Genomic DNA, 72089 nt, shown 5'->3' with positions numbered 1-72089 from the left:
GCTACTATGGAAAACAATATGGTGTTACCTCAAAAAATTAAAAATTGTACTGCCATTTGACCCAGTGATCTCACGTCTAGGAATATACCCTAAGAAGTCTGAAACACCAAGCAGAAAGAATATATGTACCCCCATGTTTGTAGCAGCACTATTTACAATAGCTAACACCTGGAAACAGCTCAAATGTCCATCAGTAGATGAATGGATAAAAAAGCTGTGGTACATATACACAATGGAGTACTATGCATCTGTAAGGAAGAAAGATCTCTTATCCTTTGAGATGACATGAAGGGACCTGGAAAATGTCACCCTAAGCGAAACAAGCCAAACAGAGAAAGACAAGTATCATATGATTTCACTTATTTGTGGAATATAATGAGCATAACAGTCTGAGGAATGGGGTAGTCCCAGAGACGTGGAAGTGGGGTACAGACTGGCAACCCCCAGAAGCGAGGGTGGTGGGGGAGAGATAAACCACAGAACTTATATGCATGTATGCATGAACAATGGACATGGACAACAAAGCTCGGGACAGGGGAGGAGGGGATCAGTGGGGGGAAAAGGAGAAACATCTGTAACAAAAATAAATAATTTAAAAAAAGTTAATTAGATATTAAAATGGAGGTTTTGCTATAGACTGTGTGATGATAATTACACGAATGGGAGTTACCAAGCAGTAACATAGAAAAAAAAAAATTCTTTTTAAAGTTAAAGTAAAAACTGTTTAAATGACTAGTAACTTTCTCACTTAACTTCATTGTATGACAGGGTTAGGAAAATGTATAGATAGAATTTTTTTGAGAAAGCTATTTTCTTAACTATTCTTTTAGTTACTGATTATTGTTTAAAATGTAAAAATCAAACACTATTATAACCATCTGCACATCATTTTTGTTAAATAACTAAATGAATGCTTTTAAAGAGATGTGGTGTCCTAACAATATGTCAGTTTTAAAATGAAATAAAAGAGCCTATGTATTTCTTACTAATTTTTTCAAAAGTTACAATCAAATTAGGTCCAAAAAACTGAATAGTACTTCATGCTTTAGTTTTATATTCATGAAAGATGATGGAGAATAGAAGTATAAACATCCAGACTGAAATAACTATCACCCCATGGCCTTTATTCCAACTTGCCAGGTCTGAGGTGCTCAGCAGCGTAACGTGAATGGGCACAGACATTAGATTCGGGAAAGCAGGGAGAGGTGGGGGAGGGGAGGAGGGGGTCAATGGGGAAAAAATTGGACATCTGTAATAATTTCAACAATAAAAAAAGTTGTAAAAGAAAATGAGAGCAAAGATGAGAATGGGTAAATGTATATGACACTTTAGCCCGGCTGGTGTAGTTCAGTGGTTGAGTGTTGACCCACGCACCAAGAGGTCTCTGGTTCAATTCCCGGTCATGGCACATGCCCAGGTTGTGGACCTGATTTCCAGTGGGGGGCATGCAGGAGGCAGCCAATCAATGTCCTCTCTCATCAACGTGTCTATCTCTCTTTCTCTCTCCCTCTCGTTCTCTCTAACATCAATACAAAGAAAATAAGTTTAAATAAATGTATATGACAGTTCAGAATATAAAGTACTCCTCCATGTATTACCTTATATTGTTCACACAAGAACAGTGTGAGGAAAGTTTCATTCTTATTTTCATACAGATGAACAAATTGATATTAATAAGTTTGGAGAATTTTCTAAGGGCAAAATTTTAAAGTCATACTTTCAGATATCAGTTCAAGAGATGTTTTTATATATTCTGGGTGCTTTTATTTGTAAGTGAATTTTACTTTTGTATTTACTACATAGAAAATATTTGCTTTAAATTATTTCAAATGACATTCAAGTCAGCTTAACTTTAAAAAAAAAAATCAGTGTTTGACAATTAATAATTTCCAGATGCCATAATGAATACTTTCTAACTTCATTTCTCAACATTACGGAATGTAAAAAAGGAAAGGAAGCAAAGGAAAAAGAGACAAAGAACAGAAGAAAAAAAGGGACAGAAAGAAAATAGGAGAGAAAAACAATTTACAAAGAAGAAGGGAGGTAAGAAGAAAAAAATTATAAAAATTTTGGATATCAAGGAAACTTAATTAAAAATACTTTTCTATAAACAAAACAACATCATTACACCATCCTTCTCCCTCAAATAATTGCTTACTTTTTTAGTTCCACAAAAGGGTGTTCATTTATCCACATCCATTGCTTTCCTGGGGATAAAATGTATAGTCCAATCCAACTAGCACATCCAGGTTTTAAACTCTTCTGTATGAATTCCTGCAGAGGAAATAGTGTATTCATTCATTCATTTATTCAAAATCATGTCAACACCTTCTATAGAGTAAGGCACTGTGCCAGGCATTGAAGATGGTGTAAATAATCATTTCTTTCATAAATAATAGTGTTGTTGTTGTTTTTATCATAAACAATAGTAATTATATTAAGGCTAATGGATGTTCTAAACAATGACTATAAACCACCCACACTGTTTGGACTGCTCCTAGCAATTTTTCTTGGACACTTAGATTCCGTTTCTGTTTCCTCACCAGCTCTTTCAAATTGTGAATCACCGGCAGATGTGCCTGGAGCTTTGCACAATCACATTGACTGTCATTCCAAGTTTTAGAAGAAGTTGAAAATTTGTAACACTTCCCTTGGTTCAACAGCCAGTCATTTTGGCACATATAATTATTTCCTGAAAGAAAATGTAGAAAAAAGTTAATTAAACTCTATAGTCAATAGAGAAAGTGTGAATAGTATCAAATGTGATTGACCGGAAAATAGACCTTTACCAACTCACTTTTTGTGATTAAAAGGCAGGTCTATTAGAATACAAATGAGATTAATTCACTCATTTGTGTATTTCCAGAACTGTGGGTAGGGTTGTGGGTGATGAGTTGGAGTGAACAAAGCTTATGAATTCTGACCTCCATAGTTAGAAGAAACAAATGTAAAATATTTTGATTGTTTACTACTGAGTGAAAAAGCAAAAGCCTGTTGTTTAAGTCCCTTCACTATCTGATTCTAGTTCCTTTTTCTCAAGGTTGTTTTTACAACTGGCACTTCATTTCTCTGAAATTATTTACCACTACCATTACTTACTCCGTTGCATTGGATACGTTCATCCACCTGCATTTTTCCCTTACACTGTTCCCTTAACCTTGAATAGCCTTCCATTCCTTTTGCACCCTCTAAATTAAACTTATCTTTTAATGTTCAATCATATTTACATTTCAAAAACAAAGCATTCATATCTGGTATATATACACAACGGAATATTATGCAACAGTAAAAAAGAGTGAAATCTTGCCATTTGCAACAACATGAATGAATAGACAGGGTATAATGCTAAGTTAAATAAGTCAGGCAGAGAGAGAAAATATTGTGTAGTTTCACTTGTACATGGAATCTAAAAACAAAACAAAACAAACATAAAAAATAAAAACATACTCATAGTAACAGACCAAAAGGATGGTTACCAGAAGGTAGGGTAAGGGGATGGGTAAAAAGGGGAAAGGAATTTAATCAATAATATTGTGATAAGTTTGCAAGGTGACAGATGATTATTATAATTAGGAGGGTGATCTCATTGTTAGGTACAAAATTATCAAATCACTGTATGGTACACCTGAAACTAATATAACCAATATAAGATTGTATACCAGTTAAATTAAAAAATAAATTTTTAAAAAGTTTTTAACAAATCATAATTTCTGCCACCTCTAAGACTTATAACATTTGGGTGTCATTTAGAAAAGGAAGGATTGTCTATGGCCTAGTCAGTTGTGAATGCATCCATGTTTTTTACTTGACTGGATGGTTCTTGAGATGACTGCCTTATTCATCTTTTAATCTCTTATTATGTAGCACTTTTATTATAGTGTCCTAATTGTTGGTTATTGAATGATTGAAGTAAATGTCTATAATTTAGAACATATATTTTTCATTGCTAATATTTTCATCTGTAATCTTAGAGCCTAAAATTTTATAAAAATTTATTATAAGAAATTGAATACATATATCCGGCTAAGATGTGAAAAAAAGTATCATCAGCAGATATGACCTGAAGACGATCATAAACTAATGTTCAATACATTTATTACTTTATTAATATACTTTGCACCAGAGAAAGATTTGTCAATCATGAACAGTTATAATTTTGCAAAAAATATTTAAAAGACTAAGGATAATTAGATTCTAATTTTAGCTGTACAAGCACATAGTTGTGTGCTGAAAGGTATAAAATGACCTTAAATATAATCTCCCAATTTATAACTTGAGAGGAGCTATCTATTTACTATTATTAGTAAAAATTAGTCATTTGGACCAAGTGATTTCATTAGGTGGATACTGATAGATGGGTCAGTAAAATTCAGATTAAATCTGCAAAACACATTATGTTTGATGTTGAAACAGTAAAATACAATGGAAAATGTAAATACCAATTGTCCAAAGAGTTATTACACTTAACTCAGCTTCAAGTGTTTTCTTCTATAATAAAAAGGAATATGGGGTGATGAGAATGGAGACAAAACAAAATTCTTTAGCAATACTTTGGATGCAGAATAAAGGGCAAAAAAAAAAATAAATGATGTAAAGAGGATCTAAAGATTAATAGATTTAAGTGACATTGAGACATTTTAACCAAATGCAATTGTGGTCTTTCTTCTGATTCTGATTCTAATAAATCAAAGATAAGACATTTTAATGCAGACTAGATGATAGATAATATTAAGAAATTATTGCTAATTTTGTTAGGCATTGTGGTAAACAGAATTCTAAAATGGACTCCAAGATTCCTTCCCCATGATATACATGGCCTGTGTAATTCCCTCTCCATGAGTGTGCGTTGGACCTGTGAATATGAGAGGATATCACTTCCATGGTTAAGTTTTATTATATGGTACAATGAAAGAAGGGATTTTGAAGATGAAAGAAGAGTCCCCAGTGAGCTGATTTTGAGTTAATGAAAATAGAGGTGATCCTAGGAGGGCATGACTTAGTCAAGTACAGGACCTTAAAAGGGGATTGGGCCTTTCCTAAAGAGAGAGAGAGAATCCCAATTGACTTTGAAGAATTAAGCTTTCATGTTTTTTTAAATTTGTTTTTTGTTTCAATTTTAACTCAAGGATATGTTTTACTGATTGAGAGAGAGAGAGAGAGATCAATTGGCCACCTCTAATGCACACCCCCCCACACACTGGGAATTGATCCTACAACCTAGGTATGTGTCCTCATGAAGAATCAAATCAGCAACCTCTTGGTGCACCAGACAAGGCTCCAAGCAACTGAGCAACACTGGCCAGGGCTTCAATGTCTTTCTTGAGAGGCTGTATGAGAGTACAGATGGTAAGAAAATGAAGGTGCTTAGAACAGCCCTGGATGACAGCCAGCAAAGAAATGACCTCAGTCCTACTATCACAAGTAACTGAATTGTACCAACAACCACATACATTTGCAGGAGGAATCTCAGCTCCAGGAAGGTGTGTGGTCTGGCAAACATCTAAACTATATCCTGTGAGACCCTGAATAGAAGACTTTATTAAGCTGTACCCAGGCTCGCAACCCTTGGAGGTGGTGTATTTAAATAATTTTTACTGGTAAGTGTGTGATAATCTGTTATACATCAAGAGAAAACTAACACAGGAGTTATAATGATGTTGTGATTGTGTTAAGCAAAAGGAACCCTTAATTGTAAGAATCAATCATGTACTGAAATATTTAAATATTACATGGCATGATATCTGATATAATCTAGTTTGGGAAAATGTTAATGGAAAACATACAGATGAAATAATATTGATTATGTACTAACAATTTTTAATACTGTTGAAAGGTACTAGTTTTACTTCTAGTTTTTATAATAAAAATCTAAGAAAAAATAAAACCTTCTGAAGTATATGTTATTATCAACCCCAATTTACAGATGAGAGATTAAGTAACATATTGTATAATTTTCCTGAAGTCATACAACAGATAAATATCAGAAGTAAAATTATAACCCATTTGTTTGGCTTTACAGCCCATCTGGTCAACCACTGCATTGTAATGCCTCCATACTATATTAATTGGTGCATTACTCAGGGAAATAGAACTAACTGAGGGGCAGGGTAGATAGAGACTTATTTCAAGGAATTGGCTCTCACGAAGAGCAGGTTGGCAGGATGGAGACCCAGGGAAGAGTTGATATTGCAGGTGGAATCTGGAATCTGGAAGCTGAATTTCCTCTTCCTTTGGGGAAACTCAGTGTTTTTTTCTTTTAAGTTCCAACTAATTGGATGAGGCCCAGCCACATTACGGAAGATAATCTGCTTCATTCAAATCTACTGATTTAAATGCTAGTCTCATCTATATAGTACTTTTACAGGAACATCTAGACTAGTGTTTGACCAAAAACCTGGGTACCATGCATGACCAAGCCAAGTCGACATACAAAATTAACCATTGCAGTTGCTTTAAACTATACTAAATATTATATGATGTAGTTATTATATCCCCATTCAAAAATAAAAACAAAACCTTAATGTTTAATTTGCCTAAATTTATATGACCAATTGGTTGAAATTTTTGGATTCTAACATAGAGTATCACATTATGGGAAAACAAATAAACAAAAACATTACCTGCTAAACTGCTGATGTTTTCATTCTGTGAGAAATCCATTTTTTTATCTGTACTCAGTGCAAAGAAAAAATATAATGAGTAGCATTTAAAAATAAATAGCAGTTTAGATATATGAGAATAAAAATACTAGCACAAAATAAAGATACACAAATGAAAACTGAAAGTATTTCTCTTCTACTAGGCTTCTACTCCTCTCCTTCCTCAGAATTAGCCACTCTTTATCATATCTATTTTTTATTCCTTTGAGTGCTAATCACAATTATAAATATTGTATGCATTATTTATTTTATTTTTGACACTGTTACAGATGTACCCCATTGCCCCCCACCTTTGCCCATCTCCACCCAGCCCCAGCCTCATCTTCCTTTCTGGCCATCACTACACTTAACTGTATCCATGGGCTTTGCATATATGTACTTTGGCTAATCTCTTCACCTTCTTTCTTCCAGTCCCCCACCCCCATCCCCGGCCCCTCTCCCCTCTAACATTTGTTGGTCTGTTCCATGTATCCATGCTTCTGGTTCTGTTATATTTGTCAGTTTACTTTGTTCATTAGATTCCACATATAAGTGAGATTACATGGTATTTGTCTTTCTCTAACTGGTTTATTTTACTTAGCATAATAATCTCCAGGTTCATCCAAGCTGTCTCAAAAGGTAAGAGTTCCTTCTTTTTACAGCTGCATAGCATTCCATTGTGTAAATGTACCACATCTACTCATCTCATTTATCCACTTATCTACTGATGGGCACTTGGGCTGTTTCCAGATATTGGCTATTGTAAACAACGCTGCTATGAACAAAGAGGGACATATATTCTTTCTGATTGGTGTTTCAGGATTCTTAGATTATATTCCTAGAAGAGAGATTGCTGGGTCAAAAGGCAGTTCCATTTTTAATTTTTTGAGGAAACTCCATACTTTTTTCACACAGTGGATGCACTAGTCTGCATTCCCACCAATAGTGCACTAGAGTTCCTTTTTCTCCACATCCTCACCAGCACTTAACTGTTTGTTGACTTATTGATGGTGGCCATTCTGGCAGGTGTGAGGTCATATCTCACTGTGGTTTTAGTTTGCGTTTCTCTGATGATTAGTGATGTTGAGCATGTTTTCATATGTCTATTGGCCATCTGTATGTCCTCTTTGGAGAATTGTCTAATCAGGTCCTTTGCCCATTTTTAATTGGATTGTCTGTCTTCCTGGTGTTAGTTGTGTAAGTTCTTTATGTATTCTGGAAATTAACCTCTTATCAGATGTATCACTGGGAAATATGTTCTCCCATACAGTGGTTCCCTTTTCATTTTGTTGATGGTTTCTTTTGCTGTGCAGAAGCTTTTTAGTTTGATATAGTCCCATTTGTTAACTTTTTCTTTTGTTTCCCTTGCTCTAGCAGATATATTGGCAAAACATATTGCTATAAGAGATGTCTGAGCCCTGGCCGGTTTGGCTCAGTGGTTGGAGCATTGGCCTGCAGACCAGAGAGTCCCGGGTTCGGTTCCTGCTAGGGGCACATACCAAAAAAAAAAAAAAAAAAGAGAGAGAGAGAGAGAGATGTCTGAGATTTTATTGCTTATCTTTTATTCTAGGAAATTTATGGCTTTTCAATTTACATTTAAGTCTTTTATCCATTTTGAGCTTATCCATGTGTATGGTTTAAATTATTGGCCTAATTTTATTTTTACATGTACCTGTTCAATTTTCCCTACACAGTTTATTGAAGAGACTGTGTTTACTCCACTGTATGTCCTTGCCTGCTTTGTCAAGTATTAATTGACCATAAAGACTTGGGATGATTTCTGGGCTCTTGTTGTGTTCCATTGATCTATATGCCTGTTCTTATGCTAGTACCAGTTTGTTTTCATTACAGTGGCCTTGTAGTATAGTTTGCTTATCTTGTATTGTGATACCTCCAACTTTGTTCTTCTTTCTCAAGATTACTGAAGTTATGCTTAAACTTTATATCTATTACTTTTTTGTATATCATTTTTTACCTTATTTCTTCTTATTCCAGACACCCTCTCTATTTTATCATATCAAGTGTCTTCAGCTTCTTAGTTGCATTATTTATAGGTTGTTTTCATACAGACTGAATTAATTGTTTTCCAGGGACACAGAACAGCTGATAACTTGCAACGTGTTTTCATTACATTCTTGGGCTAGCTTCACTCTAATATTGTGCCCTTCCTCTTTTATTTGTTCCAAAAGAGTGTGTGGGAAAATTATATTGCTTGATTATTCTCATCTTAAACTTAAGTCAAGTTCAGAGCTTTGAAGACATTACTACAGTGGTATATATTTATATACATTTTAAAATCTAATGCCAATTTGTTTCTCTTTGCTTTGGGTAAGAAAACTAATTCTTTTGGGGAGATGGTTGATTTGTTAATTTTTAAATATTTTAAAAAGTTCAAATTGTTCACTCAGTACTTGTAGGAAGCCCCAGAATCACTCTTCCTCCTCCACCAGCATCCAGGAACTGAATCTTGTCTTCTGACAACACCAAGGAAATAGGTGGTGGCTATAGCAAAGAACCTGAGCTGGGCAATATGTCCCATAATAGTGTAGGAACTGGGCATTTCCCTGGGGTCTGTACGTGTGTGTGGGGGGGGGATAATTCTCTAAGCAACTTTTGGGACTGTATCTTTATCAAGTGTGTCCTAAAATATGATGAGGATTTATCTATTTCATCTATCCATTTATAATTTATTTATCTATATCTGTTTTTATATTCTATTCTGAATTTGGGGTTGTTATAAACTGAAAACTCCTGGTTTTTTGTTTTTGCTTCTAAAATTTATTTAATATTACTTTTTAATTATTTCCCAGATGCTTTCCCCCATATTCTCTTCTTCTGGGAATTTGTTAGAGATACTACTCTTCCTGGTAGGACAGTATTTTGTGTTTTTGTCTCAGATAATCTCAATTTATTTATATTTAGTAATTTTTTTCTGAGTTTTCTCAATATCTGAGTTACAATGACTTTTTAGATAGAAAGGGCACAAGAAATAGCCAAGCTATGCCATAAACTGATACATAATTCCTCTATCCCCTCCAAAACCAAAACATGGGGACATATACCCTATTGCATCGACCACAACTCTGTAAAAGAGTAGCCCTAGCTTGTTCTAGTTATATACCTCATTGTTTTAAAAGAATTTTGTTGTGCTTTTTTGTTTTATTTTGCCATGATATGATAGCAAATACCACCATGTGAGTGGAGTAAGGGGTTATCAAGAGAGCATTCTAAGAGCATTCTTTAGAAAGTTTTTCAGCTTGTTATTTTGCTTTAGACTTTTCTTTACACTCTACTCATCTCTGAAAACACTCCTGCTTAGATTTCCCCTTGAGGAATGTCCCCACTGTCACTCTGTGCTGTGCTTTCTTTGATCTGTGGTTCTCTCCATTGATTAATCCAATAGCATTATCCCATCTGCTTTCATTTTCTTTTTGTCCATCTTTGTGCTTTTAATTTATTTTGTTATCTTTTACTGTTCTAATATAGAACCTTGGGAGACAGCAGATGTGTAACTATTTGTGATCAGTGCTTTGTTTTAAACTGAAAACCATAAAATATTTTTAAACTAGTCAAATACAAGCACTAATTTAATAGAAATACAAATATTGAAATTGTATTGGAATAAAAAAATCACTACAAAAAAAATGTGGTCCTTACTAACATTTTTCATCACTGTCAAATATCACTGATTTCTTCTGAAAACCATCTTTCTCTAAAATAATGATTATTGCACCAATTATGTCATTTTACCATTTGTATTTTACAGAAGAGAAAACCAAGTCACAAGAGAGCAATGGTGTTCTGTAAATATCATACTTAGTGCCTAACAAGAAACCATTTACCCTTGAATTTTAGTTTTTTTTAAAAAACAGTTTTAATATTACAGTGTAGTCAACTTCTTAGAATTACTGGTTAAAGGATGCTCATTTAGATAAACTCATAAAAACTAACAGTCATCTAATATTTAATGTTAAAGAGGTGGAAATTTAATATTATCCGTAATTTAATTCAATATAAGGATTGAACATATGTGAGGGTTATGACTGGTTGACAGCTTTTCAGGCAAAATGCTGTTCAAAGTACAGTAGAATTACTTAAGGAGAATATTTATTTGGTCTTAGAAAAATCTGACATTTTCTACAGTTGTAATAGGAAAAACACAAAAAAAAATATTATTGCCCCCCAAAAATAGATCCTTCTTTGTCTCCCTTAGAGGAATGTCTTTAGGGCTCATCTATATTTAGATATCTCATTGCAAAGGCTCCAAAGTTTATGTTTCCATGTCAACATTATATATGACAGTACCCATTTTAGCCCGACATTTTCAGGAACCACCGTTTTAAGAGAAACACAAAAACTGCAGAACCCATGCATCCATGCATTGGACTGGTTAGTTTAAAAAGACTGAACACAGAATACACACATTAAATAGCACTTCAGGGGAAAAAAAGGTACAGAAGTCAACCTAAACTTGTTTTCAAACAGGTCCCCCCCTTTTTAACTAGCATATTCATACATTTATATTATTATTTTTCAAAGTAATACAAATGAGCACTTAATGGTCTGCAAAAATACATCATTTTTTTTTTTTTATAAAATAATGTCAACTTTTTACTGGAAGTTTTTCAAAAGGAATGATGCAGAATAAATGCTTATTTTATATTTGAGTGTTTTTTAATTTTTCTAAAATTTCAAACAATATTTTAGCATGACATATGGCTAGAAAGTTTAATTTACCAATTTTGCACCACAATGTGGAGCTGATCTTGATATTAAGAAGAATTAAAGATCAATTTATCTTCTGAAAGTGCAAATATTAATAAAATTTCATACTCACTCGAAAAGTTCAGGCCAATCACTGTCATCATGAAAATAAGGATCCCAGTGCATCCAAATACTAGCAAAATGCCATAATAATATGGACACAGGGCAAAATCTGAAATGTTGAGATGTTTTTTCATTAATTTTAGAACTCTTGTGATTATACACTTTAAAAACATGTTCTTGTCTTGCTTTGTTAATTATTTGGTGATGTTTTGATAACATTATTTATAAAATTATATAAATATATATATAATTTACATTGTATAGTTTTATATGTATTGCATGTAACTATATAAAGTTTATATTATATATATAACATAGAATAATATATAGTACTTTATAATATATAAATATATAATATCTATTCTATATATCACATATATTATAAATAGAAAAATAGAAATTATATATAGCATCTGATTACATACTGTATAATGCTATTATAAATGGAATTTTTTAAATTTCATGTTTGGATTGTTTAATGTCAAGTGTATATATGCAATGGCTCACTTTAAGAAATAAAAGAAGAAAAGGAACATTTATTGAAGTCCTGTTATGTACCAGTCATTGTCCTGAAAATATTCACATGTTATCTCACCTTTACATATGATATATTGTACATCTTTGGTTTTGACTTTTTGGACAGGAATCAGCGTCAGCCTAAGATAGATCCTGATTTAATGCTGCCCTTAAAGAACTTTTGCCACAGTGATCCTCTGGATTGGAGTTGACAGGAATAGTCTCTTCAAAGAGGAATAAATGGGGAACTTCCAGAGATATAGGAATATCATTTAATATAATCATAGAAATATTATTTCAATCTAGAAGCATTCTAGCCAATTTGCCTTGCTAGTGGCCAAAGAGAAGCCAAGTAACTTGATACTCAGATAATTATTCTCCAGTTTTTATTAGTTTATAAATAAACATGCACTTAATTCTATCACCATAGTTGTACATTTCAAAAATAGTTCCAAGTCAGTGATTTTCAACCAATGTGCTACAAGAATTTTTAAACCATGTAGTACCTGACTGTTTAGTCAGGGACACTGACCTCTTTTTCTTCAGATTGTCAAATAAAAAAATGACAACAGCCAACACAACAATAGCTGTCCAGTGTGAATCAATAAATATTATACCTATTTTATTTGTCAGATAAGCAAAAAATATATATTTTTGGTGTGCCACAGAATTTTAGTTGGTTTGTGTGTGCCATGAGATTTTAAAAAAAGGTTGAAAATTGGTGTTCTAAGTCATAATAAAAGAGTGCTCTTTCTCAAATCTGGTTGGTATCTGGATAATTTATTTCAATTGATTTTCATGGACTTAGTGCATCTCTTTATATCTATAATACATAGTTATAGCATGTGCTGTATGTTGTAAAACTTTTGAAACTTACTGCCCAGTTGTCTGTATTACGAAATAAATCTGAAGTAAGTTTCTAATTTTTTTATCTTGTCTGTGGGTATTTCTTCACTCAGACAAAAGTAGAAAGACCTCTACTAAGCTGAAAACCCTCAAAATTTATTTCTGCACACTATGCAGGAACACCTATACTATGCACATTTATCTGCAGTTAATTGGTTTCATACTTTCTAGGAAGGGAAATTTTAAACTCATTGCCAAATCATATTACAGCTATAAATTAAAAATTAATATTTTTTATCAAAGCTACAATGTACGAACTATATGAAACCAGGTGAACAGGGAGCCCAGAACTTTGAGGGCTTGCATTGGACCATTCCAGAATTGCTTGACTGGATGTGATTGGCATCTGTGGGGCAATATCCAATAATTGCTCTGGGAAACCTATCATTATCACTGCTGTAAGAGCACTCATGGTATTATAATATCTGCTTTGTGATGTGAAACTTTTCTTTCTGGATTTAGTAACAAGATAAATTATATCCACCTTTTTTCCATAATTATATTTTTATTATCTTGAGAAAATATATAATTGTGAGAAGTGCTAGTGAGGAACTAACAGGTACTATGAGAGTAGTAATCCCTACTTGCTCTGTGAATAATGCTCAAGTTGCTAATCTATTCTCATAGTTTTATGTGCTCTACACAGATCAAATCTCCAATAGCAGGCCTAAAAGCTCCCTTTTCAACTTCAGCCTTCCAAATTCCTATGAACATCTCCTTTTAGATGTACCATTAATACTAAAAGTTTTCTGTGAACCCTCCCACAAGCAAGCACTTATATCCATCCAGGAATTACCATATATTTGTTTGGGCTACTCAAGACTGTAGGTTTTTATCCCCTCTTTTCTCTATCCTCAGCTTTGACCTCAGACTTGCTAATTTTCTCTGACATTTTTCATGATCTAGACTTTGGTTTTTATTTAGTTCTTATGCTCTTCTAATCTTGCTTCACTTCCGATCTTGTTTGGTTAATACTCTTAGTCACCTCCCATGGTAGGTGTAATTATATTCATCTTAAGCAATAAGTGTAACTGTCTTACAATGTGTGTCAAATAACTGGTTGAACTACCTTTACTCATCAGTTACAAAGAAGCTTAGAAACATAATTTATGGCAGGCAAAAAGCATGTTTGTAGTAATGTAATCTTTGCTTAATTGCAGGCCTAATTTATGTTCTTAGCTTTATTATTCTTTCACTCATAATTTAAAGAAATGTTATCCTGTATTTTATACCCCTACCTTCAAATGTTATATATCTTTACTCACCTATCTGTTAAAATGTGGCTTATAAGTTAAAGAAAAAATACTTAATAATTTAGTTTCACCACTGCATCTATAGGGTTTGGAGTCCAATTCAGTCCATTTAACTCCAATGGTCTTAGTTTTTACTACATCGAAATAAGTTACTAGTGAAAAAGAAAGTGTTTGTCTCCAATATTGAAAAGACCTTGAGCCTTCAGATAATAAAGAGAAGTATCACATTTCTGAAAAAAGAAATTTGAACTTCCTAGATGAAAACTGAGATAGTACATGAAGATGTCCGACAAGAGTACATAGTGCAAAACTGTGGTTTTTCCCAGAAGTTAATTTCTGGCCCATGTCATCCAAGCTTCATTGCTATTTCAACAGGATTGTTTAAAAATTTTATTTTAGACCTAGTGAGTTTAGACATTGTATGTTGCATATTAAACTTGTCTATAAAACCTGCAATAGATCTGAAAACAAAACAAACATAATAACCTTGACCAGCTACAGCAGTCCTAAATAACAAACATTAATGTTTTATTTTACCCTCTCTCATTCCCAATGAACTTTTCTGCCAATCGCATGGCTCTTTTTAGAAGATTAATAAAATACAATATGTACATACAAAAATGCCTTTTTAAACTGTAAGACACTACGGCACCATGCCTGCTCCTTCCCTCGGCACTGGGTCCTTACCTCTGAGTGTAATCGGCATCTTCACACAGGGACCATACTCAAACAGCTGTTTTCAAGAATCTTATGTTTTGTAGGAGGAATAATTTTTGTAAAAATTTTAACTTTGACCTTTTACTTGAAAGTTACCATTGTCTTCTTATTATACCACATTGAAAAGATTATACATTATCCTATTAGCATTTCTTTGGCCTTACGGCTGCAAAAGTTGTATTTTTCTTGTTTGTTTATTTTTGTACTGTTGATGTTCACATTAGTCTAAATAACCTACTTTAGACAACTTATTATTTTTTTTAATCCCAGAATATATTTAATTTTAAACTGGAATCTGAGTGAGGAATAACAGCATTCTTACCTTTAGATCTCTGCCTGGATTTGAAACGATTCTTGCAATTCAGCATCATGTAGCCATCTTCAGTCTCCATGTCCTCCAAAGTACTCATGTGATATTACCCAGGGAATAGTCAAAGAAAATAGATAATAGTTTTAGCCTTGGAAATCCCTACTAGAACAATATATCAAAGACGAAAAGGAAGTCCAAAAATAGTCTAACCACACAGGATGTGTCAGTGAATTTTAATTTCTGGCTAAAATTCTGTATGCTGTGAGGTAAAAGTGGCTATTTTGCTTCATTCTTTTCAGTAAATATTTATTGAGCACATACTACGCACCAGTCACTTGTGCTTTAGGTACATAGAAGTGAAGACAAACATACTTTTTATATTCTAGTGAGAAAAAAAAACATGAAATACAAAAAAAAACAAATAAAAGTAGTGTCTGGCTAGATAATAGTGAAAAACTTAAAGGGTTCTATCTTTACCACACTTCAGTGTTGTACATGCATACGCACAGAGGAAAATATCACTTTGCAGTGGTGATTGGTTAGTCACAGGCCGGTAGTAAGAAGAACATAATGAGGACACGAGGAAAGGTACTATCAGGCTTGCATTCAATCAGTTGTCACAACAGTTAGTTTAAATAACTGTCCAAAATCCCTGAGAGAGGTATGGCTATGATGGTCTGAGGTGACTTTCAAGAAATGATCAGTGCGGAGACAATGGTAAATTAAATACAAGGGAGATGGTTCTAGCATACTATGAGTCTTTGTGTTTATGTATGATGGTGCTGCAGTAGATCAGTGGGCAGGAAGTCAAATTCATTACTGGAGTAAGAGTATACCTTACTGAAACCTAGTGTTGCCCTCTTCGATGTGATAGTGTCAATATAATCTGCCACCAAAGTAGCCTGCTGAGGTAGAATTAATATTTTATCTAGGACACAGATTTGACCATTGCCTTTGGCAGAATGGGCACTCATTAGTTGCAGGTAGTCCTTGGGTAGTAGAAGACAACTTTGTTGATCCCATGCATAGGATTCATTTCATTTGCATTGCCATTTTGTACTAGTCCATTGATCAAACATCAGAGTGTCTGGAGAAAAAGGCTTCCTACAGCTCACAGCACATATCATGTTGTCTACCTGATTATTGAAAGTCTCCTCCACAACTGTGGTTGTCAGTTATGGTTATTTACATGGGAGTTAACTTTGTAACAATCTTTCATTCTGAATTATCCCTATTCATACCTCTCCCCCAAATCTCTGTCACTAATTTTCTAATTTTGTTCTTTTTGCGTTCTTGACTAGCCACTGAACCCATAATCTCTGACTATGAGTCATTTTAGATTTATATTTCTGGGTACTCATCTTTCCTGCCAGAGGGACAGCCAGATTCATCACCCAAAATCTGTTTAATACAGATTTAACTCCATTTCTATCATTTATTTTTATTTTTGCAAAATAACTCAGGTCTTTAATATGCATTCTGTATTTCCAAAAAGAAAAAGAAAAGATAGGCTGTGCTCTCTACACATCTCTGACCATGAAATCCTTTGTTTCATTATTAATTTATTTTTGTTACAAACGTTTCTCCTTTTTCCCCATTGACCCCTCCTCCCGATCCCACCCCCACACCCGTCCCCAGCACTTGTCCCCAGCATTGTTGTCTATGTTTATGGTTATGCATACATGCATATAAGTTCTGTGGTTTATCTCTTCCTTCACCTCCCCCCAGACCCCCTTCTGAGGTTTGTCAGTCTATACTCTACTAGTATGTCTCTGAGTCTGTTCTGTTCATCAGTTTGTTTTGTTCATTATATACCACAAATAAGTGAGATCATGTGATATTTGTCTTTCTCTTATTGGCTTCTTTCACTTACGATAATAATCTCCAAGCCCCTCCATGTTGTCTCAAAGGATAAGAGATCTTTCTTTCTTACAGCTGCATAGTATTCTATTGTGTATATGTACCACCACTTTTTTATCCACTCATCTGTTGATGGACACTTAGGCTGTTTCCAGATGTTAGCGATTGTAAATAGTGCTGCCATGAACATAGGGCTACATATACTATTTCTGATTAGTGTTTCAGGCTTCTTAGGTAGATTCCTAGGCGTGGGATCACTGGGTTAAATGGCAGTTCAATTTTTAACTATTTGAGGTAACATCATATTGTTTTCCATAGTGGCTGTACCAGTCTGCATTCCCACTAGCAGTGTACTAGAGTCCCCTTTTCTCCACACCCTCGCCAGCACTTGTTGTTTGATGATTTGTTGATGGCAGCCATTCTGACAGGTGTAGGGTGATACCTCATTGTTGTTTTAATTTGCATCTCTCTGATGATTAGTGATACTGAGCATTTTTTCATATGTCTCTTGGCCTTTTGTTTTTTTTTTTGTTTTTTTGTTTTTTTTTTTTTTATCCTCACCCGAGGATATTTTTTCCATTTTTGGTACAGATAGAATGGGAGGGAGAGAGAGGAAGGGAGAGAGAGTGAGAAACATCGACGTGAAGGGACACATCGAGTGGCTGCCACCCGCACGACCAACCAGGGCCGGGGACAAACTGCAACCAAGGTACGTGCCCTTAGCGGGAACCGAACCCGGGTCTCTCCAGACCTCAGGCCAACGCTCTAACCGCTGAGCCAAACCGGCCAGGGCTCTCTTGGCCTTTTGTATTTCCTGTTTGGAGAGGTATCTCTTTAGGTACTCTGCCCATTTTTTAATTGGATTCTTTGTCTTCCTTTTGTTGAGTTGTATAAATACTCTATATATTTTGGAAATTAACCTCTTATCTGATGTATCATTGGCAATTATGTTCTCCCATATAGTGGGTTTCCTTTCTATTTTGAGGGTTGTTTCTTTTGCTGTGTAGAAGCTTTTTAGTTTGATGTAGTCCCATGTGTTCATTAGTTTTCTTTGATTGTCTTGTCTTGCACATTGTATCAGTGAAAATTCTGCTGGGTATGATGTCTGAAATTTTGTTGCCTACATTTTCTTCTAGAATTTTTATAAATCCATGAGTCACATTTAAGTCTTTTTTCCATTTTGAGTTTATTCTGATGTATGGTGTAAGTTGATGGTCTAGTTTCTTTCTTTTTTTTTTTTTTTGCATGTAGATGTCCAATTTTCCCAACACCATTTATTAAAATGGTTGTCTTTACTCCACTGTATGCTCTTGCCACCTTTGTCAAATATTAATTGAGCACATTGTCTTGGGTCCATTTCTGGGTTCTTTGTTGTGTTCCATTGATCTATATGCCAGTTCTTGTGCCAGTACCAGGCTGTTTCGATTACAGTGGCTTTGTAGTATAACCTGATAAGCGGTATTGTGATCCCTCCTACTTCGTTCTACTTTTTCAAGATTGCTGTGGCTGTTCAGGGTCTTTTTCGGTTCCATATGAACTTTTGAAGTATTTGTTCTAGTTCTGGGAAACATGTCATTGGAATTTTTATGGGGATTGCATTGAAACTATAGATTGCTTTGGGTAGTATGGACATTTTAATTATGTTAATTATTCCAATCCATGAACATGGTATAATGCTTCCACTTTTTAATATTTTCCTCAATTTCCATTTTCAATGACCTGTAGTTTTCTGTGAAGAGGCCCTTTACTTCTTTGGTTAAGTTTATTCCTAAGTATCTTATTTTTTTTGCTGCAATGGTAAATGGGATTGCTTTTTTTAGTTTTTCTTTCTGTGAGTTCATTGTTGTGTATAAGAATGCCATCAATTTCTTAACCTTAATTTTGTACCCTTCTACTTTGCCAAATTCATTTTTAAAATCTAGTACATTTTTTATGGAGTCCTTAGGGTTTTCTATGTACAATATCATGTCGTCTGCAAATAATGACAGTTTAATTTCCTTCTTTCCAATATAGATCCCTTTTATTTTTTCTTCATGTCTAATTGCTGTGACTAAGACTTCCAGTATGTTAAATAAGAGTGGCGAAAGTGAGCATCCCTGTCTTGTTCCTGATTTTAAGGGATAAGCTTTTAGTTTTTTCTCATTGAGTATGATGTTGGCTTTAGGTTTTTCATACATGGCCTATATTATGTCAAGATATGATCCCTCTATTCCCAGATTGTTGAGTGTTTTTATCAGAAATGGGTGCTGGATGTTGTTCAATGCTTTTTTAGCATCTATTAATACGATTCTGTGGTTTTTATCTTTCATTTTGTGTATGTGGTGTATCACATTTATTGATTTGTGAATATTGTACCATCCTTGCATCCCTGAGATGAATCCCACTTGGTCATGGTGATTAATTTTTTTGATGTATTGCTGGATCTGATTTTCTAACATTTTGTTAAGGATTTTGGCATCTGTGTTCATCAGAGATATTGGCTTGTAGTTTTCTTTCATTGTAGTGTCTTTATCCTGTTTTTGAATTAGGATTATGCTGGCTCATAAAATGATTTTGGAAGTCTTCTGTCATCTTGGATTTTTTGCAAGAGTTTGAGGAGAATAGGTGTTAGATCTTCTTTAAATGTTTGGTAAACTCCTTCATGAAGCTGTCTGGGCCTTGGCTTTTGTTTGCTGTGAGTTTCTTGATTACACCTTCAATTTCCTTAATTGTTATTGTTCTGTTCAAGTTTTCTATCTCTTCCTGGTTCAGTTTTGGGAGATTGTGTGTTTCTATAAATTTGTCCATTTCTCCTAAATTCTTCAACTTGTTGGTGTATAATTGTTCATAGTATGTTTTGATAATCCTTTGTATTTCTGTGGTGTCAGTTGTTACTTCTCCTCTTTCATTTTTTATTTTGTTTATTTGGGTCTTCTCTTTTTGTTTCTTGGTGAGTCTGGCTAAGGGCCCATCAATCTTGTTTATCTTTTCAAAATACCAGCTCTTTGTTTCATTGATCTTTTGAATTTTTTTTTTTTTTTTAGTTTCTATGTTATTTATTTCTGCTCTGACCTTTACAATTTTTTTCCTTCTACTTGCTTTGGGGTTTTTCTTTGTCTTTACTTTTTATTTTTTTAAGTAATAGAGTTAGAAAGTCAATTTGAAATTTTTCCTGTTTCTTGAGGTAGGCCTGTAGTGCTATGAACTTCCCTCTCAGGACTGCTTTCATAGAGTCTCATAGATTTTGTGTTGTGTGTTTGTTTTCATTGGTTTCCAGGAATTTTTAATTTCTTCCTCGATCGCCTTAATAACCCATTCATTGTTAAATAACATGCTATTTAGCCTCCAAGTATTTGAATGATTTTTGTTTGTTTTTGTTGTAACTGATTTCTAGTTTCATGCCATTGTGATCTGAGAAGATGCTTGATATGATTTCAATCTTTTTGAACTTGTAGAGACTTACTTTGTGTCCTAACATGTGGTCTATTTTTGGCAATGTCCCGTGTGCACTTGAGAAGAATGCATATTCTGCAGCTTTGGGGTGAAATGTTCTGTAAATATCTATTAAGTCCAAATGATCTAGTTCATCATTTAAGGACTCTGTGTCCTTGTTAATTTTTTGTCTAGAATATCTATCCAGGGGTGTCAGTGGCGAGTTAAAGTCACCCACTATGACTGTATTGCTATTGCTCTCTCCCTTGAAGTCCTTCAGAAGTTTTTAAATATATTTTGGTGTTCTTATATTTGGTGCATATATGTTTACCAGGGCTATATCCTCTTGTTGGATTGATCCTTTTAATATTATGTAGTGACCTTTTTTTTTTCCTTATTACGGCCCTCACTTTGAAATCTATCTTATCAGATATGAATATTGCTACACAGCTTTTTTTTTTTTCATTTCCATTTGCTTAGAAAATTTTTTTTTCAATTCTTTCACTTTCATCCTGTGTGAGTCTTTTGTTGTGAGGTGGGACTCTTGTAGACAGCATATATATGGATTGTGTATTCTTATCCAATCATCTACCCTATGTCTTTTGATTGGAGCATTTAAGCCATTTACATTTAAGCCTTAATGTAACCTCAACCTTCCTAATGCTGCAACTCTTTAATACAGTTCCTCATGTTGTGGTGACCCCCAATCATAAAATTATTTTCGCTGCTACTTCATAACTGTAATTTTGCTACTGTTATGAACGCTATCAGAAATATGTGTTTTCCGATGATCTTAGGGGACCTCTATGAAAAGGGTCCCACAGGATGAGAACCGTTCATTTAGGGTTATTATTGATAGATACTTATCAGTTGCCATTTTTATTTTATGCTTGTGTTTCTCTTTCTCTCTCTGTTTCTTCTTCTTACAACAGTCCCTTCCACATTTCTTGCAGTGCTGGTTTGGTGGTGGTAAATTCATTTAGCTTTTTTTGTTGTCTGTGAAGCTCTTTATTTCTCCTTCAATTCTGAATGATAGCCTTGCTGGATAGAGTACTCTTGGATTCAGACCCTTGTCTTTCATTACTTTGTATACTTCATGCAACTTTTTTCTGGCCTGCAGTGCTTCTATTGAGAAATCAACTGACAGTCTAATGGGAGCTTCCTTGTAGGTAACTTTCTGTCTCTCTCTTGCTTAAATTAAGATTCTTTATTTGTCTTTAATGTTGCCATTTTAATTATGATGTGTCTACCTGTGGGTGTTTTTGGGTTCACCTTGCTTGGGATTCTCTGTGTTTCCTGGAATTGTGTGACTTTTTTCTTCACCAGTTTAGGGAAGTTTTCTGTCATTATTTCTTCAAACAGGTTCTCTATTCCTTTCTCTGATTCTTTTCCTTCCAGTACCCCTGTGATGAGAATGTTGTTATGCTTTGTATTTTCCCAAAGCTCCCTTAAACTCTCCTTCTGTTTTTAATTTTTTCCCATTTGTTGCTCTATTTGAGTGGGGTTTTTTTCTACCTTGTCTTTTAACTTGCTGATTCAGTTTTCAGCTTCTTCTAATTTAATATTGAATTCTTCTGAGGTATTTTTCATATTAGCTGTGTCATTCTTTATTTCCTCTTGATTTGTATTCATAGTATCTATCTCTTTTTTTTTAAGCTAATGTAGTTCCCACTGAGCTCTTCATTATTCTTGTTAAGTTGCTTGTAGTTCTCACCAAATTGTTTGAGCACCCTTAAAATCATTGCTTTGAATTCTTTATCTGACAAATTGCTTTTTTCCATTTCATGTCGTTCTTTTTGTGGTAATTCCACCTTTTCTTTCATTTGGGTGTTGTTTCTTTGTCTCACCATTTGGGGAGTCTGGTAGATCTAGGTTCAGTGAGGGATGTTGGAATGTGTAGGCAGGTTGGTGTTTATCAAATAAGGCTGTTGTGCCTCCCAGACTGTTTTGGTGTATGGCGCCTTTTGCCTGCTATGGTTCTGGAGTATTGACAACTGATAGCTGGTATTAGTCTGTCGTGAAGGTCTTGGCTGCCTGAGACTTGCTGCCCCTGGGGTTGGGCCACCACTCCTGATCAGCCTCTGCTAATGCTACTGGGGATAGGTCTCCGCTGCCGATCTGTGCTGCGCTGCCTGGAGATGGATGTCCAATCCTGAGCCCCTGCTGCTGGGGGTGTGTCTCAGCTCCCAAGCCTCAGCTGCTGTTGGAGGTTGAGGTCCACTCCCACCCAGTCACTGCTGCTGTGGAGGAAGGTGCTGGGCTCCCAAGCTGGTGCTAGTGTTGGTGGGGGTTTATCTCAGCTCCCAAGCCTCCGCTACCATTGCGGGAGGGGCTTGGCTCCCGTCCAGTCACTGTTGCTGTGGGGGATGGTGCACAGTTCCGATCAGGCTTCTGCTGTGGGGAATGATGCTCAGCTTCCTGCTGGTTGTGGCTACTGCAGCAGGCACCTCAATAGCATTGCTACTGTGTGCCTGTCCGCGTTGGCACAGTGGGGTCCATTGGTGCGGTGGTGCAAGGCACTCTGATGGACTCAGGTCGCTCGGCCTTAGGTGCTCCTCGCTGCCTCCTCCCAGGAAAAACCAGGGATCTTCCAAAATGGCGGGGCTTCCCGGCTGCTCAGGGAGAAGCACCCTGAGGAGCTTCTTACCATGGTAGCCAGCTGCTTTCCGTCCACAGCACAAGAACCCTCTGCCCCACGTTTCTGCACTGTTCAAGGTTGCTCATCCACACTCATGTCCACTCACACTCTCACACCCACTCATACTCTCACACTCACCCTCACTCCGGATCTGGCTGCCTCCATCTTCAGAATTCTTTTCTAGATGAGTCTCATTTTTTTAAAATTCTCACCCAAGGACAGAGTGGGAGGAAGAGAAAGAGAGAGAGAGAGAGAGAGAGAGACATCGATGTGAGAGAGACACATCAACTGGTTACCTCCTGCACAACCCCAACCAGGGCTGGGGACAGAACCACAATCAAGGTAAGTGCCCTTGACTGGAATCAAACCCAAGACTCTTTGGTCCTCAGGCTGACACTCTAACCACTGAGCAAAACCAACCAGGACTCCACTTCTATCTTATAAGGCCACACCCCTAAATGGGACTACAAAGTGAAATCTACTTTTAGCTGTCATACATTTCATATTCAGTGATAAAACTTTTCTTTGTACCTCTCCACTATATGATCACATGGAAACCTTTCCAACACCTCCCTCTCCTACCCCAATGCTAGATACACGGTTGAGATGAAGAAAGAAAATTAACACAGAAATATACCATGGGCGTCTGAGCCATCTGCTCATGCAGTTTACTGTACCTTTTAGGAATTGCTCAGGCCTAGTCTCCAATATGACCCTTTTGTGTTTATGACAGAATACTGCTGTACATTTAAAATTTTAGGATCTATTGGGTTAAATTGGTCACATGTGTGTACAAATATCATACTTGCTGGTGTACAAATATTATACCAAAAATATAGAATGTTTACTGCTTATTCTTCACCAGATACAATAAACAAATGTCATCAATGTAATAAATTTATTCTATATAGTAGAGACTAAGCTACATCATGTTCTGAGACATGTCAAGATGATCTAGTTCTCACTAAGATATCTTATGGAGGAGATCAGGAGAACTGACAGATACTTGGACAAAACAGTAAAGAAATACTTTTATGAAATTTCATGAAAAGACACTCTACAAATGGTAGAAAGTATCTGTAATATATATAACTGACAAAAGTATTCTTTCCATATTATTTATACATTATGTTATAACTCATATGCATACACAGAAATATAACTACATATATCTATATCTATCTATATCTAAATAGATATCTTATAACTCAAGAAGATAAGTAATCTTATAATAATTGGAAAACATTTATATAGTTCCAAAAATACATATATTAATTGACATAAGCATGTGAGAAAATGCTCAATAGATCATTAGAAATGTGCAAATTCAAACCGTATTTAGGTATCATCATGTACCTGAGTGGATAAAATTTAAGATTTACCATGTCAAGTACTGCTGTTGAGGTGGAACAACCAGAACTATTCTCCATCAACCTCTTTAGAAAAGATTATATGTTTATAAAATTAAACATACATTTCTTTCTTAAACATGGCTTAATTTAAATGTGATTTATATGTAAAAAACTGTACCTATTTAATGTGTGTAATTTGATAAGTTTGGACACATGCAAACAGCCATGATACCAACACCACAGTCAAGGTAATAGACATATCCATCCCCCCACAGATGACATGCTAATCACAAAAATGCGGAGACAAAAACTTATTTTCTATATAATCTAACAATTCTACTCCAAGGTAGTTCCTCAAAAGATTAGAAAATAAATGTCTACAAAAAGACTTTAACATAAATATTTATGATGGTTTTATTTATGATAACTAAATATTGCAAACAACCCAATAGGATAATGGATAAACAAGTCATTATATATCCACACAATAAAATATTACTCAGCATTAAAAAAGGAATGAACTATTGGTCTATGTAGAAAGATGGATGAAACTCAAAAACATTATGCTAAGCAAAAGACACCTGACTCTCAAGAATACAAACTATGTGGTTCCATTTATGTAAAATTCTAAAACCAGCAAAATTAATCTCCATTGATAGTAGGTTAATGGCTGCCTGATTACAAAGGTAGAGGGAGAAACTGCAAAGGTACATCAGGGAACATCTTGAGATGATGCAAATGTTTCATATTTCTAGTCAAATTTTTCTTTGACTATTTTTTGCTTAGCAACAAAACTAAATTTCACTCAACCATGATAGTGCAACTCTCTTAATTATGCATTCTTAGTAGTTAGTTTTATGAATAGAATATCTTGGTGATGACAAATAGAATATATTGCTTTTTCCCCAATAAACATTTAGCCTTCTTTCTGTCCCCAGATGGAAACAACAATTCTGTGATTTGTCCTTTCCTCCTGTACTCCACCTTGCATAATTTTGTTTTGGGTGATGACAAAATTGGCCACAGTTGTATATTTGGAGCCACCCAAAACAGAGTAATCCTGCACTTCTTATTCTGACATTTTCTTTCTTTTTATTCTTTTGTGCTCTACTTTCCTCTGTTCTCACTTTATTTTCACCTCTGAGTGTCCCAGTGAGAACAAATGCTGTTACTCTTGACGCAGCTTGTGGGACAGCAATGATTTCCTTTTTGTTTCCTCCGTTTTTCATACAATATATAATATTGAGGGGGAATATCAAATAATTTGAAAATTTTGATGAGGACAGATTTGAAAACAAAATTGTGTCCTGATAACCTAACACTAGCATAGCACTATCATCTTGACTCTTCATGACACCATTCTGAGTACTTTTTAACAACCTTTTTCTTTTTCTCTCCTTTTCCCTCTCTGTGTGTGCCTGTGCCTGCGTGCACGGGTGTTCACATGATGTATGAATGTGAAAGAGAAAGTCATGCTTGTTCTTGTTTCCGGGGCCAGTTTAAAGCATAGCTTTCTTTAAGATGGACTCTCTTAATACATGATAATTAAGTGAGCATGTCCTAAAGCATGCTTTATCTCCTATGGTTCTGGAAGAAGACTAGTTATTCACCACTCTTGGGAGGATTGAGAAACTCTCCACTTGAATATGTTTTCCAGTATGGTTTAGATGTGGATTCTCTATTGAGAGGTAAGAATATGTGAGTTCCAGCAGCCCTGGGAGAAGATGGTCTCCCCAGCAGTGCCGGGCTCCAGGAAAGCCTTCAGTATGTCCGTAGTCGGCAGTTTGCCCCTTTTGTGAGGCACCTGTCCAGATATATGGTATCTAAGGTCTCTGTGCCACTGCTCTTTATTCTGCTGCATCTAAACAGAGTAAAATGGAACAGGTAGAAAAGGAATGGTTGAGAGTAGCCCAAAGGAACAGAAAACCCTGCTTCAATTATGAATCCCTATGCAAAGTGTCCACTAAAGTGAAAAGTCTAAGTGACATGGCCTCAAAAGAGAGGTTGATGTTTGTTTTTTCCCTCACATCCAAAGTGATCAGTTTGCTTGCTGCAAGTGGTTGCTTGAACAATACCCTGGAGAAGTGTCTGCCTTTTCTACCAGAATGAGTGTCTACCGTGGAGAAGTGCCGTATAGGTCACCACCGCATCTCCTTTAGTTGAAGCCAATCTTTCTGAATTAAAAATGGTCCTGAAGCCCTGGCCAGTGTGGCTCAGCAGTTAGAGTGTCAGCCCTTGGACCAAAGAGTTGTGGGTTTGATTGCTGGTCAAGGGCAGGTACCTCGGTTGCAGCTCCATCCTTAGCCCTGGTCAGGGTGGTGTGGGTGGCAAGCAGTTGATGGTGTTTCTCTCACATTGATGTTTCTCTTTCCCTCTCCCCCTCCCTTTACTCTTTAAAAAACAAAACAAAACAGTAGAAAAAATATCTTAGGGGCTTGGGTGAAGATTAAAAAAAAAAAAAATCCTGAAGAGCTTCCTAAGTAAAAGCCAAATATTGAAATTGGAAGTTAAGATTGATCTGTCAATCGTGGGTGGAATTGTTGCAGAAGGAAATAGGATTCTTCCATGGTATGGCAGGAGAGCATTTAGGGGATACACACATAGGAAGATTTGAGGTAGAGTGGCAAGATTTATTGGAATGAAAAGAAAAGATTGCCCCCAGGCACACCCTGCCCTATGTCCCATCTACAACCAGGTGGCTCAGCTCCATCTTGCTACAGAAGCGGTCCAGCAGGCCCACACCTGTCCGCACCAAGCCCAGGAGGAGGGCCAGGACCCAGAACTGCTGTGCCATTAGCCCTGCACCCAAGGCTTCACTCGTCCAGCACAGCCTCTGTTCCCATCTGGCCTGGTCTGCTGCTAAAGAGAGAAGGTATATGGACCTTAGGCCTTTGTTAAGCTTTGATTATATTTCCTTGGGCTTGGGAGAGATCAGGCTTTCTTTCAAACTATCCAGTCCCTTTCCTGGATCTTCTAGGGTTTTGTGCCCTTATTTTATCCATTTTCCCCTCCTAGATTTTCCCAGGCTAATTTTGGCTCATAAGTCTTGTGCCCCATAGTTCTGCTTCATCGTCTGGCATCTACTGCACATGCCTCAGCAGAGGAATTTCCCCTTACTGCTTACCCCTACCCCCTGTTAATCTGGGGAACTGGCTGGTAGTTCCCTGGGAAGATTGAAAACCAGTACTTCCTTCCTACTATCCTTTGGCAGAGGGCGAAGCTGTTCCCTGAAGTATCTGTGAAATGGTTCCTTCCTAATTAGGCTTAATGTCTGATTCCTCCTTCTTTGTTAATTACCAACTAACTACCATAACAGAATAATTGTCCATACTGGGGAAAAGATGTTGATATGTCTGCAAAAACCAAGATTCAGAAGCGGAGCGATGTTATGCGGGAGGTTTTCTGAAAGTGCTGATTTTCTGTCAGTGAAAATTCTTGAACTTGGAGCAACAATAAAATGCTTCCTGAACAGAAAAAAAGAAAGAATATAGGAGTTCTTTATTATTCCCTTTTCAGTTTTTTTGTTTGATATTTTTACTGTAAGGACAGGAAATAGGCCTTTCTTTTCTTTGTTATGGGTTTTCCACTTAGTAATTAAACATGGAGATTGTTAGCTCCTCTTCCACCCCTTCCTCCAGGTAGTTTTAACAGCTTCAGACTGGTTAGCAAGAATTCCTCCTCCTCGTCACTCCTCCCCTTCAGACAAGACTCCCCTTCTCAGACTCTTTGTAACCCTTCAGACAGACTCTCCCTTTCACATTCTATATAACTCTGTACTCTAAGTATATTTTACAGGCCAGAGAAGATGCTGATAAAAGACACCTCCTTAGTACATCTGCCCGACTGTCTCCTTGAAAGCAAACAAACTGTACCTTCTCAAGGCAACCCCTGACATCTGCTCGACTTTGCCACAGTCCTCTTCCTGCCCCAATTGCTCTTTACTCCCTAAAGCCCCCAATAAAAATGCACTCTCTTTTTCTTCCCTGCCCTTGCATTGCCTGTCAAAGCATGGGTCCTTTCCCTACTATGGGGAAAGTAAAATAAACTTCTTTTTTCATCCTCTTCTCTCTGTTGTAAATTCTTTCTAAGTCCGTGTCACTAGCCAAACCCTAGCACTTCCTGTCTGGTTTTTTGTTTTTTTTTTTTCAAATTTTCTTTCACAATGAGTCAATGCATGACTCTGAATCAGTCATGTAAATACTTTCATTTTGACAAAAGTTTACTTTTTATTTTATAACAGTAGCGTGACTGTAGTTAGAAATTGTGTTGTAAAAGCAACACATTTTTGCTTTAAAGTGAAAACTTTGAAGAGAGATTTTGGAAGGTATGGCCGACATCATCACTGTAGCTACCCCCACAGAAGAGGCGCCAAGAATTAATAACAGCAATCAAAGAACTGATACAACAAAGCAAGGTAAGAACACTTTAAATTGTTCAGAATGAAAGTTATTTAGTGAAATTATGAAGCCTAATGTTAAACAAAACCTTAGAAAACATGAAATGGGTTTTGTAGTTCTTCCGTCAAGGCAAAAGAAAAAAAAAATCCTATTGAAAATTAGAACAACAAAATTTAGATTTGTATCTGACTATTTTGTCCTTTCAATTCAGATTAACTTTATCTTGTCTTCATTAATTAACAATAAAGAGGGATTAACCATAGTTTAAAACTGTTCAAGATTTAGATTAACTTAGTATTTAATAATGGCATTACTGGAGAAGATGTTAAATATAATCTGTATACTCATTCAATGCCTAGAATGCACACAATATATGAAAAAAAAAAGGCCAATATTTTTAATATTTTAAAAGATTATTTCTAGGCTTTGTGGAACTCTAGACTTCAGATGTCCTTAGCAGCAGAAAGATTATCTCCTTATCTTACTTTAATCTAAATAATTGCTGGTACTCTGATATCTTTGAGGATGTCTCTGGCAACCTTAAGAAAGATAAAGAAAGAAAATGTACTGAAAAAAGAAAAAAACTTACAAAACAACTGGATGTATTAAATAACAAACTCAGAGTATGTAAGATCCTATAGCACAGATTCCCTGTGGTAATTATAATAATTTCACAAGCCAATAATATACAGAATAATATATCTTAATAAGCCAATATAAAATAACATACACCAAACCAAGGATAGATTAATCACACTGTTGTTTCAGACTAGGGGCATTAAAGAATAAAGTCTAAATTTAGAACAAGGTGTAACTTTTTACACCTAGAGGCACTCAGGAGAGACAGCCATCAAAGGAGAGCTGATTTCCAACTGCCACATAAAAGTTAAAGTACCCTGTTGCTAAGAAACAAAAAAGGTGGTGTAGGCTACCTGTCTTTTTGTCACTACCAATGAGATACTACACCTTACCAGTAGGAGCCAATGCCCTAAGGGTCTTGGGAGAGCTTTGGTGAAAAGGAATATAGTCAATAGTATTGTGATAAATTTGCATGGTGACTGATTACTCAAGTATAGATGTATGTTTTGTTCCTCCTCTTTTTTACCTTTGCTACGTTGGAGACAGGGTCTTACCTAGGAACAATTCCTTCATTAGTACTTTAGAACACAAACCTTCTAGCCTTTGCAAAAATTCGTCCCCCCCCCACCTGCATTTGTAATCTATCTCTTTTACACTAAATCATCCCCAAATGCATAACAACATTATTTGTTATACCGTTTTACCAAATCCTACCGTAACCATTCATCTCACTCCCTAACTCTGCTTACTCTCCATTCACATAGCAAAGGTTTGAGAGTCTACCTGGGGATCTCACTGTCTCACTTCCAAGCAATTTATCTTCCTTCTGTATTACTACATGAAACCACTCTAACAAAACACCAATGACCTCCATGTGTGCGCCATATGATTTTTTTAAATCTCTACTGCTAATATCTTATTTGAGACATCTACCATATTTTAACTGCTTAAAGTTATAGCCTACTAGTCTCTCCACCCAGGAGTCATAGAGAACTTTGAAAAACATGAATCTGGTCCTGGCCAGTTTGGCTCAGCAGTTAGATCATCAATTCAAGGACTGAAGGGTCTCCGGTTTGATTTCTGATCAAGGGCACATACCTGGGTTGCAGGTTCAATCCCTGGTCCCAGTTGGGGTCACGCAGGAGGCAAACAAATTGCTATGGGTTTCTCACATTAATGTTTCTCTCTCTCTCTCTCTCCCTCCCTCCCTCCCTCCCTTCCACTCTGTCTAAAAATCCATGGAAAATATCTTCAGGGGAGGATTAACAAAAACAAACAAACAAGAAACATGAATCCAGTGATGCCAAACACCCACTTAAAAAAAAATCCAATGGCTTTCCATTATACTTACAAGAAAATCAAGTTATTTTCTGGGGGGCCTTCAAAGCTTAGCATCACTTAACTTGTTTACTCTTAGCTAGTCACACTAGTTATACATTGCTACACTCTCTTAATTTCTTTCCTGATTCAAGGCAACTGCACTTGCTGTTCTCTTTGCTTGAAATGTTCTCTCTTGTTTATTTCGTATGATTAACATCTAAAATGTCCATGGAAACATGTGGTCCATAGTTAACCCATCTATGTAAAGCTCCTGGGACAAGAAGGGTTATTATCGGCACTACAGCTGCAACACAATTATTGGGCCAATAAAATCTGATAGTCTTTTTAATTTATTAATTCTGTAAACCCAAAGTAGAAATAAATATTATGAACTATTGGAACCCAGGGATTTTTTTTTAAGCATGGGCATTTTGGGCAAATATCAAGGACCATTTGTGGATTTATTGAGGGTCAGATGTGCTTATGGGCATTTTGGAATGGACCAACAATCAATGATGTTTTGGCATAGACTACAATGTCTCTGTAAACATTTTATTATTTATTTTTTTTATTTTTGTTAATCCTAATCTAAGGATATTTTTTCATTGATTTTTAGAGAGTGGAATGAGTGAAAGGAGGGAGAGAGAGAGAGAGAGAGAGAGAGAGAGAGAGATCAATTGGTTGCCTCCTTCAGCTTTGGATCCAACCTGAAACCCAGAAACACACCCTTGACTGGGAATCGAGCCTGAGACCCTTCCGTGCACTGGTCCATGCTCTAACCACTGAGTCACACAAGCCAGGGCATTGTGGATCTTTTAGACAGGGCCAAATGTCCTGCAAGATTTGTGTACATGGGTACTCCTCACATTTTAGGTCTTCGTTTTAATCTTTTTTTTCCCAGAGTGACCCTTGTGCATATCTTTTTTTGGCTCTTCCCTTTTGTCCAGTCAGAGCACCATATTTATTGCCTTTCTTGCACTAGTTGCAATTTGTGATTTAAAAATTTTTTTTTCTTTTATTGATGTTAGAGAGAGAGGAAGGGAGAAGGAGAGAGAGATAGAAACATCGATGAGAGAGAACATCGATTGGCCACCTCCTGCATGCCTCCCACTGGGTATTTAGCCCACAACCTGGGCATGTGTCCCGCCTGGGAATCAAACTGGCAGCCTCTTGGTGCATGGGTTGACCCTCAACCACTGAGCCACACTAGTCGGGTGCAATTTGTGTTTTTAAATTTTTTTTTTTTTTTGTATCCTCACCCGAGGACATTTTTGCATTTATCTTCATATAGAGAGAGAGGGAGAGAGGGAGGAAGAGAGAGAGAGACACATCAATGTGAGAGACACACATTGACTGGTTGCCACCCACACAACCCCCATTGGGGCTGGGGACAAACTGCAACCGAGGTATGTGCCCTTGTTATAATGTGTCAGCGAGATAACCAGAGACACACAGCCAAATTGTAAAGGAGCGCTTTATTCTCGCCAGCGGGCTGTGGAGGGCATAGTCTCCCCTCAGATCAGCAGCCCCAATGCTTCTTGCTCATCCGATTTTAAAGGCAGGACCCCCATCTTTCTTTTGCCCCCCCCAGAGGACTGGTACAACAGGGGGTGTGACAGCGATCACAGAAGAAAAATGAGCATTATCCACCAGGCTCGGAGGGCCTGCAGATGCCTGCAGTTACCTGCGATGACCAGTGCTCAGAAACTGCAGCTGCCTCCCAACACGTGGGGCAACTATAATCTTAGGCAAAATTCCTTTACTTCTAGGGGTAATTTACTTGTTATTGAAAAAATATTGAGGAAGGTCCATTGATGATAAAAATGGAGTCATTCAGTCGCCTCAGCCAAGAGGCTACATAAGAATGGAGTCTGGTCGCCTTAGCCTCAGGGCCCAGGTCATCCCCACTGGTTTTCCTGACAAGTCAAATCCTTGACTTGACTTAGTTTTTATGAGGCTATTTATTAGACACGACCCAAAGGCTAGGAGTAAACATAATATAGCGAGAGGGCCAGCAATGGCAGATGATAGAGTTGTAAACCAATTTTCAGATTGTCGCCTTTTTCTTTCTTGTTCCCCGATATTTTTCCTAACTAGTGATAAGCTTTCTTGAATCATCTCTGAATTATTTGCATAAAAACAGCATTTTTTTCTCAGTGCAACACATAATCCTCCTTCCTTAAGAAACAAGAGGTCTAATCTTCTCCTGTTCTGTAGGACCATTTCTAAATTCCCGGTTCCATTGGGGCCCAGGTCTATAAGGATTCCCCTGTACAGTCATAACCAGAAAAATCAAAGTCCCAATAAATGCAAGAGTCCTATCTGGAGAGGCCTGAACCATCCATTTTGCTTTTTCCCTCAGCCAGGAACGGTGCTGCCAGATCAGGATGCCGTTGACCTTGAGAGCCGTTGGTGCAGGCAGGACGACAGTGTATAATTCCTTCCAGGCCAGCGTTAGTCCCTGGGGGGTGAACTTCTTTACCCATATCGAGTCCCCAGGCTGGAAAAGGTGCACAGTGTCCAAGGTGGGCACAGGCAGGGCGTCGCAGATGTGTTTATGGACAGCTTTCTGGACAGACTACAGGGCCTGCAAGAACTGTAAGAGGGTGAGGGGGAGCAGAGTGGTCCAGTTTTCAACAGCTTTTAAAGTAAATTTGGTTAAGATTTCCTTTAAGGTACTGTTCATGTGCTCTACCTGCCTGGAACTTTGTGGGTGGTAAGCACAACTGAGCTTCCAGTTTATATCTAACTCTTTAGAGATATCCTGTAAACTCTTTGCTATAAAGGCGGGGCCATTGTCTGATCCAAAGGTCAGGAGTAGCCTAAACCTGTTACTCCCAGACTGTCATTCCATTACCAGGGGCACACTCTCCCTCTCGGTATCCTTTTTCTTTCCTCCTTGAGTATTCCTCTAATGTCCTGTCTTCCTGTAATATGTATGCCCCTTTCTTTTATTTATTTTTTCTTCTGCATAATCCTTTTCTTTTCATTTCTTGCATAGACCCTCGCTCAGTCCACCTGCTGTCTGCACATCCCCCAGCTTTTTTCTCCTCCTCCCTACTCAGACGCGCACATACCTGTTTCCCTCTGCCTTCTCCCTTTCCCTGTGACCTTCCCGGACATTACCTGCCTCTCAGGAGTTCCCTCTTTGATGTCCTTCTCTGCCGAGGTTAATAACCTTTGTTCCCTGTAGATGGCGCTATGCACGTGCGCTGTGGCAAAAGCATATCTGCTGTCAGTGTAGACGATTACCAACTTTCCCTTGCCCCATCGGAGAGGTGGATTAGTGCAATGAGTTCAGCCCATTGGGCTGAAGTTCTCCTATTCAAGTACTGTGACCAGATGACATGGTCCTGAGTTACTACCGCTGCCCCAGCGTACCTGATTTCTTCCTGAACATAGCTGCTCCCGTCTGTGAACAATACCTCATCTGATGATGGCAGCGGGACATCCTTGAGGTCTGGCTGGGCTCTCTGCTTGGTATCGATTACCTCCAGGCAGTTGTGTAGAGGTTCCTCTGAGTCATCATCAGGGAGCAGGCTGGCAGGATGGACGGCCAGTGTTTTGTGGAATTTGAGGCGAGGTTGATCCAGGAGCTGAGGGACTCAGGTGTTTGACATCCAGTGCTCCGGAGCACTTTGAAGGAGGGCTTCAACCGCATGGGGTGCAATTAAAGCAAACTCTTTCCCTAGAGTTAACTTGTCTGCCTCCTTTACATTCTCCTCAAACTATTTCAAAAAAATTCAAGAAGAAGGAAGGCTTCCAAACTCATTTTATGAGGCCAGCATAATTCTAATTCCAAAACCAGAAAAAGACACTACAAAGAAAGAAAACTACTGGCCAATATCCCTGATGAACATAGATACCAAAATTCTGAACAAAATACTAGCAAATCAAATCCAGCAATACATCAAAAAAATTATTCACCAAGTGGGATTAATCCTAGGAATGCAAAGCTGGTAAAATATTCACAAATCAATAAATGTGATACACCACATAAACAAAATGAAAGATAAAAATCATATGATCATATCAATAGACTCTGAGAAAGCATTCGACAAAATCCAGCACCCATTTCTGATAAAAACGCTCAACAATCTGGGAATAGAGGAATCATATCTAAACATAATAAAGGCCATATATGAAAGACCTACAGCCACCATCATACTCAATGGGCAAAAACTAAAAACATTTCCCTTAAGAACAGGAACAAGACAGGGATGCCCACTTTCACCACTCTTTTTTTTTTTATCCTTCCCCGAGGACTTTTCTTTTCGTTTTTTGTTCAGATAGAGTGGGAGGGAGAGAGAGAGAAACATCGACGCAAAAGGGACACATTGAGTGGCTGCCACCCACACAACCCAACCAGGGCCGGGGACAAACTGCAACCGAGGCACATGCCCTTAGCGGGAACCGAACCCAGGTCTCGCAGGCCGACGCTCTAACCACTGAGACATACAGGCCAAGGCATTACCACTCTTATTTAACATAGTACTGGAAGCTTTAGCCACAGCAATCAGACAGGGAGAAAAAATAAGAGAGATCCAAATTGGAAAGGAGGAAGTGAAACTGTCATTATTCACAGATGACATAATAGTACACATAAAAAACCCCAAAGACACCATCGAAAATCTACTAGACTTAATAAATGAATTTGGCAAAGTAGCAGAATACAAAATTAACATCAAGAAATCGACCCCGTTCTTATGCATGAACAATGGACATGGACAACAAAGCTGGGGACAGGGGGGAGGGAAGGAAAGGAGGAATCAGTGGGGGGAAAAGGAGAAACATCTGTAACAAAAAAAAAAAAATTTATCAAAAAAATAAATAAATAAAAATTTTTTAAATTAATTTAAAAAATCAAATTATGTGTATTGGGAAGAGAGGTTCTGTGTGTGAAAATAGGATTAGAGAAATTCATACACGGAAGGATGCTAATTCAAATGAGAATGCTGGTTATCTCAAAGTAGTGTCCATTTTGATGCATTTTAAATATTATTCTTTTAATACATACACTATGGAAAAAAGTATTCAACAAGAGAATAGTTCTTTACTAGGTGAAAAAGGTAGGAATGATAAACACTCTCAATAAGTTTACAGTCTATCTTAAAGTAACTTCTATAATATTTTAAAATTGTATAACATTTTATAATAAGGATAAATACTTTACAATTATATAAAATAAAAATATTTTATTTCAAAAAACTTATGTAACAATTTTTATCTAAAATGGGAACTAATAAAGGAAAAACAATTTCTAACCAGAGGTGAGTTCTATTCTACTGATTTTGCAGATGAGGAAATACATGAAAAGAAAAAAAAAAGATTTATCCAAGTTTCCATCGCTTGTTCGTGGCAAAATCTTAATCCCAAATTTTTTGATTGATTATTCTGACCTTTTACATATGCTATGCCATCTATAATTTAAAATAAACTTTTTGTTAATGAGAATGTAGGTTTTCTTAGAAACAATCCAAGAATGTTAGGATGTGCTGATATTTCAACATAGAGCAGTGATTTTTCAAACGCTGTGCCTGGCACACTGGTGTGCTGCAAGAACTTGTAAAACATGCAATACTGACTCTTCAGTCTAGGACACAGACCTTCTTCCCTTAGACTGTCAAAGAAAAAAATGACAACAGCCAACACAACAATAGCCATGTGATGTGAACAAATCAAAACTATACCTTTTTTTTTTTTTTTTTGTCATATTGGCAAAAACTAATGTATTTTCTGGTGTGCCACAAAATTTTAGTAATTAGTTTATAAGTGCCGTGAGATGTAAAGGTTGAAATCACTGCCATTGAGGAAGAGGTGAAGGGCCTGGGGGCGCTCTAAGGCCTGAGGAAATTGTAGCTTAAAGACGCATACATACTTGATTTCAGACTGTGACAGCAAAACCCATGGTTAACGCGTGGACTGGATATAAGGATGTCCTGAAAAATTTCAACAACAGCAACAAAAATCAGATCTTTTTATTCATAAACAGGAAATGTTTATGTTGTGTCATCTTGTGAAATATCGGAATAAAATTTCCTGAAGAGATTTGTTAGATACGATTATGGATACAAATTTCAGTTTTTCTTTCAACTGTTTCTTAATCTAAACGTATTTGTTTTTGTTTTTCAGATGTGAACAAGTACAAGGTGTTTACTATTTTATTTTTTATATGTATAATTATTTTAATAATAATAATTATTGTATATGGTGAGTAAATTACATACTTTATTTCTTATTTATTTATTTATTTTCCTGTTCAGGGCTTCCTATTGTATGATTCATTTCTTTCTGTCTCATCAGAATCTTTTCTTATTCTCACTCCCTTCTCATAAATCACTATATATTTAATGGGTGTCAATGAATGCATTATTATGAAATATGTGACCTATGTAAGGCATTGGGAGATGTAAAGATTAAGACAAAATTGTTCACCCTGATAATGGTAATCACTATTTTGACTTCTATTGCACAGTTTAGTTTTGCTCATTTAAAATATTTTACATAAATAAAATCATACAATTTGCATGTATCCTTTGCATCTAATTTCTATTGTTCCACATTATGCAGTGCTATTTTTCCATGTCATAATATGTAGCAAAATTTCATTGACTCCTTGTGGAAGTGGGTTGAAAAGTTTTTATACACAGGGCCACATAGTAAATAATTTAGGTTTTCTTAGTGATACAATCTTTGTTACAACTACTGAACTGTGTAATAGTGCAAAAACAGCTGCAGAAGATACATAAATGATGATTATGGCTGTGTTGCAACAAAATTGAACATGGAAATTTGACTATTGTATAAATCGTATGTGTCACAAAACAATATTCCTCTTTTAATTATTTTGATAATCATATTTTATTATTTTACAATATAAAAATATTTTTAGCTCTGAATTTGGTCTCAGGTTGTAGTTTGCAAATCCTTGTAGAGTATTCTATGCTACATATTATGACTAATTCTACTTTTGATGGACATTTGGATTATGCTGTACTTTGACTATTGCAAATTGTGTTGCTTTGAATGTTTTTATGCTTTTAGTCTTTTAGTAAATAGTGGATATCACTTGGAATATACTTATAAAAAGAATCATTAGGCGGTAGAGTATGCATAAATCAGATTTAATAGATAATGTAGATAGTAGATAATCCAACCAAAAGTGTATGTCAAAACTTTATTGTCAGTTTTGCCCATTTTTGTCATTCTGATGTGTTTTGGTACCTTATTGTGAACTTAATTAGAGTTTTCCTGATGACCAATGCTATATTAAGCTTTTTTTTTTTCATATTTATTGCTCAATTAGCCAAAATATTTTGTGATGGGCATGTTCAAATACTTTGCCTATATTCTTATTGAGTTAGCACTCTATTTTGTTTAATTCATAAGAGTTCTTTAATATACGAGGTAACAATATTTTGTGGGCTTTTTAAAATTATTTTTTATTTATTAATTTTTAGAGAGAGGAAGGAAGAAGGAGAGAGAGTTAGAAACACCAATGAGAGAGAACATCAATTGGCCATCTCCTGCATGCCCTCCACTGGGAATTAGGCCCACAACCTGGGCATGTGCCCTGACCGCGAATTGAACCAGGGACCTTTTGGTGCGTGGGTCAACGCTCAACCACTAAGCCACACCAGCTGGGCTAGTTTGTGTTTCTATGTTAAATATCTTCTACTATGTAAATATTATATGTATTGTAAGTATCTTCTACTATTAATCTTAAGTGTATCCTCTACATGACGTCTTTCAACGAACAGAGTCCTTAATTTTAAGGTAGTGTAATTTTCTTTTTTCTTTTTTCTCTATTGATACATTTTGCATTTTGTTTAAGAAATTCACTGTACTCCAAATACATAATATTACTTAGAGTTTCCAATATAATATTTAATATATTTTATTTTATTTCACATTGAGTTATAATTATTTTGAAATAAATTGCTATGAATATTAGAATATAGCCATAACAAGGTAGATTTTTTTCATTCAGATAGTTTTTCAATCTGGAGCAATTAATTGAAAACTCCATAATTTACTTAATTGTTTCTTCCTGGTGTTGTACATCCTATGTGTTTGGGAAAATGTATGACATGTATTCATCATGTTGGTATCATACAGACTATTTTTCTGCTCTAAAAATCCTCTGTGTTCCACCTACTCATCTTTCTCCCACTTCAACCTCTGGCACCCATTGATCTTTTTCTTCAAATTTTATTAATTCATTTTTGTTACAGATATTTCTCCTTTTTACCCACCTAGACACCCTCCCCCAGTATTGTCTATGTCCATTGGTTATGCATACATGCATATAAGTTCTTTGGTTTATTTTATCCACCCTCTTCACCCCCTTCTCTGAGGTTTGTCAGTCTGAACCATTTTCCTATGTTTCTGGGTCTATTTTGTTCATCAGCTTATCTTGTTTATTATATTCACAAATAAGTGAGATCATGTGGTATTTGTCTTTCTCTGATTGGCTTATTTCACTTAGCATAATACTTTCCAAGTCATCTCAAAGGATAAGAGATCTCTCTTTCTTACAGCTGCACTGTGTTCCATTGAATATATGTAACACAGCTTTTTTATCCACTCATCTGTTGATGGACATGGGCTGTTTCCAGATCTTAGCAACTGTAAATAGTGTTGCTATGAACATGGGAGTACATATATTCTTTCTGATTGGTGTTTCAGGCTGCCCAGGAAAACAACTATGAGGTATCACCTCACACCTGTCACAATAGCTGCCATCAACAAATCATCAAACAACAAGTCCTGGCAAGGGTGTGGAGAAAAGGGGACTCTAGTACACTGCTGCTGGGAATGCAGACTGGTGCAGCCACTATGGAAAACACTATGATGTTACCTCAGGTTCTAGTGTGGAAATAAGTTTTCAACTCCTTTGGATGAATAACAAGGAGAGTAATTGCTGGGTTTTAATGTAAGAGTATGTTTACTTTTGTAAAGAACTGCCAGACTGTAATGTAAAGTGCCTATACCATTTTCCATTCCCACCTGCAGTGACAAGTTCCTGCTGCTCCATAGCCTCACAGGCATTTGGTATTGTCTGCTCTGGATTTTAGCCATTCTAATAAGTGTGTAGTATCTCACTGTTGCTTAAATTTTCATTTCTCTGGTGACATATGATGTAAAGCATCTTTTCATATGCTTATTTGTCTTCTGTATATCTTTTTTCCTGAAGTGTCTGATCAGGCTTTTCTCCTATTTTTAAATTAGGTTGTTTGTTTTCTTAATGTTGAATTTTAAGAGTTCTTTGAATATTTGGGGTAACGATAGTTTATCAGATGTATCTTTCGTAAATATTTTCTCCCAGTCTGTGGCTTGCCTTTTTATTATCTTGACATTATCTTTCACTGAGCATAACTTGTTCATTTTGATGAAGTCTAGCTTATTGATTTTTTTTTTATAAACTATGCTTTTGGTGTTGTATAATAAAATGTTATCAACAGACCCAGGATTATTTAGGTTTTGTCCTATGTTATCCCCAGGGAGTTTTATATTTTGTGTTTTAAACTTAGATCTTTGCCCGGCCTGTGTGTCTCAGTGGTCGAGTGTCGACCCATGCACCAAGAGGTCGTCTGGTCGATTTTCAGTCAGGACACATGCCCAGGTTGTGAGCCTGATCCCCAATGCGGGGCATGCAGGAGGCGGCCAATTGTTGTTCTCTCTCATCGGTGTTTCTATCTCTCTCCCTTCCTCCCTCTCTAAAATCAATAAAGAAAAAATTTAAACTTAGATCTTTTTTTATTTAAATTTTTATTGATTTTAGAGAAAGAGGAAAGAAGAAAGAGAGAGACATTGATCAATTGCCTCCTATACTCATCCTGACCAAGGACAGAACCTACAACCTGGGCATGTACCCTGACCAGGAATGTACTGGCGACCTTTCGGTGAATAGATTATGCTCAACCAACTGAGCCACACCAGCCAGGGCAGATCTTTGAACTTTTTTAAATTAATTTTTGTGAAAGGTATAAGATCTGTGTCTAGAGATATCCATTTGTTCCAGTACCATTTGTTGAAAAAACTACCTTTGCTCCATTGTATTGCTTATTTTTCTTGTCAAAGATTGGTTGTTTATATTTGTGGCAGTTTATTTCTGGGTTCTCTATTCTGTTCCATTGGTCTATTTGTCTATTGTTTAACCAATAAATACCACAGTCTCTTACTATAGCTTTATAGTAAGTCTTGAAGTTGAGTAGTGATTGTTTTCTATCTTTGATCTTTTCCTTCTATATGGGGTTGACTCTTCTATCTTTGTTTGTCTCTTCATTTAAATTTTAGAATTATTTTGTTGATATTCACAAAATGACTTGCTAAGATTTTGATTGGGATTGTGTTGGATTTATAGATCAAGTTGGTGAAGAAATAACATAGTGAAAATATTGAGTTTTTCTACCCATGAATATGGAATATCTTTCCATTTACTTAGTTCTTTAGCTTTGTTCATCAGAGCTTTGTATTTTTTCTCATATATATCTTATACATATTTTGTTAGATTTATACCTACGTACATCATTTAGTCAGGAGGGGTTCTAATATAAATGGCATTGTGTTTCAATTTCAAATGCCACTTCTTCATTGCTGATACATAAGAAAGTATGTATATTGACTTTTGTATATTAGCCTGTGTATTCCAACCTTGCTATGACCACTTATCAGTTTTCAGAAGTTTTTTTTTTTTTCAGTTCTTTCAGATTTTCTACAAAATGATCATGCCACTTGTAAAGATCACTCTTCCTTCATAATTTGTATGCCTTTTTGTTTTTTCCTCATCTTATTGCATTAGGTAGATCTTCCAGTAATTTATTTAAAAGGAATGGTAAGAAAGGACATCCTTGTCTAGTACCTACCACATAGTTGGAAGGCCTCCAGTTTCTGACCATTGAGTATGATATTAGATGTAGGTGCCATCTCTCGACCTGTCAGGATAAGTGCAACACAATGAAACTACAAGCACACGCTGCTTGGAGTGAGGGGGAGCTTTGCAAGGTAGCAAATACTCCAGATCTCTGGACGCAGTCCCATTTATTTGCAGGTCACAGGTGGATTTAAGTAAAATATTTCCTTGAGATGGCATTACTGCAGACATACACCCTAGCTTTGTCTCTTGCTTTTTATGGGAAGAGACCTTGAAGCCAAAAGATAACAAACCTATTCACATACAAACGAAGCACCCAATACACATAAGTGGGCCAGGTTTCCCCCTGGGCTAGGATTCCGAGAATGCATTAACACAAAATTGGGAGTGCTTAACACAAGGTTAAAAAACATGCATCTTCCAACCCCCTAACCCCACATGTAGGTTTTTTGTTATTGTTTTTTATAGTCTTTATCAAGCTGAGAAAGTTTTCTTCTATTCCTAGTTTATGGAGAGTCTTTGTCATGAATAAATGTTAGATTTGGTCAAATTCTTATATTGATATGACCATGTGATTTTTCTTTTTTAACCTGTTGATATAATGGATACCATTAATTGATTTACAAATGTTGAACCAGCCTTGCAGACCTAAAATAAATCCCAATTTTTCATGGTGTTTAATTTTTTTTATACATTGTTGGATTTTATTTGCTAATCTTTTGTTGAGAATGTTTGCATCTATGTTCATGAGAAATATTGCTCTGTAATTCTCTTTTTTAATGTCTTTGGTTTGATATTAGGATAATGCTGGTCTCAGAATAAATTAGAAAGTACTCCCTCTGCTTCTATTCTCCAAAAATGAATGTAGAGAATTGGTATAATTTCTTCCTTAAATGTTTGACAGAATTCACCAGTGCACCCATCTGAGTTCAGTGCTTTCTGTTTTGGGACATTACAGATTATTGATTCAATTTATTTCATACAGGGTGTCCCAAAAATGTATACACACTTTGAAAAATTATAAATTCCAATGAGTTAAATCTGAAAAAAAGAAACATCAATTAAGCTATTGGCTAAGTATGTATACATTTTTGGGGGGATAACTTATAGATATAGCTCCATTCAGATTGTTTCTTCTTGTGTGAGTTTTGAAATATTATACCTTTCAAGGAATTGGTCCATTTCATCTAGAATATCAAATTTGTGGGCATTGAATTATTCATAGAATACTTTTATTACTTTTTCAATTTCCATGTGATCTGTAGTAATGTCCTCTCTTTCATTTCTGATATTACCAGTTTGTGTCCTCTGTCTTTCTTTCTTATTAGCCTGAATAGGCTTATTGATTTTATTGTTCTTTGCAAAGAATGAGCTTTTGATTTTGTTGATTTTCTCTATTCATTTTCTGTTTTCAATTTCATTAATTTTTGCTTGAATTCTTACTATTTGTTTTTTTCTTTTATTTTGGATTTAATTTTGTCATCTTTTACTAGTTTCCTAAGGTGGAAACTTAGATTGCTAATTTTTTACTTTTCTTCTTTTCTAGTTATGCATTCAGTCATTCAGTGTTATATATTTCCCTCTAAGAAGTAATTATTCTGTGTTTTTATTTTTATTTAGCTCAAAAAAACTGAATTTCTCTGGAGATTTCTTCTTTGATCCAAATATTATTTAAGCGTGTTATTTTATCTCCACATATTTTGGAATTTTTTAGTTATCTTTCTGTTATTTTTTTTTTCTAGCTTACTTCTGTTGTTATCCAACAGCATACAGCATATTATTTCTTTTAAATTTGCTAAGGTGTGTTACATAATAACTATTAATTTTAATAAATTTTCATTTTTATTTGAATATTTATGTCAGCATTTAGATTACCTGTAAATAATAATATTTTATTTATTTTTTGAAATTCTTATACCATATATATGTATTTATGTATATATATATTGTTCCTCACCTGAGGATATTTTCCATTTTATCATCAGATAGAGTGGGAAGGAGGGAGAGAGAGAGAGAGAGAGACAGAGAGAAACATTGATGTGATAGAACCACATTGACTGGTTGCCTACCTCTTGGCCCTGATTGGGTTGGGGACAAACTGCAACTAAGGTACATGCCCTTGACCGGAATCAAACCCGTGACTCATTGGTGCATGAACTGATGCTCTAACTACTGAACCAAAGTAGCCAGGGCATCCATTTTATATATTTTTATTCCCTTATTCACTGGCTACAATTTCTAGTACAAGTTTGAAAAGAATGTTTTTCATATTTCTCAATTAAGAATGGTTATTTGTGAATATTCTTAATCAAATTAAGGGAGATCTCTTTAATTTCTAGATGGCTTAAAAGTGTCACTTTGAAAGAGTATGGAATGCTAGCATGAACAGTGGACATGGACAACAATCTGGGGAAGGGGCAGGGAGGGAAGGGGGAGGGGGAATTAGTGGGGGAAAAAAGGAGAATCATCTGTAACAAAAATTAATCAATAAAAAAAAAGAAAAAAAATGAGAAACATCTGTAATAAAAACAAATTAATAAATAAATTTTTTTAATGCTATTGAAATACTCAATTTTTTTTTCTGTTAATATGTTAAATTACACAGATTTAAAAAAATTTTAACTAAACTTTCAAGTCTGACATAAACTCAATTTTATTATAAAGTAATATTTTAACACTCTTGAATTAAACTGGTTATTATTTTAAGATACACGTACATTTGTTTTTATTATTTTATTTTATTTTTGTTGTTGAAAATATTACAGATGCCCCCCCCTCCCCCATTGACCCCTTCCCACTCCCACTCTTGTCCTGCTTTCCCCAAACTATTGTCTGTGTTCATTGGTTATGCATATAAGTTCTTTGGTTTATCTCTTCCCAACCTCTCCTCTCCCCTTCCCCCTGAGGTTTGTCAGTCTGTTCTCTACTTCCATGTCTCTGGACCTATTTTGACAAATTTGGCACATTTGTTTTCAAAAGACTGAACTAGAATTCCCCTTTCTCATAACACTATTGTTAAGTATTGATACCAATATTACTTTGGCCTCAAAATTTGAGTTGGAAAGTATTTCTTCCTATTCTATTTTCTGAAAGAGGCTGTACAATATTGATGTTATGTCTTTCTTAAACAATTAGAAGCATTTACAACTAAAACCATCTGGCCTGGGAGGTTTCTTTGGTGGACTTTTTAAATTAAATATTTAATTTCTTCACTAAAAATAGTATTATTCACATTTACTATTTTTCTTTTTCAGTGTGATAAGCTATGTTTTTCAAAAACATCTCTCCTTTTTTTCATTCTTGGTATTGCTAATCCTTCTTTTAAATTTAAACTTAAAATCTGTTTTTCTACTGTTCTATACAATTTTAGGTTATTGAAAAAGCCAAGTTATGAGTTTCTTGACTTTTTATACCTTCTGTTAATTTTTTAGTCAACTGATTTCTGGTCTTAACTTTTTAAATTAATTTTTTAAATTTTCTTTCCTCTGAGATAGATAATTATCTCTCTTAAAAGCCTTCTTTCTTTGTTAAAACAGAAATTTAAACCAATAAATTTTCTCTAACCTTTAAGAGAATGTTCTATGTTCTACAAGTTAGTTATATCTCATAAGTTTTGATATAATATATATACATCACATACACCAAAATATATGTAACTTTCTTTTACTTCAAAATAGTTTCTACTTCCCATGTTTCTACTTTGATTCATGAGCTATTCAGCCTTGCATTACTTAATTTACAAACTTTGGTGATTTTTTACTTTTTATTTTTTTATTGATATATGACTCAATTTTACTGCAGTCAGGTGGCATACTTTAAAAGACTTCAATTTTTTAAAAAATTGTCTTTACCACTTCATTGTCCTGCATTTTGGTAAATATTTCATGTGCACTTTAAATAATGTTTCATGTGTACTTTAAAGAATGTGCATTATGTAATTGTTGCATGTAGCGTTCTATGCATGTCAACTGGCTTAGTTTTATTAATCATGGTGTTCAGACGTCATTATCCTTGTACTTTCAGCTCGTTGTTATATCAGTGGTTAAGAGAAGGGTGTTATAGGTACTTGACATCAAGTGAATGTAGATGATAATTCAACCAATTGTTTTATATCTGTGCACCCTTAATCGCCAGCATCCCATTTACAACTGGTGATTAGATTAATGCCTTTAAGACAATTGGCATTAAAAAAACCAATATAGTGATATCTCATCCTTAAGGTTCTATTTCTTTAGAACCATTTTTAGTACCAAAATTGAGTCGATTGTTTTTGTTCAGAAAAGCAAACACTACAAATATTTCAAGACCAGAACTTTAACATAGGAATTATGAATAATATCATTGTGAGAGTAGCTGGGGAATTATGGTCTGGAAGGCTGTATCGCTGGAGGAAAAATAGTCACTAATAATTTTCACTTAAAGCACTCATGTGTTTGGAGAACACAGAGATTAAAGGAATGTCTAAGAAGTTAAAATATCTACCTGCGAAGACTACAAAAAGGAAACTTGTAAAAACGTCTGTGAACTTCTGATGCTCAAGATCTCTAAGAATACTAGCTTCTGCTTTACTCTTACCTTTCAAATCTCATGTGGGTTATTTTCATTGGTTAACCCTGAGCCGTGCAGTGATGGTGGTACCTACTTGAAACAGACCATAAAACACATACCTTATTAGTTCTGTGTTCTGTTTTATTTTTTTCATTACTCCCTTAGAGTTTAACACATTTCATAGATTTTTACAGTCTAGTATAAATTAGGTTTTTTTTTACTTGCAGACAATGCTAGGATTTTATTGCATTTCATTTACCTAAACATGGCAAAGATCACTTTACACAAGTGAAAAACACAAGTAACAATGGTTACTCCAGAATGCCTAAGTATCACTGAGGATAGAGTTAAAAGGAATATAAGTGTCCTGTCAAATCCTGAGCATAACATGTATTTTTTTAAAACTTGTTGTGTGATAGATATGCATTTCTAATCATGATCATAATCTTTTACATCACAATCTTGTCTTTTCCTAATAATCTCAAATACAGAGGCATATTATTTCATCTGGTTCTTAAAATATGTATTTGTCTCATTCCCAGTTACACAACGTCCATCTACTTGGTATTTTTGCCCAGATGGTTGGATTGGTTTGAAAAATAATTGCTATTATTTTTCCAAAAAAGAAATCGATTGGAATTCAAGTAGAAACAACTGTTTAACTCGACAAGCTGACCTAACTGTGATTGACACTACTGAAGAAATGGTAAGTAATCTAATACATATTCCAAATGATTTTTTTGCATAAGGACATTGGAAATATTCAGATTACATTATGATTTTCTAAACATCTTCCACATGCCTGTGTATATATACAGGATATTGAAGATGATTGTAACAGGCCATGAAATATACGCACTACATTAAGTAATAGATCTGATAATTACATTATTTTTATATTTTAAGGAGTATAAATAGAAGAATTTGATAATATTTGGAAACTTTTTAAAAACCAATAGTCCACAAAGAGAGAATTGTTTCAGAAAGGATGGAACTCATCATTCCACCTTCCTCCAGCTTCTCAATCTTGCTTTGTTGTCTGCCTCTGAGCTCCCATGGCAGCCTCCATACAGCATTCACTACTAGTAATGCAATGGGTGTACAATTGAAAGTTTCCCCCTATGAGCTTCCAGTGAGCAGATACTATGCCTTATTTGAAATTGTATCTTTTGCTATAGCATAAAGGCAGACACAAATAAAAGCTTAATGAATCTCTGTTGAATAAATATTATTTTAAAAGACAAAACATTTTTGAGGAAAGAGACTCTCCAAGAACTTTAATAAGTGATTATGAAACTCTGTAGCTCTGTACTTGAGAAATCTGTTATTTTCCCAAGTCATTTCTGTGGTAAGTATACCATTTTGCTTTTGTGTAATCTCTTTGAAAGGGTCATTATAAGAGATAATGACACTTGATTTTAATATTTTTGTGAATAATGTATAATTAAGAAATGTTTAAAATGTGAACAGTACAGCACAGTAGCCAACATTGATAGAATTATGTGTTATTTTGGTGGTGAACAAAGTATATTTATGTAATCTGCCTGATGATTGGTTCAAATTTAAATGACTATGAACCAGACTGGGACAATGTATAGATCAGTACAAGGAAACTAAACTATTTTGAAAGCAAGAAAAGGTATGGAAATCTGAATAAAATGTGAAAAACTAGATATATTAAGAGCAGACACTGAAAATAAAAAATGAAGGCTCATTTAAATGGGAAGAGCTGCTGTAGTCAATAGTCTCACTCCTGAATTTTGCAGGACTTTTACAATGAACATTCTGCAAATTCTTTGTGTGTGTTTGTGTGTGTGTTAACCCTCACTCAAGGATATTTTTCCATTGATTTTCAGATAGAGTGGAAGGGAGGGAGGGAGAGAAAGAGAGAAACATTGAAGTGAGAGAGACACATCGATAGGTTGCCTCCCGCATGATCCTGACCCAGGCTGGGGATCAAACCTACAACCCAGGTACATGCCCTTGACTGGGAATCAAATCTGTGACACTTTAGTCCTCGTGCCGATGCTCTAACTGCTGAGCCAAACTTGCCAGGGCCTGAGAATTCTTTATACTTCCTTTTTACAATTCTTCTTGGGCAAAAGAAGCTAAATTACCAGCAAGATGGAAAAATGAGTCTTAATAAAAATTTTTGAGAGATGAAAAATAACAAGGCATACTGTTTTTAAACTCTTCACTTACAAGAATTGTGTTGGCAAACACTGAAATAGTAGTGAATATTATGGTACACAAAGAATAGAAGTACACAAAAATAATTAGTTTTGAGCTTAAGGGAAATCATTAAACATATCAGATAAGAATGATTGTATTGTTTGGATAAAAAAAGACTGATCATACAATATCCTGAAGTATTTTGAAGATTGTAGATGCCTATTTGGTACTACATAACCTGGGCAAAATTTAAGTGACCAACAGAATAAGGTAAACCTGTCTGTGAAGGAGTCATAAAAGTAATGTATACAAGAATTTTAATTTTTTTAAAAATTGATTTTAGAGAGAGAGGGAGAGAGAGAGAAACATTGGTGAGAAAGAGAAACATCACATCAATTTGCTGCCTCCTGCACCCCCCTACTGGGTATGGAGCCTACAACCCACGCATGTGCCTGAACTAGGAATGGAACTGGAGACCTTCGACCTTCGGTGAATGGGACGACACTCAACCAACTGAGCCACACTGGCCAAGGCAATGTATACACACATTTTAAAAGATTGTTTATTTAAAATAGTTTAAAATAGTATATATTTATTTATTTTTTTAACTTATCTTTATTCTTGAATACAGTACAGATATTTCTCCTTTTTTCCTTATTGACCCCCTCCTCCTCACTCCTGCCCCCCTTCTGCCTTTCCCCACACTGTTGTCTGTGTCCATTGGTTATGCATATATGTATATAAATTCTTTGGTTTATATCTTCCCACCTTCCCAACCCTCTTCCCTTTGAGGTTTGTCTGTCTAACAACCAATTTGTACTTCTTAATCCCTTCACCTTTTTCACCCATTCCCCCAACCCCTCTCCCATCTGGCAACCAACAAAATGTTCTCTGTGTCTATGAAAATGTTTCTGTTCTGCTTGTTCATTTTGTTTATAGATTCGATTGTCGATAGATATGTATTTATTGCCATTTTGTTTGTTCATATTTTTTATCTTTTTTTTCTTCAAGAAGACCTTTCATATAATAATGGTTTGGTGGTGATGAACTCCTTTAACTTTTTCTTGTCTGGGAAACTCTTCATATGGCCATCGATTCTAAATGATAGTTTTTCAAGAGAGAGTAAAATTGGTTGTAGGTTCTTGCTTTTCATCACCTTGACTGTCTCTTGCACTTCTTTCTGGACTGCAAAGTTTTGAGAAATCAGCTGACAGTCTTATGGGAACTCCCTTGTAGGTAACTAACTGCTTTTCTCTTGCTGCTTTTAAGATTCTCTCTTTGTCTTGAACCTTTTGCATTTTGATTATGATGTGTCTTGGGGTGGGCCTCTTGGGTTTCATCTTGTTTGGGACTCTCTGTGCTTCCTGGATTTGTATGTCTGTTTTCTTCACCAAGTTAGGGAAGTTTTCTGTCATTATTATTTCAAATAGGTTTTCAATTTCTTGTTTTCTCTCTTCTTCTTCTGGCATCCCCAAGATGTGAATGTTGGTACGCTTGAAGTTGTCCCAGAGGCTCCTTATACTATCCTCATTTTTTTTTTAATTATTTTTTTCTTTTTGGTGTTCTGATTGGGTGTTTTTTGCTTTCTTATATTCCAAATCAATGGTTTGATTCTTAGCTTTACCTACTCTACTATAAAAGTTCTGTACATTATTCTTTATTTCAGTTAGTGCCTCCTTCATTTCTGACTGGTCCTTTTTCATGCTCTTGAGGCCCTCAGTAAGTTCACTGAAGTTCTCACTAAGTTCATTGAGCATCCTTATAAGCAGTGTTTTGAACTGTGTTCTGTTAGGTTGCTTATCTTCCTGGAGTTTTGTTATGTTCTTTTATTTGGGACGTTTCTTTGTCTCCTCATTATGGCTGCCTCCCTATGTTGGTTTCTATGTATTAGGTAGAGTTGTCTCCTGGGCTTCCAAGGGTGGCCTATTGTAGTAGGTGTCCTGTAGGTCCAGTGGCACAGCCTCCCTGATCTCCCAGCTGGGCCCTCGAGGTGCACCCCTTGTGTGGACTTTACACCCTTCTGTTGTAATTGAGTCTTGATTGCTGTTGGCACATCAATGAGAGGGTTTTACTCAGGCTGATCAGCTGCCAGGACTGGCTGTGCCCACTATCCACTGACCTCTGACTATCTTAAATGATCAACTGTGCAAGGTCCCATCACACAGAGCAAGACTTACTTCAGCAGGACTCTAGTACCCACTGAGTCCATTCCTTGAGTGTGTCACTTGTGGAGGTGGTTGGGTGGTGGTGCTTCACAGTGTTCTGAAGCTGTCCACTGGATGTACTGGCTCTGGGACCAGGTCAGCCACTGCCTAGTGTTCTACCTGGGGTCACCAGGCATAAGCTATAAAGCAGTCTGCAAATGGCTGCTTCTTGTGCCAGGCTTGGAGGTGCCCAGGAAAAGCCAAGTTGCGAACCAAGGCTGGCTGCTCTAATGCCAGGCCTGGGGCCACTTAATGAGAGGTATGTGGTTTGCTGAGACCAGATGCTGCTTGTTTGAGAGAATTTAGGAAAATCTAAAGCAGGATCCAAGATAGGCCAATCCTTTGGTAAAGCAACTGGCAACAGTTTGGGTGTGGCTGAAAGCTGGCAGGGTAAATAGTGTAAGCCAGGTTGCTGAAATGCCAGATATGGCGGCTATCTGCCTGCCCTGTGGGGGAAGGGCTTACCAAAGGAACAAAGGCCTCTGATAGCATGTCTGTCCAGGAGTAAGTCGCCTCTCCAGCCCTTGCCCCAATGCCAAACAACTCAGTTCTTCCTCATATGTCTCTGGTACCTTTTGAGCTGCCTCCCCCATCCTGGAGCCAGGAGGGTGCGAGTCCGAGCAAGTCCATGTGCAGGCCCTTTAAGAGGAGCTGCCAGGGGCTCTAGCAGCCGCACCCTCCCTCAGCCTCAGTTCCTGCTGGTTTTTCCAGCCAGAAGTTATGGGGACTTCTCTTCCTGGCACTGGAACCCTGAGCTGGCAGCCTGGTGTGGGAGGGGGACCCCTCAGTCCTCAGGGAGGACCTTCCCAGCCGAGGTATCCTCCTGATTTTTATCTGCCACATGTGGGCGTCGGCCCAACCAATGTACGCCTTTGCCCCTCCTACCAGTCTCAATGTAGCTGCTTCTTTAATTCCGTAGTTGTAGGACTTCCATTCAGCTCGATTTCAGGCAGTTTTGAATAATGGTTGTTCTGTAGTTTAGTTGTAACTTTGATGTGGTTGTGGGAGGATGCGATACTGCGTTTACCTACTCCGCCATCTTGACCGGAAGTCAAAATATTATATATATTTAAATTATAAAATGTTTCCTTAGTTAAAATCATATAAAACTTGTTTCATGAAATATTATTTTTGTATTTATTTCCACCTACTTAAAATTATCTTGCATTTTTAACAAGGGGTTGTATGGGCACCCTTTTGTTGAACAAATAATGATTAATAATTTTCATAGGATAGGCTCTAGAAAATACACTTCCCAGTTGCCTGTCACCTACACCATAGCTATTGAACATCATCAAATTTTCCTATTATATATATATTTCATATATATGTGTGTGTGTGTGTGCGTGTGTGTGTGTGTGTGTGTGTACACTCTGCAAGTTTTCAATACATTTATCCTTTCTTCTATATTTTCTTCTGCCTTGAAACAAACTCTTTGCTAAGTCTAGACTATGAATGTCCCTTCCTCCCTTGCCTTCTATATTGTGGAATTTTCTCATCCAGATCTACCTCTTAGAGAACATCTTATGTGAAAGTCTCCCATAAAGACCAGACACTTCTTGTAAACTCAAATGTCAGTTTGTATTTATTATACTCATTATCTTCTCCTTAACTAGTAGGATATTTTCTAATTCTATGTTTATATAATTTTTCTCACTAAATAAAACTCTTGAAACCTAGGGAGAATATTTTATTAATCTGTTTCTTTGTAATCCCAAAGTTTAGCTTAATGAATTGAACTTTTTAAAAATAAAGTCATGGCCTGGCCACTGTGGCTCAGTGATTGAGCATTAACCTGTGCACCAAGAGGTCATTGGTTTGGTTCCTGGTCAGGGCAGATGCCCAGGTGTGGGCCAAATCTCCACTGGGGGGGCATGTAGGAGGAGGCCAATCAATGTTCTTGCTCATTGATGTTTCTGTCTCTCTCTCCTTCTCCCTTCCTCTTTCTCTAAAAATCAATAAAGGAAAATAAAATAAAATAAATTTCATGGCTTTGGCTTGTTAGTTTCAGTGGTTAGAATGTCGACCCATGGACCAAAGGGCCGCAGGTTTGATTCTAGTCAAGGGCACATACTTGGGTTGCATGTTAGATCCCCTGGCCCTGGTCAGGGTCACATGGGAGGCAACCAATCGATGTGTCTCTCTCACATTGATGTTTCTCTCTCTCCGTCTTCCTCTCTTCCACCTTCCCTTCTGTCTAAAATTCAATGAAAAAATATCCTTGAGTGAGGATTTTAAAAAATAAATAAATAATTAAAAAATAAATTCATCAAATACTGTAAAAAATGGTATATTAAAATGACAGCAGTTACTAGTGTCACTGTTATTAGATAGAAATGGACCATGAGTGTTGTCATCTGTCAGGATTCCCTTATATTTAGCATGAAATTGAAACATGGAGTAATATAATGTAAAGCTATGTCTTCCCAGGTATTTAGTAGCAGAAGAGACTCAATGACTTTCTAAACATAATATAATTCTATGGTAAAAATGAGCTCAATTTCAACATTGAATGACTACGAAAAAAAAAAAAAATCAGGAAAAATTATAATTTCCCTGAATGATGCCTTTAAAAATTAAAATATTTGCAAAAATGAGATTAGATAACTAGATTCTAAAAGAACTAGTTATATGAAGTATATGTATGTGTGTGCCTGTGAGCATGTGTGTGTATGTGTGTACATATGTGATCATTTTGGGAGAGAAGTAAAATACAACTTTGAACTTACTGTACTAGTAATTACTAGGAATAGGAAACCCATTACAGTAACTATGTGATGATTAAAAAGAGCTTCCTGGCACACTCTGGCTTTTCATAAGTTTTTGTTGTTGTTGTTTAAAAATCCTGGAGGAATAGATTTTCATATTGAATATTTATCTATTTGTAATCAGAAAGTATCTTAAAGAATATTTATCTCACATCTTTGTTTCACAGATAAGAAAACTGAGGGTCAGAAAGTAAAAGAGCTTTTCAAAATGCCATGGCTATTTTCTGATGTAGCGGGAAGCTGCACATTTGTTACCTTGCTCCTCACAATAGGTTGTAGTAAAAACTGAGGTGTAAAGTTATGAAATTTATTTTGTCTCTAAAGGAGTTTCTAAGACAACACAAATGCACTTCTGATCTCTGGATTGGGTTGGAGATGACAGAAAATCAAAAAGGCAAATGGGTAAACGGAAACGTATTTAACAACTCGTGAGTTTCTTTCTTTCTGGGGTTATAATTTGAATTTAGATAGTGCAACCAAAAGAAGCCATGCATTAGCTACATTTCTCTAGAGCCCAAGTTTTGAGCACATGTTGAAAAGATGGAATGGGGAAGATTGTATCATGTATGGAGATTGGTTCCAAAAGTCATCCAGAGGGGCTGGGAATCAACATATAAGGGGAAGAGCTCCTCACTGGTTATTTTGAAAATAAAGATACAAAATCCATAAACACAGTCCAAAAAGAAGTTACACTTTTCCTTTATTCTAATTTATCTTCTCCAATTCTATATCTATTTTTTTCAAGATTTATGCTACCTGTTTCCTTGACACCGTTTATAGTTCATAATAAATTTACTGTTTTCATCTGATTTTATTTGCATTGATAACACAGTTTATCCTGGGCTTTGCATCTTTCATTTCTCAATAAGAAAAATTGAATCTAAAGACCTGAGTTCACTTCACACATGATCTCAGTGTAACCACCCCAAATGATGACTGCCAGCCACTTTACCACTTAGTTTGTATTCGAATTTCTCAATAGCAACACAATTCACACATTGGACTGAATAATTCTTTGTTGTGGTGAAGGGGCACATTCTTGTGCATATTAAGATGTGAGCAGCATCTCTGTCTTCTACCCACTCTACTTGTGGCAACCAGAATTGTCTCCAGTTATTCCCAAGTGTCCCTGGTGGGGGGTGGGGGGGAGGTAAAATTGCCCCTGGTTTAGAACCATTGATTTATATGAACTGGTAGTCTCCACTAGGGGACGTGCAGGAGGCAGCCCATTGATGTTTCTATCTCTCTCTCTAAAAAAAAAAAAAAAATCAATATATGAACTGGTAGTTAGCTCCACTGATTACAAATAATTCAATGTCATTTAACATATATACATTCTTGGACTCGCATGGCTTAGTTAGGTACCGATGTCTTAACACTAGCAAGAGAATGCTATGTCACAGCACATTTTTAAAAAGAACTCTGGATGAATGTTTTTAAAATGGTGTTATTGGGCAAGGGACAATTTACAGGAATCCCTAATATGTAGTGTTTAAACTACTCTCTCTAACGTAGGTTTGATGTGAGAGGAAATGAAAAATGTGCTTACCTCAGTGATGATGGTGTAGCAACAGCTAGATGCTACACAGAAAGAAAATGGGTTTGTAGGAGTAAAAAAAACACTAGGTAAATATTTCTGATGATGGCTTATAACCATGGTAATAATGTTTTAATATCTGTACCTTTTTCTTTCCCTCTGTATAACTTCATTTTTGTTAAAGTAAATTTCTTCAGCTTATATTTTTATTTTTCAAATGGCCTGAATTTTTGCTTTTCTATATGTTTTAGAAGAATCTTGTAATTTCATAGAATCAATAGGTCAGTGTTAGGATTGTTCTATTTATAAAAGTATTTTTTATTAATTTGTAATATCTATCTTGTATTGATTTTTATCTTCTTATAGAACTTACAATTTTTGTAAAGTTACCAAAAATTATTTACTATTTTCATCCCTATTACATGTATATAATTTCTTTGCTATTAAAATTATGTAATTTTATTATTTTTTAAAATAGTTGTTTTTATATAGAAATGTAACTACTTTTGGTTATTCTTCTGTTCAATATCCATACTGAAAGCTCTTATAATTTCTAGTAATCAGTAGAATATTTTAAATGCTGTAAAATACAGCATCTAATAATAAGTTCTATTTTGTCCTGTCTTATAAATATTATTTCTTAGCTAATTAAAAAGGGTAAGACTGCCAGGAAAATATTTCTGTTGACTATTATAGACTTGTTTCACATTTTAAGAAAAATGTTTCTAACATTTCAACATTAGTTTTTAAAATATAAATTTTAAGTTAAATTGGTTCTTTTCTATTTCTATTTGTTATTTTTTATTTCCTTTTTTGTTAGCTGGAAGAAGTGAGAAAGGATTGTCCTCTAGAGCTGCCTGAATGAACCTGACTCAGCAGACAACTTGATCCTGGACTTCCAACTTTTAGAAATGTGAACAATAAATTTCTATTTTAAACCACCTGATTTGTGATACTTTGTTATAGCATTGCTAGCACACTATAACTATCAAGATCTGCTTATTTGCATTTCTGTGTTCCATTTTTCTCAGATACAAGTGTGAGCTAGAATGTCCCTTCCTTGTTTCAAGGTTCTTCATTAAATTAAAAATATATATATCCCCCAGGAATCTCAGTGTAGTGCAATCTGGTTTTATCTTTCATGCCACAGGAGTGCACAAAAGCATTGCTCACCAAGCCACCCCCAACTGGTACTGCTCTGTCCAGACGATTGCTTCATTTAATATCTCTCATGTCTTCTCAAACAGGATTTAATATTTATCTTCTATTTCTTTCTTCTTAAATATTGTCTTGCTTCTTCTTGAATTTTTTGGAATAGTTTGAAGAGAATGGATGTTAGTTCTTCTTTGAATGTTCAATAAAAGACCTCTGTGAAGCCATCCGGACCCGGGCTTTTTTTTTTTTGCTGGGAGTTTATTGATTACTGCTTCAATTTCCTTACTTATTGGTCTGTTCAAGTTTTCTGTCTCTTCATGGTTCAGTTTTGGGAGACTGTGTGATTCTAGAACTTAGTTCATTTCGCCTAGGTTGTCCAATGTGTTGGTGTATAATTGTTCAGAGAATTTTTTTTTTATCCTCACCAAGGATATGTTTCAATTGATTTTCAGATAGAGTGGGAGGGAGGGAGAGAAAGAAACATCAATGAGAGAGAGAAACATCAATTGGTTGCCTCCTACATGACCCAGACCAGGGCTGGGGCCTAAACCACAACCAAAGTACTAGAATCAAACCCGCAATTCTTTGGTCCAAGGGCTGATGCTCTAATCACTGAGCCAAACTGGCCACGGCTTTTCATAATATTTTTAAATAATCCTTTGTATTTCTGTGATGTCAGTTGCTACTTCTTCTTTTTTGTTTCTGATTTTGTTTATGTAGGTCCTCTCTCTTTGTTTCTTGGTGACTCTAGCTAAAGGTTCATCAATCTTGTTTACCTTTTCCAGGAGCCAACTCTTTGTTTCATTGATCTTTTGAATTGTTTTTTTAGTCTCTATGTCATTTATTTCCACTCTGACCTTTACTATTTCTTTCCTTCTACTTGCTTTTAATTTTAACCAAGGAGGTAAAAGACCTGTTCTCAGATAACTACAGGACATTTAAAAAAGAAATAGAAGAAGTTATTAAAAAGTAGAAACATATATCATGTTCATGGATTGAAAAAAATCAACGTTATTAAAATGTCCATACTACTCAAAGCAATCTACAGATTCAATGCAACCCCTATTAAAGTACCAATGGCATATTTCAAAGATCTAGAACAACAAATATTCCAAAAGTTTATATAAAACCATAAGAGATCCAGAATAGCACAACAATCTTGAAAAAAGAGAACAAAGTGGGAGGGATCACAATACCAGATATCAAGTTATACTACAAAACCATCATAATCAAAACAGCCTGATTCTGGCATAAGAACAGGCATATAGATTGGTGGAACAGAACCTAGATATCAACCTAAGACAGTATGCACAATTAATATTCAATAAAGGAGGCAAGAGCATACAATGGAGAAAATGGTGGTCTTCAATAAATAGTGTTGGGAATATTAAACAGATACATGCAAAAAAAGAAAGAAAAAGAAAAAGAAACAAGACCACCAACTCACACCATACACAAGAATAAACTCAAAATGAATAGAAGACTTAAATGTAACCTGTGAAACCATAAAAATCCCAGAAGAAAACAAAGGCAGAAAAATCTCAGACATTATATACAGCAGAATTTTTACCTAGGGCAAGAGAAACAACAACAACAAAGATTAATACATGGGACTACATCAAACTAAAAAGCTTCAGCATGGCAAGAGAAACCAACATCAAAATGAAAAGAAAGCCAATCTCTGGGAGAACATATTTGCCAATGATACATCAGATGAAGGGTTAATATCCAAAATATATAGATTACTCATACAACTCAACAAAAGGAAGACAAACAATCCAATTGAAAAATGGGCAGAGGGCCCTGGCCAGTTTGGTTCAACCATTAGAGCATTAGCCCTTGGCCCAAAGAGTTGTGGGTTTGATTCTGGTCAAGGGTGAATACCTTGGTTGTGATCCAATCCCCAGCCCTGGTCAGGGTTGTGAGGGAAGCTACCAGTCAATGTGTCTTTCTCACATTGATATTTCTCTCTCTCTCTCTCTTCCTCCCTCCCACTCTATCTGAAAATTAATGGAAAAATATCTCAGGTGAGGATTAAGAAAAAAAAATGGGCAAAGGACCTGAATAGACACTTCTCCAAACAGGACATACAAATGGCCAGGAGACATACTCAAAAATGCTCAACATCTTTAATCATCAGGGAGATTCAAATTAAAATGAGTATGAGATATCACCTCACAGCTGACAGAATGGCTGCCATCAACAAATCATCAAACAAGTGCTGACGAGGGTGTGGAGAAAAGGGGACTCTAGCACACTGCTGGTGGGATTGCAGACTGGTGCAGCCACTATAAAAAACAATATGGTGTTACCTAAAAAAAATTAAAAATGGCACTACCATTTGACCCAGTGATCCCATTTCTTGGACTATATCCTAAGAAGCCTGAAACAGCAATCAGGAAGGATATATGCACCCCTATGTTTATAAAAGCATTATTTGCAATGGCTAAGATCTGGAAACAGCCCAAGTGCCCACAGCAGATGAGTTGATTAAAAAAAACAAACAAACAAAAAAACTGTTTTGTGTAAAAACATTTACACAAAGGAATACTATGCAGCTGTAAGAAAGAAAGATCTCTTACCCCCTGAGATGACATGGAGAGACCTGGAGAATATTATTCTAAGTGAAATAACTAGTCAGAGAAAGACAAGTACTACATGGTCTCACTTATTTGTGAAACATAATGAACAAAATAAGCTGTCAACCAAGAGATCAAGAGTCATGGAAGTAGAGAACAGACTAACAAACCTCAGAGTGATTGGGGGAGGGGGTAGGAGAGATGGGAAAAGATAAACCAAAGAACTTGTATGCATATATGCACAACCAATGGAGACAGACATTAGGTTGGGGAAAGCAGGAAGGGGGTGGGAGCAAGAAGGAGGGGGTCAATGGGAAAAAGGGGGGACATCTATAATACTTTCAACAATAAAAAATAAAATAAAAATACACAAATTCACAAAATAAAATAAAAAGGGAAAGTGGACAAAATATTTTGGTGTTTAATTGCAGTTTTAAACCTTTACTCTTGAAGATTAATATTAGAACCTAATAGGCAAAAACTTTGATCATTGATTATTGCACTATCATTTTTTTATTCTAACATTGACAAATCCATCTGAAAACACTGCTGCAGGTTTCAGAGTAAATTTTGTTTCCCTTGATGGCAACACAGCTGTTGTCTGTAGCTGGTCCTTTTATGAAGAATCTGCAGTTAGAGAGCAAACGTACATTGTTAATCATTGTTGATGAAGAAATTCATTTGTATTTGCAGCTAATGCCCTCCCTTAATTAAAAGGTAATCAAAATGTCAAGGCGTTTTCAAATACGTTGACTACTAAACATCACAGTATCTCTGTTACTTAGTATTCTTGTCTGTGATTGGCAGAAAGTTCTGAGAATTTGTTGGCAAATGACAGAGTTAAGAATATGTGCCCACGTTTCCATTCTATTATTATTTCCATTATTCAATGTGATCCCTGAGATTGGAAGCAAAAAAAAAGATTAAGTCACATGGACAGCTCGCTTAACATTTCTTGACTTCTCATGTCAAATTGTAAAATGGTGTTAATCGTATTTGCCTCAAGATACTATTATGAGATTAAATGAACTGAGGTTTGCATAGAACTCTGTACACAAACTGACCCATGTAAGCTCTAAATAAATTGTCCATTTATTGTATTATTTATCTATAAAGAAGTATGATAAAATTATAAAGTTATCTATAAAATGCTTTAATGTTAGTGATTTATTCTGTCAGGAATTTATTTAAACTGAGGAAACAGTTTAAGAAAGAATCATGGACAAAGGAAAATGTACAGGGTCATCAAAACTTCCAAATTAATAAGAAGTAAATAAGGACTGGATTTTCATATTGGAAAATACACTGTGAACAAGTTTATGTTTGAATTTTGCATTGAACAAATTTTGAACAAAAATCCTCAGACATGGCCTAAAGTTAAAACTAAATCTTATAGGTAGTGTTGAGTGGATTTAGTATGGGAAAACACCTAGATTAGCACCTCCATAAGTGATCTATCAGGTAATGTTCAGTGATAAAACTCTACCCTCAGATGATTTTATTCTCCATTTCAATAATGTGTTCTGTTGACTTGCTTGGATTGATTCGTTTAGTGCAGTGAGGTAGAAAATAAGTAATATTTAATGGCAAAGTAAGGGTGAATGGAAAATAACAGTATCATTCATTAGTTAATTGGTTACATAGTTATTAGTTTTTTTATCACTGGTATAATGAATTACCACAAACTTAGTGGCTTAAAATAACACAAATCTTGCAGTTTTAGATAACAAAATTCTAAAGCTAGTTTGATGAGACTAAAAATCAAATGTCCACAGGGCTGCCTTCTGTAGGCACTAAGGGGACAATTTGTTCATTGCCTTTTGCAGCTTTTAGAGGTTGCATGCATTCCTTGGGCCATGACTATATCACTTGGACCATTGGGTTTATCTTGACATGCCCTTCTTTGACTCTACCCCTATCTGGATAATCCAGCATAATGATCCTATTTCAACAATATTAATTTAATCATGCCCTTGAAGTCTTTTTTGCCGTGCAAGGTAATACATTCATAGGATTTGGGGATTAGGATATGGACAACTTTGGGACCATTGTTCTGTCTACCAATATAGCGATAAGATGTGAATTTATTGGTTTTACTATTTGCAACTCTAATTAAATATTTTATTATAAAATTAATATAGGTACACAAAAATGTTGATAAAACTTTTATAATCCTCAATAATCTCATGCAGTTTCTGAGAAAATTTTGTATTATTTTGTTGTCTTATATTTCTCATTTATCTTTTAATATTATGATAATCAATAATATAATACAAAAATTATACAGTTTTATTTTTCACTTACTAAAGATGGCTGAAGTAAACATTCAGAAGTTTTAAAACATGAAAATACATTGGTTCAGTTAGACTTATCATATAAATTATGAGTAGTTTTTAAACAATAAATAGGCAACCATTACTGTTTTTGAGTCTTTTTGCTTTGTAAACCAAACCAAAATATTCACTATTACTCCAGTGAACATTAAATTATTTTTCATCCTTTCGAATTCTTTAGTACCAGTAATTACTTCAGAGTTGACTTTGGTGGATGTAGAGATGTTTTATAAAGATATGTTTTACAACAGACAATAAATCAGATTGCCTTTAGTAAAGACTCACATCTTTGAAACTAATGGAGAACCATCCACCCAGTTCCATGTCCTCTTCTGGGAGGTAAAGTTAAGTCCAATCCACACGTAGTTTGATTGTTTTAGGTTTTTCTGTATAAAAGCCTAAAAAGTGAGTAATGAGTAATTAAATGAATAGAATATTTTAATAATTCAGATATACTAAATAAGACTTTAGAATTTTATTGAATTTCTAGCATTCTGCATGGGGATTCTTATACCAATTAATTCATATATTATTTATACATGTTACTTAATATACATACACATACTCTACTTGCAAATTGCATACAAGTATTCTGATCAGGACTAGCAACAGTCAAAGTGAGGCTTTGACTCCAAGCACAAAATTTAAGAGGGCCCTCAAAACTCAGTAATCAAGATAGATGATAGTTTAATGGAAGGGTGGGAAGAAATTTGAGGAAAGCCATTTTAGACTGTAAAGAGGCTAATGCCATAACCATGATACTAAACCACTTACCATTTCAAGTTGGTCCTTAATTATTACTAGATGAGAGTTTTTTCTCAAACAATGCCCATAACTGTCATTCCAACTTTTTAACTCATTAGAGAACCAATAACACTTTTCTTGATATTTGAGCCATTCCGATGGGCACAATCCTATCAGGAAATGGGGGGAGGGAGGGTAAATTACATGTGTATCTCTGAAAATTGACAGTGAGAATACCTACATGTTATATAAGAGTGGAACTGTAATAAAATCACTCATCACTAAGCATTCAGGCTCACAGTGTCCAAAATATAAATATAATTCTTGGGACTTAGGAAAATTAATTTAGTGAGATAAAGCAAAACCTAGACATAAAAGATTTTTTCATACTATAATCTAATATAATTACTCAAATAACACACACCAATTAAGATATATATTGCATTAATGTTATTTGAGAAATTAGATAAAATATTATCTGTACCACTTGCTTATAATTTACCCATGGAAAGTTTTCCAATCTCTATCCTTGTTTTATGTGTATAATCTTTTAATATCTTCCTTTTGATATTAAATAACAGTGAGATTCATTTTTTTCAACCTCTTTGTAATTTCAACTTCATCAAGTTCTTTGGTTTTTTAAATTAAAATTGAATTGAAGTCTCCAATTGAAAATATCTGTGACTTTTGGAATACTAATAAGGGGAAAATGAACTATATAGAACAATATAAGTGCTAGCCAAAATAACTATTTAAACTGTGGCCATTATATTATAATCTCCTTTTTTTTTTTTTAACTGAGGTAAAATTCATGTGAAATAAATTTCACCATCTAATTATTTAAAATGAAAATGTCATGGGTTTTAAGTACATCCACAGTGTTGCTGAAACATGACACTAATTCCAAAATTTTTCATTGCATGAAAATGAAATCCCATAAATATTAAGCAGCCACCACCCATTTTCCCAATCCTAGCCTTGGCAATCATTAATCTGTTTCTACTCTATAGATTTGACTATGATGAACATTTCATAGAGATAGGATAATATAATATGTAGCTTTTTGTGTCTTGTTTTTTCACTTAGCATAAAGTTTTCAAAGCTCATTCAATTGAAGCATGTACTAGTACTTCATTCTTTTTATGGCTGTATAATATCCCACCACATGGAGGTAGCATATTTTATCTATTTCTCAATTGATGGACATTTGGGCTGTGCTTAACTTTTATAAATACTCCTACTATAAATATCTATGTATAAAGTTTTGTGTGGACATATATTTTTCATTATTTTGGTTATATACCTCAGATTTAAATTGCTGGGTTATATGATAATTCTATGTTTAACTTTTTTAGGAACTGTCAATTTTTTTCTCATACTGCTACACCATTTTTGATTTTACATTCCTACCAGCAATGTATAAGCAATTTCTTCACATCCCCACCAATACTTGTTATTTTTGTTTGGATATAGCTACCTTAGAGGGTGTGAAGTGATTTCCTATTGTGGTTTTGATTTCCACTTTCTTTTTTTTTTTATCCTCACCCAAGGACATTTTTGCATTTATCTTCAGACAGAGTGGGAAGGAGAGAGAGGAAGGAGAGAGAGAGAGAGAAACATCAACGTAAGAGAGACACATTGAGTGGTGGCCACCCGCATAACCCCAAACGAGGCCAGGGACAAACTGCAACCAAGGTACGTGCCCTTAGAGGGAACCGAACCCAGGACTCTCTGGTCAACGGGCCAATGCTCTAACCACTGAGCCAAACCAGCCAGGGCTGATTTGCCATGTTCTTAATAACTAATCATGTTAAGCAACTCTTTGTGTGCTTATTGGCCTTCTGTTTTGTTTCCTTGGAGAAATGTCTTTTTGTATGTTGTTCATTTTTTAAATTGAGTTTTGTTTTGTTTCGTTTGGGAGTTATCAGAGTCCTTTATATATCCTGGATACTACATACCTATATGATACGTGATTTGCAAATATTTTTCTACATTTGATGTGCTGTCCTTAATTTCTTGATAATGTCCTTTAATAAACTAATGTTTTTACTTTTGATTTTCATTTTATCTATTTTTTTTGTCACCTGTGCTTTTGATGTCATATTTGAAATCATTGTCTAACCAAGTTTGAAGACATATCTATTTATATCTATTTTTTAATGTAGCTTTTACATTTAGGTGTTTGATCCATTTAAAATTTATTTTTCTATATTGTATGAGCTAGCTGTTCAAGTTCATTTTTTGCATCTAGCAAAGAATGGGTGACCCAGCCCCATTTGTTAAAAACATTGTTCTTTCCACATTGAATGGTTTGGCGCCCTACTAAAAAATCATTTATCCATAGGTGTATGGACTTAATTCTGGACTCTCAGTCCCATTTCATTTATCTATATGTCTATGTTAAAGCAAGTTCCACACTGTTTTGATTTTGTAGATTTGTAATAAGTTTTGACCATGCAAAATGTGAATCTTCCAAATTAGTTTTTTTTAAGATTTTTTTTTTCTATTCAGAATCCCTTGCAATTCCATATAAATTTTCAGATCACCTCATTTATATATTTTTAAAAAGATCATTAGAATTTTGATAGGGATTATTTTGAATTATAGATCACTTTGGTTAATATTTTCACCTTAAACAAATTGTAGGATATACATATATTGGAATATTGTTCATTAATAAAAAAAAGAATAAAGTACTGATACATGATATAACATGGATGAACTTCAAACCATTATACTAAGTAAAAGAAGCAAGACACAAAAATCATACACAAAAATAATGTATGATTCCATTATATGAAAATCTAAAACAGGTAAATCCATAGCAACAGAAAGAAGATTAGTATTTCTTTTCTTTTCTTTTTGTTAACCCTCCCTTGAGTATATTTTTCCATTGATTTATAAAGAGAGTAGAACAGAGAGAGGGAGGGAGGGAAAAAGAGAGAGAAAGACAGGATAATTAAGAAACAAAACATAGTTATTTCCTTATTGCCTTATCATCACAATTGTTTTGATATTTGTATGTCTCAACTTTGGAAGGAAGAATCTATCTTTTACATTCTGTTTCATTGCTGTCCTCCCACTACAAAAATTATGTATATGAATCAAGTTTTGAATGAAAATTAAATTTATATCAAATATTTATTTATTTATTTATTCATTTATTTATTGCATATATATTCAATATGATTTTTCAAACTTTGAAGGTCCAAAAGATCAAAACAAGTATAGGCCAAAGCCTTGGAAGATACCTCCATGGTCTGTAACACTTGAAGCACAGTGGTCCATGTCTTTATCACTCATATTTCCTCTTGGGTCACTATTCATTTCCAGGTTTCCAATATCATCATGGTGGGTGATATTTGAATCATTTTCTTTTTGGCATTTTAGCAACACTCCTTGAGAAACTTGAAAACAGAATTGTTTTAAGGTTTGGTAAATATCTTCTCTGTGCAGTGTCTCAGACAAATTCTTTAGAATGAGTCAATGATTAGAAGAAGAAATTGCTGAAGAGATAACTAGAAGGTTTCTTTTTTATTTTCATGTTTAGTGAAAAATTATTTCAAATATTATACAATTAAGTCATTTATATAACACATATTTGTTGAGGATCTATTCTGTTCCAGGCACTGTCCTGAGAATTGGTGATACAGTAATCAATAAAACAAAGTTCTTGTTCTAGGTAGTACACATGCTCTTTTCATGGTTTCTGAATGTTTTGCAGAAACTTATGATACTGTGTTTAGCCCATTCTACCATAATTGTTCATCTAAAATCTGTTTCTTCCACTAGAATATGAGCTTCCTCAACATGACTATTTCTTCCTTCGACTTTGGGACACAAAAAGTACATATTTTCATATTTTTATTTAATTCAAGAAATTTTAACTTACCCAACAGAGTCAGGGAGATAAAAGTCAAAACCAGAATACCATTTACTGCTCCGGATATCCCCAATAAGATTTTGTACCAGTACATCACAGAACAACCTGAGAGATTAATCACATAGATCAGCTTAGAAAAGTACATCTTTAAGGAGTAATAGCAACTGTAATAATAGATTTGTATATAATTGCTTTTGAATTTTAAAGAATATTAGGCAATCAAAAACATAAAACCTAAATAAATAGAAAAATATTTACTTTATTAAATAATGATAATACACTGAATGGTAAAAAGTTGTATACATGTGATAATGAATCTTAAAAAAATGCTAATATTTGGCATAGTTTACCACCAGCAGTGCAGGGCTGTTAGAAATCGGGGGAATGAGGTTAGTGAATCTCACCTGAGAGAGAATAGCAGTCAGGCTTGGGGTAAAGGTGAGGGGAGTTATCAACCAACTAGTTCTGTCCTGCATAGAATTTTGCTGGGTGGAGCCTACATGAGTTGGGAGGATGGGTGCTCTAGGAGGCTAGGGTATGGGGTTAGTGGATCTCTCATAAAGGGATGTGTCAGTTAGGTTCATGGGAAAGTGGGGGAAATGGCCTCTACCACAAAGCCACAAAGCTTAGTCACTGACACCCCCTGAGTCTGCCCATATTTCTATACCCCAGCCCAGGAATTTGACTCTTCAGCAGGGTGTAAGCTCTGTAGTGTGAGGAATGAGAGAGTCCAGAGGACTGTGATATTACTTTGCAGCCCGCTGATGCCATGTGGATGGGAGTGCTCCACCTAAAGAGAAGGCGTCTGTGTTATGGAAGAATGACTCAGTGCAGGGATCCTGGTGGCTGTCCCTTCAGCTCACAAACACCAATGTCTCCTCAGGTGACTCTAGTCCACTCTGCCCTCCCTTCACTGGGCATCAGAGCCAGCCCTTTTTGTGTCTTGGCCCTTCCTACCAGTCTCAATATGACTTCTGTAAATTCTTCATTGTAAGATTTCCCTTTAGCTAGTCTTCAGTTGGTTATTCAGGTTGCTTGCTCTATATTTTAGTTATAATTCCAGTTTGGTCCTGGAAGAGGTCCTGCTGTCATCTTGGATCTCTCTTAATCATTTGCTTTAAATGTGATATTCCCAAATCACTTCACCTGTCTCATTAACTAAGGATGTAATATGAATCAGATGCAAATAAGCAGTTTTCCAAAGAAGACACACAAATGGTCAGGCATATGAAAAGATGTTCAACATCACCAATCATCAGGAAAGTGCAAGTAAAACGTGACCCACCTCCTCACACTTGTTGGAAGGGCTGTTCTCAAAATGACTAAAGATTACAAATGTTGATGACAACATACAATGATAACCACCATTATGGGAAACAGTATAGAAGGTCCTCAAACAATTAAAAATAGAACTATCAGCCCTGGCCGGTTTGGCTCAGTGGTTAGAGTGACGGCCTGCGGTCCAGAGAGACCCGGGTTCGGTTCCCGCTAAGGGCATGTACCTTGGTTGCAGTTTGTCCCCGGCCCTGGTCGGTCGTGCGGGTGGCAGCCACTCGATGTGTTCCTTTCACATCGATGTTTCTCTCTCTCTCTGTGTTCCTCTCTCCCTCCCACTCTACCTGAACAAAAAATAGAAAAATGTCCTTGGGTGAGGATAAAAAATAAATAAATAAATAGAACTATCATATGATCCAGAAATCCCACCCATGGGTATAACAAAAATAACTAAAATCAGTATCTCAAAGAGATATTTGCACTTTTATGCTCATTCCAGCATTATTCACAATAGTCAAGATAACAATAAACACGTATGTGTCCATCTAGAAATGCAAAGATAAAGAAAGTGTGATATGTGTGTATAATGTTGGGACAACATGGGTAGAACTTGAGGGAAGTATGCTAAGTGAAAAAAGTTAGACAGAAAAATACAAATGCTGTATGATATTACTTATATGTGTAACCTAATAAAGGAGAAATCATAGAAACAGAGAGTAGAATGATAATTTCCAAGCACTAGAGGTAGTGATGATGGGAAGATGTCCAAGTGTATAAACTTTCAGTAATAAGATGAGTAAGTTCTGGGGATCTACAATACTGATGTTGACTATAGTTAATAACACTGTATTACATTTGTTAAGAGGATAGGTCTTAAATGTTCTTACTACAAAAAAGAAATTGTAATTATATAAGTTGATGGAAGTGTTGACTAACCTTTCTGTGTTAATTATTTTTAATATATAAATGTATCAAATCATCACACTGTACATCTTCAGTTTATACAATGTTATATATCAATTATATCTCAATAAAATTGTGGGGAAATCCCAAATCTCCATTACTACTTAATATTTTTGAGAGGTTTTATTCGATGCTATCACACAAGATAACCCAAATGAAGGTAAAAATATTAGAAAAAAAGAGGTAGAATTATTCAAAGATAGTATCAGTATGTGTTTGGCAAAACTAAAAGAACCCTACAAATAATGAACAATTAGTAGCTGCAGTCACAAATTTAACATACTGAAATCAATTGCCTCTACATATCCAATATCACTTAAAAATATTTTAAAAAGTCATTACTATGGATAGCTAACCAAATGAAAAACAAACAAGAATAAAATTAGAAATAAACTACAAAAGTGCCTAAACAAAACAACAACAACAAAAAAGATGCCCCCAACCAATATGGGAGAACTAAAAAAACACATAAATAACTGAAATGACTTAAACAAATAGAAATTGAACCATGTTGGGGCTGTCGGCTAAGTATCAAAGAGATAAATATTCCCTAAATTAATCGATAAGTTCAGAAGTGATTTTGTACATTGAACTACATTAGTTTATTTTGGTTTGGGCTGTTTGTGGTGAATTCTGCAAAATTTTATTTTAAAATTATTTGGAAGAACAAACAAGTGAGCTAAGCAAATAAAATGAAAAAGAAGGAAACGTGAAATGGTACAATGCTCCGGAGGGTTATTTAGAAAAAACTAGCAAAATTCTATACGCATTGACATCGTCATCCAACGATCTCTCTCATAAAAATCTGCCCCAGTGACATATTGCAAAAATATGCAAGGCCTTATAATAGGAATATAATTTATAAAAGACTTCAAACATCATAAATATTTAATAGTTGAATAAACTAGTCGAATAAATTAGTTGAATGGGATAAAAAGGACAGGATAGGCGCTGGATTTACACTGTTTTACCATAAGCGTTACTAAATTTTAGCAAGCTTTACTAAACATCAGCAAAGGACACATCAGTAAAGTATAAACATTAGCATATGTTATTTAATTCACTAAAAGTTGCAAATTCATTATTTGTAGCTCTCTGAGCTCCTTTTTTGCACTAAAACAGCTTTTGGTTTCCGAATGACATCTACAAAATGAGGGTGAAAAAAGTTTGCACGCGGGAGCCATCACATTTTGTGATCTTTCAGGCTAATATTTTTATTGTCCAAAACAAAAATTTTCACCTGGTGGGAAAATATATTTTAAAGTTTTGACAAGCTGAATTCAAAATTGGTATTTAAAATGCCATGTTTTTCGGATGACTGATACCAAATATTCACTTTTTAACTTAATGTGCATATTTTTGAGAATTTCTTAAAAATATATGAGACAAAATATTGTTTTAAAAGCAAGTAACTTAGTCCCACATTGATAAATGAGAGCGACAGATAGACAAGACAGAGACGGAACACAGAGAAAAGTGCCAAAAAAGGAAACAGAAAAGAACAAAAAATAAGAAATTACCAAACACATTCATATTCATGTTACTATTAACTCATGTTAAATCTATGCTCATATTAATTCACACCAGGTGAAAAACAAAACAAAACTGAATTCCGTACCTTTAAATTTAATTTGGGATGTTTGGATAGAACTCCTTTTTTCCAACTTCACATTCAGTGTCATGTATCTTTCTTCATCTTGCATCTTTAATGTGAGTAAATGTGTGTGAATATCTGTGTATGTTTTGTTTTGTTTTTTAAGTACGATATGTAACAAGAAAATAATAAACCTGATGCTAATCATAGGTTTGTTTTCAAACTACTAATTTGTTCTCAAGGCTTCACAGTTTCATCTTTGGTGAAAACCTCAGAGGAAATGTTTTGTTTTGTTTTTCTCATGACCTAGATACCATAATTTCTCAACTTTTCTACTGCATATTGAATTTAAGGTCACAATTATTCATTGAAAAATTTCTTCTTATGACACTATAAAGTCAGGGGAATGTAAATTATATCCTTTTTAGAGCTGAGTTCAATGATATATGTTGCTGCCTTTCTTAGCCTAAATATGTAAATTTTCAATTACAATCCCTAATACATTACTATTTAATTTAATGTAATAGCTTGCAATTATCTAACAGTTATTTTCTGATCCTAAACAGCATTGTAAAATACAGTAATAATATAATTATATTTTGAAGAAGAAAATGCTGGTAATTTGGCATGCTAAAGACATCCTAAATATACTATTTAAAAAATCAGGGAGAATTTATTAAAGAAACCACATTTTCTAATGATCTTTCCTGATATTTGAAGAGAATGCATAATATTCATGAAGCAGAGCAGATTTTTTCCCCTCAGTTTTAGTTCTAATTTACAAACCATGTTATTCAATTACTGCATCTATACAAATGGATGAGTTTTAGCAAATATATAGATGTGTACAGTCACCACTAAATCTAGTTTAGGATTTTTCTTTCACTATAAAAAGTTCCCTTAGTTCCAAACCAAAAAGGATAACACAGTTCTAGAAATACTACCTTTAAACACCGATATAAAGTAGTTTAAAATTTAGGCTATCTTTCTGGCCACTGTATGAAATCTAGAGTAGAAACCCAGACTGTAACCATGAGACTTCAGTAGTGTTGGCTAAAGATGGAGAAAGAAGGTAGAATCTGGCGAAGGTATTCAGTTGGGGCATGGAAATGCTTGTAGGGAGAGCAACATGAGTCTTTCATTTCCTTCTCTTCAGAGATTTGTCCATGTGACAATCACATAATCTTTGGCTCTTTCTGTAAAGCCTCACACAACCACTAGAGAGCACCAGTTCACCAGCAGAACTGAAGGTCGGCCCTAAGTCCTTGCTGGAAAATAGAAAAAGAAGCCTGAAAGGCAGCCTCGTGTCAGATGCGAGCTTGCCAATTTCATTTGTGCTAGGCTGTATTCAGAACACACAAGCATCAGGTGGTGTGCTTGAACTCACCAACTCCTGGCTTCTGTTAGTTCATCAGATTCTTCTCACGAAGCACGCCAAAGCAGTCAATCTAGTTATAGTTTTCACTTTTGCTATATGAAATATACATGGCAAAAATAAACAATTTTTGTTGCTTTTAAAAATACGAAGTAAAAATAACTTACAAAAGTTTAAGTTGAAATACTTTCAATGCTAATCTGTTTTAAAGATCCTATGTCATATGGCCCTTAATAGACCTGAAGACTCTAATTTTACTGTAAAGTTAATTAATTTTCTTTTTACAGAGTAAACTGGAATTAATGACTTCTGTGTTAGGTATTGTGTCAAAGTAAGTCACACTAAGATCTTTGTAAAGCTTTGTTTAAAAGTTACATTTCAATATTGCAACAAATAAAAACATAGTATCCTCCCCCCAAGTCATTGTCCTAAATTATGCTGATTTCCTACTTCGCATTCCACTGAGAAAACAAAGTGTAACATTAGCCAGCCCAGCTAAGATTTGAATGTTTTATATTGCTTTGAATTGAGATAACAGGGCCAGAGAAAAAATAAAACTAATTTATGTATAGTTCTAATGTATTCAGGACTTGGAATTTGAAATTTTTATCTCTTTATTGAAAAAGAAAGAAAAATTAGGACTATCCCAATAAATGAAGACATAATCCTGGCAATGAACTAAATATATATATATATACACATATATATATGTATATATATATAATACACACGTATATAGAGAGAGAAATTAACAAAAGAAATCTAATCAATAAATACAAAGTTTCAATACAAGCTCATGAAAATAACATTCTACATAAATTCTCCACTATCAAATCAGAACTCATAAGAAGCTACACAAATTGGTTACAAATGTGGCTAATCGAAATAAAACATCCAAGAGAGTTAACATGAGACAAAGAACATCTTTACATATATTTCACTGGAGAAGAGTGGAAGTGGGGCATCAGTGGAAGTGTTAGAGGTAGTGAAGATAGTAATTTCAATATTAATGGTATTACTAGTACCATTTCTCTGGCAGCCAAATGAAGAACGTTTATAAAGGAAAGGGAAATATCAACTGTGTCAATTCTTAGAAGTCCTTTAAGAAGAAAATTGACTACTGAATATGGAATATAGCAATAGGTCAATAAGGACCTTGACAATATCGAAAGAAATGACTTTAAGATTTTTCCAGAAGAACACAGCAGAAAAGTAAAGATTTCTTTCCCCCTAAAGAAAGAATATTGTGGTGTCTGCAACTATCAGATATTAAATAATGACAACAATGATAATATTGTCCTCCCAAACTAAAACACATTCACCATCAAGGCCTCAGCTCAATTTTAAATTTTTGAATAG

The 72089-nt window shown here is 35.3% G+C and overlaps 3 protein-coding genes and 1 pseudogene across 3 annotated transcripts in view; 2 read left to right on the top strand and 2 right to left on the bottom strand.

Moving 5' to 3' along the window:
- The window catches only part of KLRF2 (killer cell lectin like receptor F2), a 16015-nt gene extending 748 nt beyond the window's left edge, over positions 1–15267 (bottom strand). The window contains exons 1-5 of the mRNA XM_036253227.1: positions 15180–15267; positions 11476–11574; positions 6621–6668; positions 2544–2692; positions 2159–2274 (exon numbers count right to left, since the gene is read on the bottom strand). Of these exons, the coding sequence (XP_036109120.1) occupies positions 2159–2274; positions 2544–2692; positions 6621–6668; positions 11476–11574; positions 15180–15267 (500 nt within the window). The remainder of the gene's footprint in view (positions 1–2158; positions 2275–2543; positions 2693–6620; positions 6669–11475; positions 11575–15179) is intronic.
- A 7537-nt stretch (positions 15268–22804) lies between these two features.
- Positions 22805–28320, top strand: LOC118623329 (annotated as a pseudogene).
- A 367-nt stretch (positions 28321–28687) lies between these two features.
- CLEC2B (C-type lectin domain family 2 member B) lies at positions 28688–55778 on the top strand. Its single transcript, XM_036253075.1, has 5 exons — positions 28688–28842; positions 46691–46854; positions 53617–53720; positions 54808–54918; positions 55650–55778. The coding sequence occupies exons 1-5, from the start codon at positions 28755–28757 to the stop codon at positions 55660–55662; spliced, it is 480 nt and encodes a 159-aa protein (XP_036108968.1). The 5' UTR covers positions 28688–28754; the 3' UTR covers positions 55663–55778.
- A 3303-nt stretch (positions 55779–59081) lies between these two features.
- On the bottom strand, positions 59082–69464 carry LOC118623328 (killer cell lectin-like receptor subfamily F member 1). The gene is made up of 6 exons (XM_036250839.1): positions 69380–69464; positions 65533–65628; positions 64892–65047; positions 61671–61810; positions 61182–61294; positions 59082–59190 (listed from the first exon to the last, which is right to left on the bottom strand). The coding sequence occupies exons 1-6, from the start codon at positions 69462–69464 to the stop codon at positions 59082–59084; spliced, it is 699 nt and encodes a 232-aa protein (XP_036106732.1).
- Between the last annotated feature and the right edge of the window lie 2625 nt (positions 69465–72089).

The sequence above is a fragment of the Molossus molossus genome, unplaced genomic scaffold, assembly GCF_014108415.1.
Source record: "Molossus molossus isolate mMolMol1 unplaced genomic scaffold, mMolMol1.p scaffold_m16_p_10, whole genome shotgun sequence".
In the NCBI taxonomy this organism is placed as follows: Eukaryota; Metazoa; Chordata; class Mammalia; order Chiroptera; family Molossidae; genus Molossus; species Molossus molossus.
Note: the sequence above shows the minus strand (reverse complement) of the source record. Positions and strands in the feature narration are given on the sequence as shown.

Coding starts and splice junctions, on each gene's coding strand:
- CLEC2B (XM_036253075.1), top strand. CDS start 28,755: ATGGCCGACATCATCACTGTAGCTACCCCCACAGAAGAGGCGCCAAGA. Junction 46,855..53,616: donor TTGACACTACTGAAGAAATG/GTAAGTAATCTA, acceptor TTGTCTCTAAAG/GAGTTTCTAAGACAACACAA. Junction 53,721..54,807: donor GGAAACGTATTTAACAACTC/GTGAGTTTCTTT, acceptor TCTCTAACGTAG/GTTTGATGTGAGAGGAAATG.
- LOC118623328 (XM_036250839.1), bottom strand. CDS start 69,464: ATGCAAGATGAAGAAAGATACATGACACTGAATGTGAAGTTGGAAAAA. Junction 65,629..69,379: donor ATCCCAAATTAAATTTAAAG/GTACGGAATTCA, acceptor TTAATCTCTCAG/GTTGTTCTGTGATGTACTGG. Junction 65,048..65,532: donor TATCTCCCTGACTCTGTTGG/GTAAGTTAAAAT, acceptor TCTGTTTTCAAG/TTTCTCAAGGAGTGTTGCTA.